Below are 72089 nucleotides of genomic sequence, written 5' to 3' on the forward strand. Positions count from 1 at the left end.
CCACATACGATGTTCCCTTTCTCCTCAATTATCAAGACAGAAATTAAATGGCCACGACAAGGACCGATGCTTTGCAATTGAAAATATACAAGACAATAGCCTCAACAAGGGCTACACAACTAAATAACACTAAGTTAAACACATGCGAGATATTCACAATTTCGAAACTAGAAGATCAAGAGACTTACCTGGAGTCCTCTAGACTTACGAATTTGCTAGCGTTCCCCCAGCGAGCATCAAGTCCCTAGAATCTCACAAACAACTTACACACAAAGATGGTCAAACCACACAAGAAATATTAACAAATCACAATATTAACAATCAAACCAAAGTTAACCCTAGAACTTCGGTTGCTAAACCGTTTGCAGTCCCCGGCAACGGCGCCAAAAATTGATCGACGGATCGATTATCAATTATAAATCAACCCGTTTTGCAATAGCACAAATCATTGTAAAATAGGGCTATTGGTCGAGTAAGTCGAACCACTGGGACTGCTAGTCTATGGCAACCTAGGTATCTAGAATCTTTTTAGAATGATAGGGGGTTTATAAAGGATTTGTTGGATTGTCACTAAAACTAAGAATGTGAAGTTCATAAAATAAAAGCTTGCAAGAATTAACAGAGATAAAATACGAGTAGAGAATACTAAGGAAATGAATCTGCCTCCATCCCTATACACATGCTAGATTAGAACTTATTTAGGGGAAAAATAATATAAATGATGGTCATGATACATAGCAACTCTTGGTTGCTATAATATCCTCAAGAAGTTCATTAAATAAAAAGGCAAGAATAAACCATCAAAGATTCACATGATCAAATATCTAAACTAAAATGTAGTCTAGAACATGCTTACTAAGTTAAGGATTATCTAGCCCTAAATTAAATGATGAAAACACATAAAGCTAAGAATCAAGTATAGACCATCAAAGGGGAACCCTAAGCAATAGACTATCTAGGTTCTCCAACTCCATACCATTAAACCATTCCATGATCTAACTTCCATTGTGACTATGAAAGTGCAAGCAATATGATTAAGAAATGTAACCATCTAAGACAAGATGAATAACTCAAAATAATCATTTATAAACATTTAAAATCCACTACAACAAACATGGGGCTCTAGATCATGAAAAGACCAAAAATATACATTGATGTCCCCAAAATAGAACCAAGCTAGAACATGCTTACAAGGGAGGGCTTCATCACCTCCCTAGAGGAAAAGTTAGTTACCCATGGATGCCTTAGAAGAAGGAAGAAGCTTGCCTCCAACCTCCATTTTCGAGCTCCCTCTTTGTAGCCACAAAAACTTTATCTTCTCCTCTCATTTCTCTCTCTAGAAATCTTGCAAAATGATATATGATATCTATCCAAGCTCCACCTTTCTTTTTGTAAACATGAAGCCTACCAAACCTCCTCAAAACAAGGCTCTACTCCCACCAAAAGACATCTCCAACCAACTCATAAAAGAGGGAAATCCGAAGTTGGAGGATTCAAGACACAAGTGGGCCAAAAATGTTCCTTCAAGCACTCGAAGAAGAGTCTTCGAGCGCTTGAAGATGCTCGAAGTGATTCTGCCCAACTTTCGAGCGCTCGAAGGTCCTTCTTCGAGCGCTCGAAGATGCAACAGATTGCATTCTTCTACTTGTTCAACTCTGAGCTACTTTGGCGAAAAGGCCATAACTTTCTGCTCCAAACTCTAAATGACGAACCGTTTGATGATTTGGAAGTCTAATTCAAAGCTTTGAGTATGCCATGTTTTAATGGAAGTCCAGTTCTTCAAGTTTGCTGGTTCAAAAATGACGATCAAAGTCGAACTTCACTGCTGCCAGGCTGTAAACTTCAGCATTGCACACTTTGATATTCAAGAACTCATCAAAACATCATTTTTATTCCTTTTTGGCAAACAAACCTGAAAATAAATAAAACATGCAAATGAAGATAATCTACATAAAATAATCAAATAATAGACTTAACTAATGCAACTAAGGGCGCTTGAATATGCAATATTCGGCGCTTATTAATATATGTTCAACACCTTCAATAATAATCCTTGATTATTTAAAATCATATATATATATATATATATATATATATATATATATATATATATATATATATAAATTTATTAATATGTGATTAGTATGGAAGGAGGCATATATATATATATACACTTCCTTCCATAACCAATTTATTAATTAATTATAATTACGCAAATTAAATGCAACTAAATATTCTAATAGTATCTTACAGCCCCTAAACACCTAAAATGCATCATCTAATGATTAATTTCAACATTAACAAGCTTGAAATCAATTCTAGAACATCACCAGACCCCACAGGAACTTTTTGAGATCCCAAACAGTGTCTCACGCACCCCCACACTCTCCTACACACACTGCACGCACCCCCACGCTCTCATACTCATTGGCAGGCACGTTCACGCACTCTCATCCGCCTAAAATACTCTTGGCTTGTACTGGAAACTTCTGATTGGTTGCTATTTTTTGCTCTGGTAAGCCGTGCCACACTGGATAACTATTCAGTTGACCAGACCAAGTCAATAATCCATATCACATGTGCACCATACTCCTATGTTCTGTGCTGCATTGAATCATATCCCTTTTATCAATTTAATCCAAGCGTATAGATCAACGTGCACACCATAATAATATACGTTGCACCGCACTGAATCCTATGCTGATCATCATACCTATTTTATGGTTCTAATTTAGGTACACTGAAGTATTGTGTACCAAACAATACTGGATTACATGCCCTATTGACATGCCGATTTACCCAACAGTTTATATATATATATTATATATATATACTGGATTACATGCCTTATTGACATGCCGATTTACCCAACAGTTTATATATATATATATATATATATATATATATATATATATATATATAATACTCCAAAAATAGGAAAACAACTAATAAATTCCTAAAAAAAATATAGAAAAATACCAGAAAACTCTAAAACAATTTAGAAAATTCCCAGAAGTTCAATAAATCCTAAATAACCTTCTTGGGTCATAGATCAAGTACAACAGTTGATTTAAAAATAAATACAGCACATACATCTATCAATTTAAAATCCAAAGCATTAAATAAAATAAAATATAATAAAACATGCTTTTAATTCCTCTGATCTAACCATAATTTAATCTAATAAATTAACTTAATACTTTTGATTAATTCTTTCTAACCATAATTTAAATTAATAAATTAAATCTAAAGCGTTGATACTCAAGCTGAAATCCTTATGAGTTCTAAGAGAAAAAATAGAGAAAACTCATCTGAAGGTTTCGAAACGAAACTAACGTCTCGAGTTTCAATCGTCTTTTCCAATTCCGACGTCCTCTTTCTCAAATCCGGCCTCTTCCTTATCAGCCTTCTCTTCTTTTCTCTATACCTCTCTTATTTTTCTAACGTGTAAAATTTTTTAACCCTAAACCTTATGTGTATATTTATACATATTCATACCTAATCCTATTCTAATAATGTTTACTAAATAAAAGAAAATTAATTATCCTTAAATAATATATATATATATAAGCATATTATATTATATATATATATATATATATATACACCTTCCATAATTAATCATTAGTTAACTAACTCGTATATACCTATATATATCATACAGTTATATCCTTCCATAATAATTATTAATTAAGTATATTTATATATATATATATATATATATATATATATATATATATATACAACAATGATTATTTAATAATCACATAACTACGGGCCTTTATTAATTAACCTATCAAGGCTTCATTCAAGTCCAAGACCACATCCATTGGTCCCACTCTTCTTAAGCCCAATCCAATTAAAATAAAACAATAAAAATAATTAAATTAAATCTAATAATTACAAATAATTAACAAATAATTCACATAAACATAAATACACACAAATCAAATAAACAATTCAATCATAACATTCCATAAAGCAAAACACCATATCAATTCAACAAATATAATCACGAAATATAATCTAATTAAAATAAGATAATTAATCTAAGCACTCAATTAAATAAAACAAATCATTTAAAAATAAAATAAAAGTAATTAATCCCAATTAATAAATCCTTTAAAATATCGGGGTATTACACGGTTAGCGAATCGGGGTATTCAATTCATGTACTTTCCTAAATGGCAAAAAATAGGTTTCGTCAATCCACGTGCTGCTATCCACTGTTTGAAGGGGTATGTTCGGACTCTTCATTCGTAATGCCTACCACGCGAAGTTCAAACTTCGTCGGAGAACAATTGATCAAGACGAGGTTGAAAGTATATCCATTAATAATTTGGCAACAAACTTTGTGGGACTAAATTGCTGACAATGGAAGTTAAGATTGGGTTTTGATTAGATTCAAATAACTTCGGCGAACACTGAAATGTCTAGCGGGATTGTTTTTACCAGCGAGGATGAACGGCGGTCACAGATCTGCTTAGCGGTCACATATCTGCTTGACGGTGATGAACAACGATCATGGATCTACTCGATGGTTCTTTTTTAGCGGCGAGCACGAATGATGCGACCCGAACGTGTGCACAAAATAATGCACAACATTTTAGGTTTAGAATTAATGTCAAGTGAGCATCATATTTTATAATTTATAAACCGCTAGACACTTATACTATGTAGTATGAAGCGAGAAGGAATCGAACCCAAGAGATTGAACACGTGTTGGGATTAAACTTGATTTTAGTGCTAATGAGATTGCACAAGAGAGAGAGTAAGAGATAGAGAGAGAAAAAAAGATTTTTGGTGAAATGATTAAACTAGAGTTAAATTAAAAGCATGGAAATAGAAATGACAATACAAGTAAATTAAATTAAATTAAACTAAGAATTAAAGAGATATGAAGAGAGTCTTATGGTTAAGATTCACCACTAAGCCCATGCAATTAACCATATGCTTTCAATTAATAGGGAATTCATTAGTGTAATTATAGATGTGGTCACATTATCATCACAAATCACAATTGTAAGCATAGATTATCAACATCAAGAATGAATTGTTTACCTAATGACAATTAAACTAAAGTGTAGAACCCATTCAAGACTACGTCATAACCCACCATACACATTCACAAATGTATCCGATAAGAGTACACATCAATCAAGAGGATAATACTAATTGTAATTAAAAGTATGGATTAACATAATCAAGCACAAATTGCCTACTTTACTATAATTACCTAATGACAATAAGCTAATTTGTAGAACAACCCATCAAGATTAAGCCTATATCCATAAAATTAATTGACAATTGTATCAACTAAGTCTCATACTATGACCGTCACTAAACACAACTAAAAGAAGTATCTAGTGTAGAGTATAATTCTAAATCAATAACACATAGACATGCAATTTTTATATAGAATCAATGGAAGAATTAATTTTCAATCATCTAATGAAGAATAAAATTCCTAATTAATCATATATAGACATACAATCAACTTGGAGATTTCAATGGAAGAATTAATCAATACAAGCCCTAATTTGTCAAATCAAGCAAGTATATATAAATAATTCACAAGACCAAATATTTAATTACAACTTAATAATTCCCCAAGAAAAGAAAAACAAAGGTTTAGGTTACATAAACTTAGGGCTCATCCAAGCCCTAAGTGAAGAACTAGCTCATGGAGAAGATGATCGTGATGTCAACAAGCTCCATTTCCATCTTTTGGCTCCTTCTTCTTCTTCCTTTAATTATAGACAAAGCCTCTGTAAAAAGTTCTTCAAACCCTAGTTTTTCCTTTTTCCCCAAAGAGAACGTAATATCACGGTACAAAAAATAATAAAACTTAATAATAATAATAATAACTCCCTCTAAACTAACGAAAAACTAACTCTAAACTAAGGGCTCACTGAGGCATAAGTAATAACCCTATTAAAACCCAATAGTTCACAAAATAAGCCCAAACAATAAGAAAATTCTATAATGTTGCCAAGTCCTTGGGGATCGATCCCCCAAGAGTTGGAAATTTCCTTTAAGCCCTATTTAGCTCCATTTTGGCCCCGAGCTCATTAGTTTGCTTCTTCATCTTTGAGAACATCATCAAAGGTCTGAGATTGACTACTTTTGAAGAATAAACACATTATACGAGCAATGGGCTGCGACCTCCTTTTTGCCATTTTCTGAGCTTTTTTTGAATATCTTTGCTTGACTCCAAAAAGGCTTTAGTGAACCAAAATTAGCTCATTTTAACTTTATTACCCTGAAATACACATAAACATAAATTAGGACTAAAACATGAAATTAAGATAGATGCAAAGACTGAAATACCCTAGCAGGTGCTGAAATGTGCAACATTTAAGCACTTATCACGCCCCCAAACTTAGATATTGCTAGTCCCTAGTAATGAACTACAGCATGGAAATGAAATAAACATATATACAACTTTGAACTAATAAAACAAATAAAGATAACACCACTTTCGTAGGGATCATGGTTGCATTTAGCATATGCAACAAGCCTTTTAAACCCCTAGGTGACCCCTAGTAGACGAGTGAAATCTCGTGAGGGTTTTCAGAAATGGTACCCATAAACATCAACAGCTCTTTCTTACTTAAAAAGCAACAACACATATCAAACAAGTATTAAAAGTAGACTACTTCAAGTATGCAAATTTCTACCATTTCTAAGCTATTCTCAACATTCCAACATCATGTAAGCAAAAATGGTCCTCCACACATCAAGCAAGTTAATCATGCAAATTGAATCAATTCTATCATCCTTTTTGAGTGAACCGGCATCAAAATGTGTTGCTATCCTAGCAAATCAAAGTAATGGCATAGCCTTACCCTCAAACTAGCATACAGATATAGTACCAGACATCAAGACATTGAATGAACCTTGTTATTCAATCAAACAATTTTTTTTTTTTTTATTGATTTCATTTATTTATTTATTTATTTATTTTTATTTTTATGTATGACTATGTGCAATGTCCAAGTTCCTTAAGCTTTCTAATCACCCCACGTAACAAGCGTTGAGCCAACAACTCCCAAACCAGATGGTCTTAGGGCGTTAAGTGTAAAGACACTCCTAAGGGCGTAATGACTCGGAATGGTTAGGCTACGAACTCAAACTAATCATACATCTTACATTCTTTCCTTGTCTTCCTTTTCAATCAGTTGACATGTTGAAAGAATACAGTTTTTTTTTTTTTATTCCTCACATTTGGTGAGTGCTTTTATTTCTTTTCTTTGTAAGGTCATTTTATCAAGAATGAAAACTTTCAAAGCATACTAGCTCAATTGGGATAAACCAAGACAATAATCAACTAAGCATGTACCCCACAAATTGAATGTTGGTGTGCGCAAGTGCAAGTGTAGAATTCTAGAATCAACTCTCAAAGCATTTTCAACCAACAAGATGATGTGTACCACAAAAGCAAACATGATGTCAAAAATTAAAATTTACCCCTAAATGGCCTCCTAGAGCATACAAGAAGTATTGACTCTAACAACTTGTTTTTCAAAGGCATTATGCTTCAAAAGTTCGAAATCATTGCCAAATATATCTCAAATCTCAATCATGCATTTAAAACTCAACTTAAAGTAGAATGTAATAAGGCTACCTTACCTCCAAACTTAAACTGCACATTGTCCTCAATGTGCAATGAGAACAATGGAAGAAATGAAAAGAGTATACCGTGATAGCAAAAGTTTATGACGCCTGGCAATGATCCATGATGAAAGAGGTCTCCCCCAAACTTGGATGCAAAAACCTACCGAAAAAGCCACACTAGCAACTCACATCAAATATCAAATGGGATAAGTAAAGCATGCATTCCAAAACAATATAAAATAAGATGTAAAGAGATATGAGATCAAGCCATTTATAAAAGATTAAAACATGCATATCCAAGCATAAGGGCATACCAGTAACACATATTTTTGAATTTTAGTGATATGTTTTTTTTTTTTAATTTCAAGAATGGGATTAATCTCCTTTTTTTTTTTAATTTTTTTTTTTTAACACAAAGAAAAATATTCTAAACTAAAAAGAAAAAATATATACTAAAATAATATATATATATATATATATATATATAATAATAATAATAATAATAATAAATGGAAATAAAATCAAGATTTTTTTTTTTTTTTTTTTTAAGAAACAAAGAAAAAGAATATATATATATAACCTACAAAACAAAATAAATAAATAAAATAAATAAAATTGGCTAAGTTTAACGTCTCTAGCAAGACGGAATGTTACTGGGAATTTTTTATTTTTTTTAATTTAAAATAAATCAATTCAAAAGAAATTATCAATGAAATTGTTTTTTTTAAAAAAAAAAAAAGAAATCATCAATGCAATTTTTTTTTTTATTTTAAAAAACAACAATTCAAAATTTTTTTTTTATGTATTTTTTTAGTATTATTTATTTATATTTAATATTATTATTATTTTTTGTTATTTAATTTTATTTTTTTTTATATTTATTTAATTTTTGTCTTTTCTTTTTCTTTTTTCTTTTTTTTTTATTATTTAGTTAATTTTTTTTCCCCTTCTGTTTTTTTTTTTTTTTTTTTTAAGAAATCAACAGCTCGCCGGAGAAGACAACCGGCAGAGCTGGGTAAACCGGCCAAGAATCGCCATCGCCGGCGAGACCAGCAAACAAGACGCGTTCGTCGGAGAAAGAGCAGCCGCGATCGCGATCAAAAGCTCGCCGGAAGACCTTGAGAGCAAGCATGGCCGGTGACCAAAGAAGAACCAGCCGCGAATTGCCGGAAAGACGAACCAGATGCGACCAGAAAGAACCCAGCCTTGATCGCCTGAAAACGAACAGCCGTGATCGCGATTCAGCCGTGAACTCAACCGAAAAAAAAAAAAAAAACAGCTGCCGGAATCGCCGGAAAGATGAAGCCACGATCGCCGGAGAGAACAACCCAGATCCGACGCCGGAAAAACGAACAATTGCAAGGGCGAGTCTCAAACTGCGCCGGAATTTAAACCAAGCCGGAATCGGCGAAAGAACAACAATCCAGCCGGAATCGCTGGAGGAAAACTCAGTCAAAGTCGCCGGCAGAACAACAATCCAACCGGAATCGCTGCACCAGTCCAGACGCGTCGCCGAAAGACCCAGTTGCGACGCTTGAAAAACGACGACCCAAATCAAATCGGTGCACCCACTTCCCCAATCACACCCAACTGAAACCCATGGCGCCGCCGAAGACGAACTCAGAACAATGGCGCCGGAATTTGACGCCTTTGAATGCCGCGGAAGAGAAGGACAGAACAATGAGGTTTGGGCGAAGAAATTGGGCAGGGAGGTTGGAAGTGGAGATTTGGGTTAAGGAATCCGAAGGGAGAAGAGAGGAATTTATGTGGGGTGAAGGTAAGCAGTGAATGGGCAAGGTTATTGGCGCTCGATCCCTCAATAGGAGGATTATTTTAGACCAAAAAATTGCTCCTTCTCTGTAACGAAAAAGTGATGGCACAAGTTAAAAAGGATCGATCCACGTGGGCAGGGGATCGATCAACTGGGGCCCTTTTTTTTTTTTTTTTTTTTTTTTGCGCTTTCTGCCTAGCATGGGATTGATCAATCCCCTTTATTTTATATTTTATTTTTTTAAACAAAGCAAAATTAAAAAGAAATATATACATAAAAATAAATTAAATTAAAAATAAAATAAAATACCAACATACATGACCCATTGTAATTTTTTTTTTTTTTTTAATAAAGCAAAACTAAAATTAAATATATACACTAAAATGAAGTATATATAAAAATAATAATAATAATAATAAAATTGAAATCAAATCAAATACCATCCTACACTACCCATTACAAAATTTTTTTTTTTATTTTGAATTTCTGAAAGCAAAATTGTACAAAAAATAAAATGAAGTAAAAGAAGAAAATAAAATAAAATTTTATTTAGACGAAGATGTAAGAAATAAAATAAAGAGAAATGAGGAAGAAGTAAAGTCGGGAAACTCTACGAAAAACTAGTGTTTAACGTCACTAGAAAGACGTTGGGGCGACTCACTAGTCAAAAGAATCAAAAACCGGATATAAGACATCCCCGTTTATCTATTTTCCCCAATGGATATTCTCTCACAACAATGAATACACCTCATAAAAGAATGATTTGGAAAGAAATGATGGAAAATGCAATTTGTTCCCTTTCATCCACGGTCTTGAAAATAAAGTCCATCATGATCGGCCTTGCACTTGGCAAGGTAATGTCTTTCAAAGACTCGGTTGGATTATTAGGAAACTCAATCTCTTCATCTTTTTTGTCAACTTCCACATTGATCATTTTCTCCTCATTCACTAAGGTCGCCTCAATGACTTCATGCTCAATATTACAAGGAATGTCCTTATAAATTGGATTGGCCATTGGTGAACTTGCCACTTCTTCCTCTTCTTGATAAGAAAGAGTACTTGCGACTGGAGGAAGAGGTTCTTTTGAGTTTTTCCATGGCGGGAAGTCTAAGATGGCCACTGAGTCCATTAGAGAATTCACTTCATATATGGAGCTTTCAATGTCAAATGCATCCATATTGAAGTGAGAGAGGCATGCCTCAAGAGGATCTTCAGAAGGAATGGAAAGATTTGAAGGAATAGCTTCTTCAACAATTTCATCCAAGACATTCACCATGAAACACTCGCCTTCATCGATGGGATGTTGGCTCGTGTTGAACACATTAAGCTTAACCATCATATTGCCAAAAGAGATGTCCATAATACCGGACCTACAATTGATTGTCGCATTAGCGGTGGCAAGGAATGGTCTTCCTAAGATAATGGGAATGTAAGTGGTAGGATTAGGAACCTGCTCAGTGTCAAGCACAACAAAATCAACCGGGAAATAGAATTTGTCAACTTTGATTAGGATATGCTCAATAATTCCCCTTGGTTGTTTTGTAGACCTATTGGCGAGTTGAATAACTATCGAAGTTGGCTTAAGGTTTCCCAAACAACCTAATTGAAGATACACATAGTAAGGAATAACATTAACACTAGCCCCTAAGTCAAAAAGAGCCATTTTTGACCTCATGGTTCCCTATGGTACAAGAGATGGTTGGCGCGCCGGGGTCTTTGAACTTAGGTGGGGTGTTAAGCTTAATGATAGAGCTCACTTGCTCCGTGAGAAGCACTTTCTTTGGGCTTGGTCCCTTGTTCTTCCTCTTTTGAGTACACAAGTCCTTTAAGAACTTGGCTTATGGTGGAATTTGTGGAATAGCATCAAGAAGAGGAAGGTTGATTTTAACTTGTTTAAAAACTTCCATCATGTCATTGATTTTTCCTTCTTGCCTCGAAAATAGAGTCAAGTTTAAAGCTTGAGGAAATGGAGCTTTTGGATCATAAGGCTTCTCTACATGGGAGAAAGATGATGATGATGGAATTTGCTCATTAATGTGACCATTTGTCCCTAGTGAAGTAGGAATGGAATTGGGAATGGTAAATGAGCTAACACTTGGTTGCACCGGAACACTAACTTCACTAGGTCTCTCAACTTTGTTATCAATTTTTCTCCCACTCCTCAAGGTGGAAATGGAGTATGCCTTTTGGTTAAGTTTGGATTGAATAGGCCCTTTCCCTTTCATTGTTTGAACCATTCAATCAAATTAAATTGATTGAGAATGCGAATGAAACACTTGCAGTTGATTGAGAATGCGAATGAATGATTCAAGTTTTGCAGTTGATTGAGAATGCGAATGAAACACTTGATTTTCCTTCCGAAGATCACCCAAAGCTTCTAAAACCTTATCCTCAAAAGTGGGATTTCTAGGAGGCTCTTGAGGTGGATGAGAAAAAGATTGATGATTTGAAGAATGAGAATTGGAGAATTGATTCACATTTGGAAGAGGATAAGATAGAGAATGGTATGCTTGAGACTTTGCATTTCGAAGGTGGGGCGGTACATACTTTTCTTGAGAATTTTTATGAAGAGGAGGAATGATACCTCCTCCTTGATTTCTCTAAGAGAAGTGAGGATCACTCCATCCAGAATTGTAGGAGTTAGAATTTGGATTACTTCCCGGATGAATGAAAATAGCATTGACTTGTTCTTGATACTTACTCGGAAAAACTTGTCCAAGAGGACAATTGAAAGTATTGTGAGTATAACTAGAGCAAGTCATGCACATCACACCTTGAGAATGGAAAGAGTTGGATGATTAAATTGCCGGGTTTTGGCTAGAAAGAAATTTATCAAACCTTTGAGTAAGATTTTTGACTTCGGCGGTAATTTCCATAGAACTCTCCACTTGAGAAAGACTGGAGGTTTTCTTCCCTCCTTCATTCAAATTTTAGCCAAATCAGGACGATGAAGAACGATGCATTGAATTTTCGCTCATGCGATCAAAAAAATGCCACACATCGTCTTCTCAACAATACCTTTTTGGGTATCGGATGAGCTTTCATAGAAGCAACGAACTAATTGCCACTTTGAAATGTCGTGATGTGGACACTTCCGTAGCAAATCGTTCAAACGCTCCCATGCTTCATGTAAAGGTTCTCCCTCATTTTGGGAGAATTCACGAATAGAAGCTCTCATAGCATTGGTTCTACTTGCGGGGTAAAATTTTTTTAGGAATTCATATTGTAGTTGAGCCCAAGATGTGATTGAATTTGCCTTCAAGTTATTGAAACAATATTTAGCCTTTTCCCGAAGAGTGAAAGGGAAAAGTTTCATTTTTAAGACTTCTTCCGGAAGGTCCGTGATTTTCACGGTTGAACAAACTTCCAAAAACTCATCCAAATGTTTATGTGGTTCTTCATTGCTCACCCCATAGAAAATGGGGCACATTTGGATGGTTGCGGGCTTAATTTCATAATGGGTTGCCCGAAAGTTTGGCAACCGGATGCATGTTGGTGCATTGTATTCATTTGGAGTGTAGTGATCTCGAAGAGATAATTGAGGATTTGGGGGATACACTACATGATCTTGAGGATGAATTGGTATTATTGGAGGTTGTTACATTTGATTAAGTTGTGGAAACACATTAGGATGGGGAATTCTCAAGGGTGGATGCACACCTTGAGGTGGATGCCCATTAAGAGGGTGATACTCACCTAGATTATCCATATACCCTAGATCTTAAAATTGGTTTTCCATTAAGTGTGGGATAATCAAGAATGGGAATAATTCTCCTAAAACTACCTCCTAACGCTGGATGGATGATTCAAGATTAAACCACAACAACTTCACAACAAACCACAACAACAATCAATAACAATTCACCACCTCCACATACGATGTTCCCATACTCCTATGTTATATCAATGCACAAAATTAAATTGCCTCCACACAAGCTGATGCTTTCTATCAAGAAAGTACTAGCCTCCTTTTGGGCTTATGCGTGGACAAGAATTTAAACAATGTGATAGCCTCAACAAGGGCTATCTCGCAAGCATGTAGAGAATTGAACAATTATAGTAAAAGAAATTCAAGAAAGCTCACGAAAGTCCCTAGCAACAACGTCACAATGGTGCCAAGATCCAATGCTTGCTCCTCTTCTTTTTAAGTACCTAATTGAACAAGAGGGATTTGAAAGAAAATAATAATTTAAAGAAAACAATCAAATTAGCCCTAATGCCTAATTCAATTCCAACTAAACCGTCAATCCCTGGCAACGGCGCCAAAATTATGATGCGACCCGAGTGTGTGTACAAAATAATGCACAACACTTTAGGTTTAGAATTAATGTCAAGTGGGCATCATATTTTATAATTTATAAACCGCTAGACACTTATACTATGTAGTATGAAGCGAGAAGGGATCGAATCCAAGAGATTGAACACGTGTTGGGATTAAACTTGATTTTAGTGCTACTGAGATTGCACAAGAGAGAGAGAGAGAGAGAAATTTTGTTTTGGTGAAATGATTAAACTAGAGTTAAATTGAAAGTATGGAAATAGAAATGATAATACAAGTAAATTAAATTAAATTAAACTAAGAATTAAAGAGATATGAAGAGAGTCTTAGGGTTAGAATTCACCACTAAGCCCATGTAATTAACCATATGCTTTCAATTAATGGGTAATTCATAAGTGTAATTATAGATGTGGTCACATTATTATCACAAATCACAATTGTAAGCATAGATTATCAACATCAAGAATGAATTGTCTACCTAATGACAATTAAACTAAAGTGTAGAACACATTCAAGACTACGTCATGACCCACCATACACATTCACAAATGTATCAAATAAGAGCACACATCAATCAAGAGGATAATACTAATTGTAATTAAAAGTATGGATTAACATAATCAAGCACAAATTGCCTACTTTACTACAATTACCTAATGACAATAAGCTAATTTGTAGAACAACCCATCAAGATTAAGTCTTTATCCATCAAATTAATTGACAATTGTATCAACTAAGTCTCATGCTATGGCCATCACTAAACACAACTAAAAGAAGTATCTAGTGTAGAGTATAATTCTAAATCAATAATACATAGACATGCAATTTTCATATAGAATCAATGGAAGAATTAATTTTCAATCATCTAATGAAGAATAAAATTCCTAATTAATCATATATAGACATACAATCAACTTGGAGATTTCAATGGAAGAATTAATCAATACAAGCCCTAATTTGTCAAATCAAGCATGTATATATAAATAAATCACAAGGCCAAATTTTTAATTACAACTTAATAATTCCCCAAGAAAAGAAAAACAAAGGTTTAGGTTACATGAACTTAGGGCTCATCCAAGCCCTAAGTGAAGAACTAGCTCATGGAGAAGATGATCATAGTGTCAACAAGCTCCATTTCCATCTTTTGGCTCCTTCTTCCTTCAATTGTAGACAAAGCCTCTGTAAAAAGTTCTTCAAACCCTAACTTTTCCTTTTTCCCCAGAGAGAACGTAATATCACGGTACAGAAAATAATAAAACTTAATAATAATAATAATAACTCCCTCAAAACTAATGAAAAACTAACTCTAAACTGAGGGCTCACTGGGCCATAAGTAATAACCCTATTAAAGCCCAATAGTTCACAAAATAAGCCCAAACAATAAGAAAATCCTATAATGTTGCCAAGTCCTGGGGGATCGATCCCTCAAGAGTTGGAAATTTCCTTTAAGCCCTATTTAGCTCCATTTTGGCCCCGAGCTCATTGGTTTGCTTCTTCATCTTTGGGAACATCATCAAAGGTTTGAGATTGACCGCTTTTGAAAAATAAACACACTATACGAGTAATGGGCTGCGACCTCCTTTTTGCCATTTTTCTGAGCTTTTTCTGAATATCTTTGCTTGACTCCAAAAAGGCTTTAGTGAACCAAAATTAGCTCATTTTAACTTTATTACCCTGAAATACACATTAACATAAATTAAGACTAAAACATAAAATTAAGATAGATGCAAAGACTGAAATACCCTAGCTTAGATGCTAAAATATGCAACATTTAAGCACTTGTCAACGAATGGATATCATCATTACTTTTATAACGGAACACCCACGAAGGTTCTTTTTTCGGTAAGTAATCATGTTTCATTAGATTACGTAAAGTGAAACCAAACAATATTTTAAACATATTGACTAATACTGACCAATAGTAGTTCAAGAGCAACACCATTTATTGAGAGAGAAAGTGAGATCTAGAAAGAGAGGCTTGAATGTCATGACTCATGGGCTTGATTTACCCAATTAATGTTCTAACCTATAAATATCTGTTTTCCCTCTGCAATTCATGTTGCATGTATGTACATATACATATACTTCATATGCATATATATATATATATATATATATAGATTCATTCATTAATGGCTCAATATAATGTAGGGTAAAGTGCATATAACCCCTAAACTTTTAGCTAAAAGCATAAAACCCCTGAACTATTTAAAATCTACAAATTAAGGACAAATTGAATATGGCCAGCACCGGAGCTGATCAGAAACATTAGATTACTAGTTTGCCTTTTAGTAAAACGACACTGTTTTGGTGTTTAATTGGCTTATGTTGCTAATGTGTCAAAGGTAATATGAGCAATAAATAAAATTATGAAAACACAACACCTTATCTTAACATATACCTTATCACTTTATTAGTTAACCAAATAAAGCCATACAGTCCACATAATTTAGTGCCAAACATACCTAATTTCACCTAAGCATTAATGGAAACAGCCGTTGTTCTCATTCACGGAAACTTCAGTGCTCACATTGGGTTCATTCATCCTTACCGAGCACAGTCCAAACACAGTCCTTGGTCGTCGATTCAGCACTGTTGTCCTCTCTGTAGTGGAGTTTTCTCCTCGTCACACCGATAATCAATCTACAATTCGTGCCGACGTCGAATACTTCACCTACCTCAAACCTGTTCAATATCACGCTCTCACACGCCAAGATTTATCCCTGCGAATAGATCTAACGCGCGTACACGTGCCCTCACCACTGGCCGACGATCATTTCTGCACCGTTTCGCCACTGACGCTCTCGTCGGTTCTGTTCGCTTCTCATTCATTTCAGATGCTGCTCTAAAGACGTCGCGCCGTTTCCAAATCCTTATGGAGAGAAAGATCCGAGCTCCCTTCACGTCGCCGAAACCCAGTGCAAGCGAGAAGTCAAAAACCCCATCAAAGATTTGTTTAACCGGCGCTCATTTCTGCACTGTTCCACCACCGACGCTCTTGCCGGTTCAGTCCGCTCCTCGCCGTTTCAATTGTTGCTCGGGAGACGTCGCATTGTTTCCAAATCTTTATGGAGATAGAGAGATTGAGATGGTGTGAGAGACAACTACGTAGGAGTCGGTAGTGCCGGGGAAAAAATTAGTTGGCCAGTGTAGCATTACCCTTTCTCTTTAATGGTAATAAGGTGTGGAATTACCATTTTGAATTAACAACAGAACTCACGTGCCTCTTTCATGGACAAAACCAAATGGAACAGTGTTCCTTGGGGTTTCTTGCAAAAATCGGGATAGTTTAGGGAAATTCAGGAGGATTTTTAGGGAAAGAGAGTAAAGTTCAGGGGGTTATATGCACTTTACCCTATAATGTAACATAACAGATACATGTGGTGAAAATACCATCAATCTCTCATCCTTAAATAAGAAGGTACAAGATACTTTTTTAGTTACTCTTTATGCATATATCAATATTTAATTCACACACAAACACTATAACCTAAATTAATGAAAAACAATAATTTTGTAACACAATAAAAACAAAATTTCAACACTGCCTTTCATTTATTCCAATTTCTAATTTCTTAAATATTAGTATTATTTGCTCATAAATATTTACAAAGCGTGCCAGCAAAAATAAGCTCTTTGTGCCATCCCCATCATCATCTGAGTGAATAGATTATGACATCATTCATGGCTACACTTTTTCCCCAATCTACCATCCAACAAATCCCAATTTACCATCTGTGAATGAAGACGACGACTCTAGTGCAACCACAATAGCTCTTTATGGGATATTATAACGATGATGATTTGGTGGCGATGGTTAGTTGCGCAAGCCTGTTGGTGAAGTTCATCTCATGGTTCATATTGAAATTCCTTCAGTGAGTTTTTTGTAACAATGGTTATAGGGGAATGTCTAAAAAACACCCATGTGGTTTTCAATTTGTGCGAATTACACCATTTTAGTTAGATTTGTTTATATAAATCCATACTGTACACACAAATTTTGATTCCGGAAAACCTGGAACTAAAATAAATGCGATGAACAATAATTTTATTAAATAAAAGTTAGAAAATAAATGAGTACAATCCTCTGTTTTCGATTCTACTATAATTAGAATCTTCTTCTGATTAAATCTCCTTGGAATGTCGGTGCAAGGGCTTTAGAAGCTTGATCTTGGGCCAGTGGTTGAATTGTATTTGAGTTCTTCGAAATCGAAGAAAACTCAAATGGATTTCTGAACGAGGGCCGGTGAGGCTTGATCTCGAACGGTGGATTTGATAGTCTGTGATGAAGAACGGCGTATGTGTGGCACGCTTGTTGTTGTTCTTCTTCAGAAACTTCGGAGTGTTGTTCTTTCTCTTCAGAAACTTCAGAGTCTTTGTTAAGTCAGAGCTTCGGCAGAGTTTCGATGTTCTGTTCGTCTCTTTCTCTGTGAGTCCTCAAAATGTGAGGGGTGGCCTTGTATTTATAGGCCAAAGAGTGGGTTGTTCAATTTGGAAACTCCCCAATATTGTGCAATTTTTCCATAAATAAGGAATTTATTTCCTTTTATATGGAAATCAATTTAAATTCAAATTTGAATTGAATTTGAATTAAACCGCCATTTTCTTTAAAGGTACGCACCTTTAGGATTTTGACACGTGTCCATTGATGGGACTCGTATTTGCGGAATTTAATTAATCAAGAAATATTTGACTTCTTGACTAATCGGACGGTGATTAGACCATCACAAATTTTAGGGGTCTACACATACTAGATATAAAAATGTGCAATTAAGCACCTCCGGTGAGACTTCCATTGGAAATTGGACGTCAGTTAGTCATGTGCCATACACATGACCATTTTAAACTCTTTATTTTCAAAATTGCCCTTCTTATATTTCTTTACTACCCCTCACCATATATATATATATAAGTTAACAGTTGTAGAGAGAGAGAGGGGGGCAAGCTTGAGAATTGAGAGACAGTGGCTGAAGCTTGCGAACGGTGAACCCGAACTGGAACAGTGGGTGATGGTAACTGAAAGATATACGTTTTAATTTTTTGAACAATCTAAAATGATATGCCGATATGGGTTTTGATATAGGTAATAGGTTTTGAATTTTTTATTCTTGCAGACAGATAGATAAATTAAAATATATGGGTTTTGAACTTCTAATTCTTGTAGATTTTGTAGTTTGCAGTTGCAAAGAGAGAGAGAGAGGGGGCAAGAATGAGAATAGAGATGGAGTATTGATAGAGGGCTATTTTAGTCTATTCCCATTTTTTTTTTGTTATTTTATCATTATTTTTAAATCATAGATAGAGGGCTATTTTAGTCTTTTTGTAGCTCCGGTACCTATCAATAGAGGTTAACACCCAAAAGGCACTAATCCACACAATTTTTAAAGTATAAGGGAGGTGAACAAACAATGGGGGTTATAGGGGTGTAAAGCGCATGCGAGCCATGGTTATATTGCATATTGGTAGGGATAAGGGATTTTGGTAATTTTTTGCTTTTTAGAGTTAAAAATGTATTTGGCTGCAACGAAGGGTAATGTGAGAATTTTAATTTATTCTATACATGACATAAGCAGAATTCATCGTTGACTGGCGTTGCCGTAACGAAAAGGAGGTCTGTGTAGAATAGTTTTATTTTTAGAGGAGGTCCGAGTAATTTTTTAAAACAGAGGGGAGGTTTCTATAATTATGACAAATCATAGGGATGGTTCATGTAATTTATCCTTAAAAGATTGACAACGGTATGAATGTCCTTTCAGACCTGGCCAAAGCTCACACGCATTCCTTGCCCTTTATAATCAGGGGAGGGGGAGGCACCAAAAACCCTAGACGAAGAACCTAAAAGAAACCTAAAAGACTTCTTCTACACGAAGCACAGACCCTTGGGTACAGAGAGTCTCTTATATTTCCGGCGGAGGAGGAGGGCAATTAAAGATGGATGATGAGGAAGTATCATTGTTTTTGGTTGCGTCTTTTGTTGGTGGGCCATATTGTGCTGCAATTTATGAAATCAAATTTCGAGTAGAAGGAGGGGAATCTAAAATTGCAACAGTTAGTCCTCTGATGAAAGCGTTTAGTTATTCTAAAGAAGAAGATAGAGGATATTCACCTGTTGGTTGTGATATCTCAGGATCGCAGATGTGCTTGATGGCTTCATATTGGGATCTGCATTACAGTTTTGAGCAGTATCAACCCCTTATTTTCGATACAAATACCAAAAAGTTTTCTGACTTGAAATGGCCAGAAGCAACAAAACCTTATCCACTAGTGATGGCTGTCGGTGAAAGAGGTTTTTTTGTGCTTGCTGGTGGTACTATGTGTACGTCCGTCAAAATACGCTCTCCGTGTTTCGAACGTCTGGGTCCTTTTCAATGGAGGGATGATTCTGATTGTGATTATTCTTCCCTACCTGAGTATCGTTTGCACAGAAAATTACCCAGAATTATCTCCGGTTACGCAGTAATCCACGACTGTATTCTCATTTGTGTCCATGATTTTATTTCCAAGGCACGGACACGCAGTCAGGCAACTCAATTTTATTATTACAGAGTCGGGAGTGAAATGGAGAACTGGCAGGTCATCAAAAAGGAAAAGGAGTATGAGTTATATTACCCGATCTATGGAAAGGCTGAATATGTTGATGGTTATTTATACACTTTCGGACGTAGTTATAACTTGATTGCATATCAAGTCGTTGAGAATGATGGTATCATTCAATCTATTGGTCTTCCACTGTATTTTAGAGAACTGGACTTTAAAGATCTACCAGTGGATTGTGATCCCGCACTCTCGGGTTGCTTTGTTCATTTGGGAAACAGAATATTTTGCATGATGAAGACTGGTTTCAATGTTGACCCCTCCAACTTTCAATATGTTTCCATCTTGATCGTCCAACTTTCTGATGATATGGAGCTTTCAACCTTGTGGTCAGCTCTCTGCGCGTTGAATATAGAGAACCTCGCTCGGGCAAATTTAACATCACTTTGTTTGGACACCCAGTAAGTATTTGTATTTTTATTTTTATTTGTATTTGTATTTTTGTTGTTGTTTATCCTTAATGCTTCTAAGGTTGAAATTTCAAGTGACATAACTTATTACTCATTTCTGAATACGCTCAATGGGAAGGTTCAATTCTTGGTCGAGATTGTCTTTCAAGGTTTTCTATTTTTGAAGTAGGGATCTTATGGGTAAAAGTAAAACTATAAAACTGTATATTTATGTAGCCTTATTTTTATATACCAATAAAAAAAAAAACTTTAAAAAAGGAATACTTAACTACGTTCACACAGTACTAGATGGTTTTTCTGGTTTTCCTACTCTTTTTTTTTTTTTTTTGTGAAACTGTAGTTAAATGATAATTGTGTTAATTGAAAAGTAACAAAGTGATTGAACTTGAGGATTCAGACATGATGAGTGATGTTTTCTTAGATTAGCATATTTGATTTGCTTTAGCTTCTTATGTATGGTACACAGAAGAAGTCATGAAAAGATGAAATACCATTGTTGTCCACGTGTTCGAATGGTGCACAAGGATATGGCTGAGTGCCAGGAAAGGTGTTTAAAATGTGGACTTGACAGGTATCCTTGTTGTTTGACCATTCATTTTGTGTTAAACATGGCAAGCTGATCACTTAAGTATCGATTCTCTTGTAAGGTAATCGTGATCATGGTTTTGTTATGCATGGGTTTATCTAGACAGTTTTTGTGCCACAAGGCTTTAGAACCGGAGTATGTTTCGGTGATGAAGAGCTTTAAAATATTGGAAGGTCGTGTTTGATTGTTGTTTAAATCTGTGTATTGTGAGTTTTTGGTTTGTTGCAATTACCAGCCTTAACAAAAATAATTAGTAAGTTGCATGATTTGTTGAGACGAACCTAAATTTATATTATCCAAGTATCAAGGGAAATGTCCTGCATTCAGTTTATGTTTTATTGTAATGCAAAATAAGAAACAGGGAAAGTGCCAATGTTATATATGTCTTTACATGTGTTGTAGATATGGTTGTTGAGGGGTATAATTATGAAATAAAAACACGAATAAAGTTCAAGAATTATTAATAGATATGCAACTGCAAACCTGTGATACCTTTTCTCCCATGAATCCTTATTAGGCTGTGTTATTCCAATAATATTTTTCTTTGAAAGAAATTTAATTTTATTAGCAAATTGTCAAATATTGTTGCTGTGATGTTGCGGCCCGAGTTTTGTTTCAGTCCGAGTCGCGCTGTGACTCGGTTTTATCCCGAAAAGTGAGTTTTGTGCAGGACTAAAAAATTTTTGACCGGTTTTTGCTTGCAGGTCATGAACCCTATTTAATACTCTCTTGTAGCCTGGTATATAAGGGCGTTTAGTGTTTGGAGTGGGATAGAGTGAGACACTAAAAATTGCAGGAAAAAGAATGGGAGCTAGAGCTAGGGTTTGGGGGCTGAATCTTGTAACTTCCTGATTTTCGCATTGTGAAATCTTTCGAGGCATAATTTGTGCTGAACCACATGAATCATAAATTCTTTGTGTGCGGCGTGCTTACTTTTCTATCGCGATTCATGATTTGTTCTTGGTTCGTCGTGTTTGTCTTAACAATTGCTGTTTATCTGGTGTGTTCTCATTTATGCATCATACGTATTGCTTCTGGAACACTAATAAGCATGACATTTTTATTTGAAGCATAAGGATTTATATAAATTGCGTAATACATATACAATTTATGACTGTTCTATAGTTGTGAGCCATTAAATAATAAAATCTCTTAGATGCACTTCCCTTTTCCTCCATTTTGTTTCCTTAGTATATAGGTGGACTGCCATTATATGTTGAGGCACAAAGCCTTCTATCTTTTGTCTTTTTTTTTTTTTTTTTTTTGGTATTTATTTGACTCAAGGTCTTTTGTTTTGCAGGCAGAGTAAATATGCCTACAAGTCTGAATTCTGGAAAAGTATGACTTGTTTGATATACAGTTGCATTCATCTAAAGGCTGCAGCTATGATTTTATTTTACTCATATATATATATATATAAATACATGTTCGTTGTAACTATAAATAACAATAATAATATATAGCAGCCTTTTGTACATAGTACTTTGATCGAATGTCAGGAAAGAACTCAAAGTGGAAAGGGTTTTATTTCAGGAGGTCCTAATGTTCAGACTGAGCAGTTTGAGGATCTCGATGTTGACACGCATATGCAGCCAGTGAACACTGATCCACCAAAGCTGGAGTCAGTACCTGAGGTCAGTCGAGCTGCTAGAAAACGAGTTGTCTGCTCAACCTCAGTTTTTAGGAATACCTAAATCCTGCTGTTCTATTTTTTTAAAAAAATTTCTTCTGTCATTGCATTTTACTACTTTTCAAAGAATGAGTTCTAAATTTTTTAGGGTGTTTTGCAATTAAAATAAATCTTTATTATTTCCTTTTCACTTCTGGGTAAGACAAACATAAGTTTCCCAACGGGAATTGCAACCTCACCTTCCCAACTGTAAAGAACTCATAATGTAGTGCTTTAAGTATAAAAAGCGCTTTATACATGCATCACCAAACACATAACATACTTTTTACTAATAGTTTTGTGACAGCTTTACTGCTAAAAGCGCTTTCATTATTCTAAAAGTAATCCCAAACGGGCTCTAAATACATTAATGCGGTGTTTTTTCATACTTACATGTGATACATGTTTGGTGCAGGCTGAATTAGTGGATTGTTTCCTGCAGTCGCTGGGTCTTGAAAAATATTCAAAGTTATTCAAAGATAAGAAAGTATGTGAATTTTATAGTTTTTCTTTGTTTAGTGCATTTTTATGTGCTGGCTTTGGTTTTAACCATTATCTTAAGAAATTCTATCACTATTTTGAGGCCTCGTGTTTTTTCTGCAGATTGATAAAGCCACTCTAAAACTCATGACTGATGACAATCTTGAGGCTTTAGGATTACGAATGGTAAATTCAACTAGACCCGGCCTACTAATATGTAGTGTATCCCTATTTACCATTTCACCTTTAGAAACTTTATTGCTTGGTTGATTGGTACTTGCAAATATAGAATTTAAAGTACCACCCCTGAGGTTTTTTAAAATTACCTTCAATTGAAACTAGTAGAAAAATTGTTGTCAACATTCATTGAAAATTCGCCCTAACCACCTCTGCCATCAATCAACTGTTAGGTCAGTCAAAGGTGTAAATTTATATTCCAAAAGTACCCTATATGAAGCAAAATGATGCAAATGATCCTATTAAGTTTATGAATTGACCATTTTAACCAAATCACACACACACAGATACATACATTCATATATATATATATATATATATAATATACATTTCTCTCCACTGCTACCACCATTGCTCCCCCTACCACTGCCCCCATCTCCACATTCCAGTTTATCCGTTAGGTGGGAATGAGACGAGAACGTTGAAAGCAGGGGATGGTGGCTACCGGGACTACCACCAGCGCCACGATCTGATAGTAGAAAGGAAGAGACTGCTGCCACCTTTCAGAATGTTAGGTGATACCAACATTGAAGATAACTCACTAAACCCTCCAATTTAACCCTTTTCCTGTAGCAAGAGTGCCAAGATGACGATTCCTCTAACAGTGATTGGATTGTGGAAATTGGAAAGCTGAGTATTTTTCCATGTCAATATTGTCTCTCAATTTTGCATTTGTTTTTAAAGTAAATATCTTCTTAAAAATTGATTAGGGATTATTTTAGGAAGTTACAATGATTCATAACGAGTTTTTGTTATTACAATAATTCACCAGTAGCGATGGCTGGTAGTAGAGAGAGAAAAGGAGAGACTAAGGTGAAAAGAAAGAAGAGATTATAGTGGTGGTAGTGGTGGCGGTTAGTTGTCTGTTCCGATGGTCGTGTTTCATTCAAAATCCTAGCTCTTTGAATTTGGAGTGATTAAACAAAATCACTAAAAATGGTTTAGGGTTTTCAAAGTGAACTCTTGAAAGAAGAGAGGATGTGTATAGTGGAGGGAACGCTAATAGATTAGATTGGGGAGAGAGAGATGTAGTGGGTAGTAGTGGTGGTGGGAAGTAGAAAGGCAGGGCTGGTAGTGGGAGGCGGTGGTTGTGGGCCTGTGGCAGCCGACACTGGTATATATACATTCATGTCCTTATACATTTGTATATAAATATATAGTAAAATATGTAGTATAAGTATATTAAATTTATATTTTGTTTTTAATAATTTTCTTTTCTTACATCAGCATTTAGGTAAGCAGATATAATTATTAAAAGTGAGGGCAAGGGTAATTTTAATAAATCTCACGGAGTTTGGGGTAAATTCCCCTAGTTATTACTAATTTTGATTGTGTGATTCTGTGGTTTAACTTGGTTTGATATTAACTGGGGAATCTTTAAACCTAACATATATTTGATTTGCTGGAACAGATGTCTGATAACGTAATCTGTTTGATACTGATTCGTGATTTTTTTCCTTGTTTTTTATTGTATACACCCGTTATCCAATTGAGTTGTTGTATGCCTAATTTATAGTCCTTTATTCTGTTAACTAGGAAACTTTTTTGTTGCTAGTAAAGTTCAATTGATTTGATTTACAATGAATTTTTATGATTTTGATCTAATGCGGGGAGTTTAATTTACTTAGTGAATTAAAGAACATTTGGGTTAATAAGTATACTGACCTCCCCTTAGGTTTGCCCTAATTACACACGGATGGATCTTTTCAAAAATCTTGCATTGAACTCCCCTCTAACAGTTTGGTACAGGCGTACATAAAAAAAATACGATGAGATTACTCTTTTACCCCATTTATTTCAATAATAAAAAAGATCAAAATCTAAACGCGTGATCGCATTAAAGGCCCCACCAACACACCACGGGAGGGCCCATAGCCCCCTCACAAAGATGAGCTCATGCCAAAGAATGTGTCTCTCCCCATCATCCACTGGACCATACATATCGGAGAAAACCCACCTAAAACAATCCTCCTCCATAACAAAAGCACAAGAGATGGAGAACCTCCCCCTCCAAACGTCTACCTTTGACACTCATCCCCTATCCCACATGACAAGAATAGCCCCCCGAAGTGCCAATGGCGTCAAGCACTTCCCACTCAACAAATTGCCCACCCCAAAGACTCCTCACCACCCTATCCGAAATCGAGGCAAACTTTGTCTCCTGCAAATAAACCATGTTAAGGTCCTCTAGCTTTCCAGCTGGAATTTAAAACCTCATGGCTCCTCATTATTAGTTCAAACTTATATGATCATGTATGAAACCATCTGATCTTGGTCGAAAATGATAATCCACTGGTAGTATCTATAATCTATTACATATGCCATGCTTTACTATTTTTATCATTTCATCACAGCATTCTTTGTTGAGCCCTGGACCATTTTTTATTTATTTTTTGTTATGTCTCGACTCAAAATAGTAACAGCTTTTTCCTCCAACCTGGTCGATTGGGTTTGAAATTATACATGATTGCGTCTCCTGGTTGATGCAACATCATTTGTTGAATTGTTCTTTTTGATTCATGATATGTGTGCAATCGTTTACAATATTTCAAACCTAATTACTCTTCTAACCAGATCAAATTGGTGAAAATTTCACGTGATGAGACTTTTGAATATATGCCTCTTTGCTAATGCAAATCCAGTTATCATATATTAGGGCTTTTGGAGGCTGTCTGTGATAAGAATGAGATGTGATTCGAACGCATGAGCCGTACGTGATTGGCCTCTACTGTTGAAGGACCTAAAATAGATGAAATCAGAGATTTGATAAATTAGTTGTTTATCAATTATAACTGATTTGATAAATCAGTTATAAATCTTGATATAAGATTAGGGTGATTTTAGAGTTTTTCTAGTTTAGGGTTTTATTTGGTAGTCGTGTTTGATTAGGATTTTATTTCATTGCCTATATATATTTATATATTTGTAGGACTTGGTACTTTCATTTGGACACTTTCTGATGATTGTTTATTAATGAGTATGTTGATTTATTGATATTTTCTCTATATTCTCCCCTCTCCTATCTTTCTTCTCTTCTTGTTCTACATTAATTCAGTATGAGACCTTTCCGGTACAGCAAGTGGTGTCAACATTTTATAATGAAGTATGCTTTTAGATGAAGATTAATACTGGCTTTATTGGATACATCCTCTTAGTTGGCAATTTGTCTATATTTGTGGATAATTCGGTTCATGGGTTTTGCTTTAGGAAATGCTCTTCAATTTTCCTTTTCTAATTTTTTTTATTTCCTTTTAATTATTTATATTAAAAGATTTGACCCTCAGCCCTCCAAGATTTTAGGGTCTTGCCCATTTTATGTTCACTTTGACTTTTCCAGGGTCCAAGAAAGAAGATACTTTGGGCATTGGAGACTGAAGTTTGACTTTTGGGAGTTGATTAGGTCCATTTGCTTGTTTGTGTGGAGCTCAATGTTTTGGACTAACATCTGAAAATTCAGCTGGCCTGTATTTTAACCCCTGTGACTTTGTTATTTTAACCCGTGACTTTGCTTTAACTTATTGGGACTGAATTTTCTGTTATATTGCTGGATGTGATTCATCGAGCTTATCATTAGTGTGGAGTTTTTCTGAGTCATTCGAGGGCTGTGTTCACAACTTTGGATAGGTCTGCCCCTCCGTTTCCATTGTCTTTTCAAGTATTTTGGTGTTATCTTTCTTGATAAACGAATTTGTAGGGGGAAGGAATGAAATGTTCAAAGGTAATGGTTATTCAGTTCCTTTATTGCCAAGGAGATTCATTTGACATTTACATGAACATTTTTTATTGATATAATAATTACACATGACCTTCCCAGTGGTTATATTTTTACACCATACTACGTATTTTCCTATGTATTCATTTAGTATAATGCTTTCTAAAATTGCCCTAAAAAAATGCAAATCTCTCACTATTTAATCTAAATTTAGGGTAAAGTAAAATAAAAAAACAAATAGTTTGTTATATTCAAAATGTGCGAAACCCCCCTTGATTTCAAAGAAACCTTTAATGTTATAAGTTGGTCAAAGTTGATTTTGTGCTCATAATAAACAGGGGAGCGTCTTGTGCACAATTTCTACCCTTTCACCAAAGGACTCTTCGAAGTCATTCTGTTATGAATTTAAATAGAGTGTTGTAAATGCATACAACTCAAGTTCAGGTTGTTTTATTATCCCATCTTATATTCAATGATATTTTATTATCTAACAATGAAACTCATGTGACATATGATATTAAGATTTTTCTCACAACGGTGAAGCTATCTCAAAGTATCTAGTATCTAAAAAAGGGTTAAATGCAAGAAAAATAATAATAATACTAATAAAAAAAAATAAAAAATTCCTATGCAAAATGTGCAAGAAATATCCCCACTAAAAATTAATTGCATATAAATTCCTATATTGTTAACTATTGAACAAATTGCCTCTAACCCTCAAATTTCACTAATTTTTTTCTAAAAATTTCAAAATATCCTCAACACTATATATTACATATTATAATACTCTATACGTCACTTTACCCCCAGTCTTTCAACAGCATCTCTTTCTCTCTCTACATCTCTCTCCACACACACCTTGTCTTACAATCTCACTTTTTCTCTCTACAATATCTTTTTTTTCGAGCAATGATGCATAACCACATCATCCCCCACAAAATTCTTAAAAGCATTTTTCTTCCCTCTTTGATTTCTATGGATTCTCTCTCATTCCTCTATTTCACTTGATTAAAATCAAATCCAAATGACTAACAAGAATAATTAAAAAAAAAAGAACAAAAAAAAAAAAAAAACACAATGGTTTCGTTCAAGATTGTTCGGGTACCGTTTCAGTGTTACTGGATTTCCATTACCTGACCCACCAACAAGAACAGAGTATCCATGGAAAAAAAATAAAAATAAATAAATACACCCAAATTTATTTTTCAGGATCCACCACCTACTGTAATTTAGTATTGAATAGTAGGTTGAAGTGTTCAATGATGGATATTCATTTATGAATTTTAGGGTTAAGTGAAGAAAACCCTGATATATAGACTTTGTGCAGAACAAGTCCCTACTTTTTGAAAAAGTGCATGCAAGTCCTCAAAATTCAAAAAAGGTGCATAACAGGTCCATCTGACAACTTTTTACGAAAAGTAAAACTTAAAACCCCATTTTACCCTTTTCTTTCCCATTTTGCCCCTCACAATTTGTGCAGAAAAGCCCCTTAGCATTTGTGCATAAAAGGCCCCCAGCACCTTATACCAATTCGTCTCTCTCTCTATACATGATCACTGTTCTCTCTCCCTCTCTCTCTCTCTCTCTCCATGCATGTCTGCTTCAATTCTTGTTTCCTTTGTTTATTTTTTTAGTTCTCTATATCTTCATTTTTTTCTTTATCAATAACTACACACTATTTATGTTATTAATTATCTCAAAAAAAAAAAATTCATTTACTCCAAAACGTGCCATCATCTTCAAACTCAAGAAGCCATTGTTACCCATATAGGAGGTCAGTGAAAGAATATTATTGTAAATATGGAGTTAAAAGTCCTTTGAAGGTGTCATTTACCCAACGAAATCCTGGTAGAAGGTTTTACGGGTGCGCCAACTACAAGACTGGTTCATATGGTTTTTTGAGGTGGGAGGATGAAGAATTGCCTGATTATTACCGTAAATTGATTTGGGATCTTATGACAGAGATACGAGAGCTGCGGGACTTGCAAAGAACTGATTCTCTATTAATTGGTCAAGCTTGAACCATGAATGCGAATGATGACAAGCTTTTGGAGATGGAAAACATGATAGCAGAATTAAGAGAGATGAAGCACACAGGATATGCCCAACCTAAAAGAAAATGCTTACCTCAGTTTTCCATTCTCAATTTTCTTTTGGGGTTCTTTACTTGTGTTGTATTGTTCAAGTTACTAATGTGAAACATTGTAAACAAAAACATGTTTTGTGGTTCTTTACTTGTGTTACATGTTCGAATGCAAGTCTAACATGTTTGAATGCAAGTCTAACCTGTTTGAAAGCAACTACAACCTGTTTGATTTTTATTTTTTAAATACAACTACAACCTGCACCATATTGTACCCAACACTACTCACATACATAAACATTATACACAACAACACTCATATACACAGACCTACTGCACCACCCATTCAATGGTGACCAACCATTCAATAAATGACCAACTATAGCCTGCACCACCCATTCAATGACAACATTCAATAAGTTAAATAATCACAACCACCAACAACACAGACATAAATAATTTACGCATACATAATTTGCTCCATAATTCCCAAACAACATACATAGATATTGCTCCACGTTGAGACACATACATACATATATTAAAAACAAACATACATATTACAGCTCCATAGTTCCCCAACAACACAACACATACATACATACATATTGCAGCTCCATAGTTCCCCAACAACACAACATATACATACATACATATTGCAGCTCCATACATACATAAATATTGTAGCCAGTCAAACAGATGTTAAAAACAAAAACAATAGTTGTCCATTTGTTAATCCATGAATCAAATACACAAAAGATTACTTCAGATTTACCATACAAGTCGCAAATTGTCCACTAGCAAAAGGCAACACCTTGGATTGAAGTAAATTGAAACTTGGATGAAACAAAGGCAATAGTTTTAGACAGTGGAATCTGCAACAAATAAATGGTACAAGATAATTAAAAATGCCCTAAGCAAGTATGTGTTTTGAATGGAAAAGAACTAAAATTAAAAATTCATTTACCTAGAACCACCAATCTTAGCTTTCTTGGGTACCATTCCCTAGTATATGTAGCACGCCAACAATCTGAGACTGAGAAACATTAATAACCTATAAAGATGGTAAAGTTAAAGTAAAAGTTGAGTTGACAACACTTGTAAAATAAATAATAATAATAATAATAATATAAATCAATGCATATACCTCACTGTTAATCCCACTAACCATCACTGGGACATCAGTCAAGTTGCCAGCACCAATATCAACATTTACAGTCATATGACTGCCACCACCCCTGCCTCTCACAGTACCTCTACCACCCCTGCCTCTCACAACACCTCTACTTCCCATAGCATTGTTAGTAGCAACACCACCACTCAGTGAAGTACTTCCAACACATTGTTACTCCCAAGACTTCTACCAATTCCATTCCTACTCCCAACACCACTGCCTCTTACTCTCACTAAAGTACTGACTCTCACTGAAGTACTGCCCATAACATTGTTACTCCCAACACCACCACTGCCATTAAGAACAGTTTTAGTAGCCTTTTGAATATGCAATACTCCAAGTTGAGGGTTTTTGGGTCTACCTCCTTTGCTTTTAGGTGGTCCTCTCTGCACTTGTTCATTTTTGCAGGTCCTTGAGTTATGACCAGTTAATTGACATTTTCCACAAATAAGGTGATCCCTTTGTTTGTACACACGTTTTCCACTTGATGTACCTTTATCATAAGCTTTCTTCCTCAATTTCTTTGGTCTGCCTGGGGGTTTCCTAGCTATAGGAAGAATAATTGGAACCACCCCAGTTACTTCTCTCATATTTCTCAATGTCATTGGATATACCATCCCTGCATATGACTTCAAGAATGTTTCCTTATAACAGTATGGGTCAACAAAGTCTTCAAGAACTGCCCCTTTTCTCTTTTGTATAGCTGCACATGCATGCTTGCATGGGATACCTGTGACATCCCATGCCCTACAAGTACAACTTTTTTTATGTAAGTCAACAGTCTCATTCACTCCTCCATCTTCAACCTCATAAATGGCTTTTCCAGAGAGGTGAGCAGGACAACTCATTAAGTTCCTCTTGTTCAGTTTTAGCTGAGCTGCTGGAGCTGGACACAACAACCCCATTTTCCCCTCCATGTACTCTTTTTTCTCTTGACTCCTCTTCAACAAGGACTTTCTGATCATTTCAAGCATGGTGATGATGGGCTTATCTCTGGCCTTTAGTATGTGTGAATTCCATGATTCACACATATTATTGCTTTTAAGGTCACACTTTGACCATTCTGAGTACTTACACTTAGCTCACATGTGAGGGGGTATCTTGGCCAACCAATCATATGTATCTGTGTTAATTTTCCTGATTCTCTGTATGTGTCCCTAAAAGTCTACCATTGTGAAAGAATTTGCTGCATCCCATAACTCTTGCTTCAACTCCAAGCCTGGGAACTTCTTTTTGAAGTTGTCATACATGTGTGTTACACAGAATCTGTGATCTGCCCCAAGCTTCTCAAGTGTGTCAACCAAACCCTATAATAAAATCATAATATCAGTAAATGAAATTTTAAACAATCTGAAAATGTATTTTAAAGTATCAATAAATACATTTATACTATCAGTAAATGCAGTTTTAAACTGAAAGTCTGTAAAAGAATTTTCTAACATACCTTTTGTCTATCTGAAATGAATGTTATTTCTTTGTGGGGGCAAAGCAAATCCATGAGGTTATCCTGAAACCAATCCCAAGTCTCCTTTGTCTCTGCTTCCACAATACCAATTGCAACGGGATAGAAGCTATTGTCCCCATCTATACCAATAACACTTAGTAAATGTTGATTATAATGAGTTTTTAGAAAGCAGCCATCTAAGCCAATGAATGGCCTACAACCCTCTTTAAAGCCTCTCCATATTGCATTCAATGAGAAAAACAGTCTCTCAAACCTTGTAGACTTCCCATCTGGCTCTAAGAATGCATCAACCCTAGCAACACTTCCAGGATTTGTCTCTAATACCAACTAACAATACTCTCTAATTTTTGAGAATTGATCTTCATATGTGCCATCAATCATCAGCTGACATTTCCTTTTTGCCCTATAAATTTTGAACCTATTAACTACCAGGTTCAAATCATCAGTAATCTGACCCATAAAACCAGAATTTTTTCACTCAGGGTCCCTCCTAAACTTATGCACATACTTCTTTGCAAGATAAGAAGATGTTGCTAGTCTGCTTGTTTGAACTTTAGAGCAGTTATGTTCATCATTGAATGTACTAATCACAATGGCACCATTTGATTTTCTCTTTGAAGCATGTATCCTCCACTCACACTCATTTCTACATATACATGTAACCCTTTTTCCATCATTTTTAACAAACTTGATGTCATATTTGTTCTTGATAGCATGGTCTCTCAACACATCTTTGAATTCTGCAAATGTAACAAACTCCATTCCCACCGTTAATATTTTTTCCTTCTCTCCCATTTCTCTCCTAGTAATGAATTTTGATTTTTTGTAAGGAATATGTATCTCATCATCTGAGTCAATATGGATACTCCATAGCTCATCACTTGGTGCATAAACTGAGACATCATCTAACTCTTCACTATCTTCCTCATCATATATGTCGTCCTCTTCATCAACTGAGGCATCATTGTGCACATTCTCTTCAACACTTGCAGCCTGCACATGGTCACTGTTAGGCTGCAAATGGTCACTGTTAGGTTGCACATGGTCACTGCTAGGCTGCAAATGGTCACTGTCATCCATTGATTGGGTTAAAAATTCTGTCCACCGATGCTGAACTTGTGCACTAAACCTATAATCCTCATTCTCAGTATTAGTGACATAAATCTTAATCAAAGATGAGCTGTTGTAGGCCATAAACATCTACATAACAATCCCATCATTAATTATCTGCATCAAGTGCCTACCAATAGGATCTCTGTAGAACATTTTACTCTCACCCAATTGTAGCATATCCACCATGTCTTCCAATTCAAAGTAAGACATCATGTCAGGGTCCACATTGTCAACTACCTCTATGCTACCACCAACATAGTTGTTGCGTTGATTCAACTTTCGCGAATGATGGAACTGAAGTATGTATGTCTTCCCCATTTACTAAACAACCATACAATGTTAGTGTATAAATAATAAAATATAAGCCGTCACAAGCCACAACTATATAAGCTTTTGTCATAAACATGCATGCATATCAGAGCGGGATCTACGGATCCGTCATGCAATATGCATCTCATGCACTAAAAAACAATGTTAGTGTTTAAATAATAAAATATAAACCGTCACAAGCCACAACTATATAAGCTTTTGTCACAAGCATGCATGCATATCAGAGCGGAATCTATGGATCTGTCATGCAATATGCACATTATGCACTAAAAAACAATGTTAGTGTATAAATAATAAAATATAAACCGTCACAAGCCACAACTATATAAGCTTTTGTCACAAGCATACATGCATATCAGAGCAGGATCTATGGATCCGTCATGCAATATGCATGTTATGCACTAAAAAATAATGTTAGTGTATAAATAATATAAATAATAAAGACATGGACCCAACATCACATATAGAAACATTCCATCAAAAGTATAAACAAACAAAACACAATTATTCTGAGGTACTGTTTGTAGCACTTGGACACAACATAAAGATTAACATTTTCTATACATATGGGACCACTATAGTTTACAAAACCCTCACAATAAATAAAGTCAATCAACCCACAATAATGCATTGGGCAGAGCATAAAAGCAAGGGACCACTATTGTTTACAAAACCCTAACAATAAATTAATAAAGTCAATCAACCCACAATATTGCATTGAACAAAACATATGTGCATATAAAAATCCAAACTTTATAGTATAAAACCCCAATTTAAATGGAGACTAGATCATCATATTTGTCATATATGGGTCACAATCGTGCATTGGGTTACACAAACATATATATACTGAATTTATAAGCAAAAAGCACAAATAGACCAACCTACTGACAAACCCCTAACACCACTGAATCGTACATACATGACACAAACATATATAAAGGCCAAAATTGCAAGAGAATATAAGAAAAAATGATAAACCCACTATTGTTTACAAAAACCCTAACTGTTAGGAAAGAAATATGAAAAAAATCAAAAAACCCTAACAAATGTTGAAACAAAATCAACCATACATGCATACTACATGATTTAAGAACAAAATCAGAGAACATTTAACAATTTACGAGATGAATCAGAAAACCCTAACAAATGTTGAAACAAAATCGAACCACATAATCATACAAAACATTCAGTGAGTTTACAATTTTTCACAACGCAAAATTTTACACAAATCTAACACAAATAACACGATTTAAGAACAAAATTTTGATTTAAGAACACTTACGACATGAAAGAGTCTTCACAGTGCCACAGCACAACAACACAATAGATCTTTCACCGACTTTACAACTCTTGCAAGTTATCTTCAACCAATCAACAAACAAATACAGAGATTCAATCGATTTAGACAACAAATACACATGAAAACGGGTTAGGGTTTCAGAACACTAAGGAATTTAGAGTTGGCCTCTCTTATATACAATGCAGATGTAATGACCCGGTCATTTTCTTCCTTTCCTTTCTCAGATTTTTACGAATATTTTTTTTCGGTTGATCTTTTCCTTCTCTGAGTTCGGTTTCTTGTCACTTAGTGTCATCTTAAGTGTTCGGGAATGGTTTCCGAGACTCTTTTCCTTGAATTGACGACTTCCTTTGAAGACTGAGTCATTTTCACATTTTCACTTTTGTGACACTATTCACTTTTTGTTTTTTTTCTCGTTTATCACTTTATTGGAATAACCTCATTTTTCGTGTTTGGATTTGATTCCGGTTTTGCATACATCCATGATACTTAAATTCCATACTCTGTGTATGTTTACTTTTGTAGAAGAGCATGCTAGTTGTGGTCTTTCTTCCTTAGGGGTGTGGATGCATACTTCTTTGTAATTTCTCTTTCTTTTAGGGTCATTTGTAGAATTACTGTAAAGTAATTATTTTTCGTCTCAGGGACCATTTTGTAATTTAATTTGGAAGATATTTTCAGAAATGACCTTTTTGCAATTTTCGAAAAAGTGTGACAAGTGTCACACTCTCATTGGTCCACTTGTTGACATTTGTGTGGAAATACTTTGATGCCTTGGATGATGACATGTGGAGGGTGGAGATTCAACCACTTGTTGGCACAGGATTGGTGCACTTGTTAGCTTAGATGGTTGACAAGTGTAGGCTTGAGATTAAGCCTAGGATGGAGCCTTGGATGAGTGACAAGTGTATGCTCCAAATTAAGTCTTGCAATTAATTTTTGGGCCACTTTGGAATTATGTTGTTAAGAGGGGTTTTTGTGCAATTGACCAAAACTTGTGTCTGTTGACCTTGGTGTAAGACCACATAGTGAGTGGAGGATTTCTATTTCCTCTACTCACATTCTTTCACACTTAATTTCTATCTCTTCCTTCTCTTGTAAAGAAAACCATAGCCTCTATGGATAGAGCCTAAAGCCTTAAGCTTTGACCTTCATTTTTGAGGGCCTTCCATTGATTTCCAAGTTTGAACTTAGGAATACATTTTGTTTCCCTCACCTTCCTCTTCATAACCCTAGAAGGATTTGCCATTTTGCGTTGATTTTGCCTTGGATTCTAGAGAGACACTTCTCTAGTGAGGTAGGGGATGTTATAGGATTATATGTTTGTTATTTTGCATGTTTTTTATGCTTATTCAACTTGTATGCATGTATTGTATTAATTTGAGAAATTATGATTAATGGTAGTTTACTTATGACTCATTTTGGACTAGATATATGGCATGACCATGACTTAATCTTTGTTGTATATTAAATTTGGATGATTTAAATGAGTTTTTAAATCTAGAGATTTAATGAATTTAATTTGATTAAATTCTAGTAAATTGTGTTTTGCTTGTATCCCATTTTGGACTTGATATATGGTATGACCATGACTTAGTGCTTGTTATATATTTATTTGGGATCATTTGAATGACTTTTAAAAATTAGAGATTTAATTAATTTAAATTAATTAAATTCTACATGATGCTATCTTGCTCATTTTGCACTTTTGATTTGATATGTGTAATGACCATGACATGTTGTTTAACATATATTAATTTGAGGATATTTGAATTTGAGGTGAAATCTAGAGAATTTAATTATTTTGTTTAATTAAATTCTATCTAATGGCTCCATGGATCTATTTGTGTTTTAGAAGTTGTTTCTATATTTAAATCATGGACTTGAACTTGTTATGTATTCACTTTGTTGTGTTTTGAGCATTGGACAACTTTGTTGTTATATTTATATTCATGAGAACATGTCTTCTTTATGAAATATATTGATGCCCTGTGTAATGAATTGCACACTTTGTAATTGACATTATATATGCCATTTTAGAATTGAAACTCTAGGCATGGATTGTGTAGTTTCAACCTACTTGTGCATGGAATGTGGTTTTCGTGTATTATATAAATTACGTATAAGTTGTGAACTTATTTGATTATTTTGAAGTCTTGGGACATTTTTACAAGTGACATGGCTAGAGTTTGGCTCTAGTGCGGGAGGTATGAGTTCTTCCCAATTGAGATAGTGTGCACTAGGGTGGTCTTCCCAGTAGGTTAGTGCCCGGAATAACCATTTTTGTTCTCGGCGGAAATCCAAGACGTGATGTCCAAGTCTTCCATTATTTGTTTTCGCATTCAATTCCAAGTTAACAATCATGTTTAATTGTGACTTGCGGTTTTATTGATGTTGTTAAGGACATCCATACTAAATTGTTATATTTAGTTGTTTTTCACACTTTTAGATTTCAAGTTGATAACTTTGAGAATCTATGTCTTGATGTGTGGTATTAGAATTCTAATTGTACTAAATTGTTATAATTAGTTGCTTTCGTACTTGTAGATTTCAAGTTGATAATTTTGAGAATCTATATCTAGTTACTTTGTATAGCATGCTTCTATGTTGGTTAAATTTCATAGATGTTGTGATTTGTGATTTATTGTTCAAATGTGACTTAAGAATGATCTTATAGATTCATTTGGAACATAGACGTTAGGTGGCATGACCCACTTTGGTTATTCTAGCATTTTAGATTTCAAGTTGATAACTTTGAGAATTTATATCTAGTTGCTTTGTATAGCATGCTTCTATATTGGTTAAATTGCATAGATGTTGTGATTTGTGATTTATTGTTCAAATGTGACTTAGGAATGATCCTATAGATTCATTTGGAACATAGACGTTAGGTGGCATGACCCACTTTGGTTATTCTAGCATTTTAGATTTCAAGTTGATAACCTTGAGAATCTACATTTTGTTGCTTTGTGAAAGCATGCTTTTATGTTGTTGAAATTGCATAGATGATGTGATTTATATTAGAAATGATCTAAGGTAACTTAGGATGCTCCCTGAGTCTCACCTTTGACATAGACGCTAAGTGGAATGAACCACAATGATTAAATCATGCAAACTTGTAAAAAATTAGGTCGATACATGTTCATCTCTTACTAGTAGCTTTATGTTACTCACCCACGTTGTGGGGATATTTTTTAGGTACGAAGACTTAATTCGTGATGTTCATCATTGCTTGGATGATTGTGGACTTGAAGGCTTTAGTTCTTGTAAAGGTCGGCTTGAAATGCCACTTGTAGCCTTATATGTCAAAATGTATATATTTGATTTCATACGTGTAGTGTGTACATGAGTACATTCTTTACAATGTATTCGACATGTATGAGATGAGGCCGGAGGCCAATGACATATATTTTGTATTTTTTGTACTTTTTGACTTCATGAAATTTTATGAAATTATTGAGAAATGTCAAGTTATTGTTTTTCCATGGTTGCATCAGGTGTGGGAATTCTGTTTTCATTCTTTAATAGGGTCTCATTATTCATGTATGAAGTGTGGCTAAGGGCCAAACGGTCATTTGAAGTTATTTGTTGATTTTGATTTACAAAGTTTTCATTTTAAGTTCATTTTCGCTTTTTTGGCCGTCGGGGGGTCGGATTTTGACTCGGCCATTTATGGGAGCCGCGGTCCATTCCCGCACGCTTAAAATCACTATTTACGTTTGTGTGCATGATCGTTTTCATGAAAAACCCTTTTGTTTGTGTTTTGAGCCTCCTATGGACTCATTTCACATTTTTATTGCATAATCTTGCTTAAGGGCATTTTGGTAATTTTCTTTAGGAAATAAATTCAGTTCTTGACTCCATCACATAGAAAATGTGATTTTAGGGGGAGTTTCTTCACGACTTTTTTTCGGAAAATGTTATCTTGACCTTGTAAACCATGTTCCAAATTCATTTTTCTGCTAAAACACCGTTTCTGCTGCATTTTTTGTGTTCTGGTGCAGTTGAACCGGTTCAAGAAATGTTGAACCGGTTCAAGGTGTCATTTTGGTTTAGCTTGGGCGTACTGCCAATGTTGAACCGGTTCAAAGAGGTTGAACCGGTTCAAGTTCTCCAAAGTTTTAAGTTTTGGTCATCCAATTTCAATCTGATGTAACTTCTTCGTTTTAACACCGAATTGGTCCGTTCTTAAGTCTAAACTGACCGCGTCGAAGTCAGCTTTCCAATGGTACCAATTTTAGTTTCAGATTCTTTTCCTAACTCAAGATATCATTGTTTTAGTGATAGGGTGTCGGATTTGGTTCGAACCGGGATAAGGTTCGTTTGGGATTTCACTTCCTTTGGCATTGGGACTTCATGTGAAGTTACCAAATGATGTTTTTGAATGTTTTTGATCTCATTTGACTTGTTAGAAGTCAAATTCCTTCCTCTTCGGGTAAAATGACCATTTTATCATTTGGTCCTTTTTTTGTAGAGTTTTGATACCTTTGTCTTCGTTTGTTTCCGTTGAGTCTCGATTTTCGTCGAAAGGCCATTCTTGTGTCTTAGGGATAACATACATCTCTAAGAACTTGTTTTTGTTTTGCTTCCGCATTTTGGTTCCGCTTCGGGTCATCACAGGACACGCTGGGTTGAAAAATCTAGGATCATCACAGCAGACTTAGGGTTGAAAATGGTTAAGTGTGTTTTATATAGTTGGGCATGTTTGGTTTTAGAGTTAATTATATTCAGGTCTAAGTTATCCCATATTTAAAACAATTTGAGGTTTATATTATCCTTCTGCCAAACAAACCCTATTTTATACAAATTTGGACAAAATGGTCATTTTACATGGCCTGTATTATAATCATTAATTTATTCAACCGAAGTAAGGGTATTATCGTCATTTTATACCACAAGGGACCCAATCGCACCAAATTGATAGCATATGGTTTTTTTTTACTACACAGGGACTGATATGCACTATATCGATAGTAGATGGAGGTTTTCTGCACTTAACCCTTAATTTTATCTAACCCCAACTATGAGTATAAACATAAATTCAAAGTATAAGAGTACCCATAAGCAATACCGACTTCAATTTTGCAAAAAAGAGAAAATTAATTCAGTTTTTAGTTTTATAGTTAGATAGAGATAGAAGATTAGGGGGTTTTCCTTCGATTTTGCAAAATCAGAAGAATCTATATCTACATTATTTGTTAGTTCTTGGAATCCATGGCCATGATTAGAGGATTCAATGTCTTCAATCAGTGCATGTAGCTAGTTCTACACGGGTCTGCTGTATGTAATGGTGGATTTAAGGGAGGGCTGGGCTCCGCTCTAGCTCACCAATTTTTATTTTTATTACTATTGGTAAATTTAGCCATCTTAAAAATAAAAAATTATTATTAGTATTAGCCCACCCAAACAAGCCGAGTCAATAAGCCACAATACTAAAATGAACGCCCAATCCAAACAGCCCAAGCCAAACAAGCCCTAATATACGAACTAGTGCCATCTCCTAGCCCTAATATCATTCGCGAATTGCAATTCGCAGACGACTCGGTCCTCTGTCCTCATCTCCACAACTCCACCAGGACCACCGGTCCGCCACTGTCCTCCTCTGGCCTCTGCGTGCCGAGTTGCCGCCGAGATCCGCCCTTGGTACGAGTGGAACCCTCGATTTCAAAAGCCTTCATTGATTTCTAAGGCCTTCAGTTCATCATTAAGGTTAGTGAACTCAAAACCGAATTGATTTCTAATTCTGACAGACTTGGTAATTGGTAAAGTTAGGTTTTTGATCATTATTCATTAGTCATTACGATTTACCAGTTTGGGAAATTGGGAATGGAACGAAGCCCTTGAAATTTCCGAGTCGCCGCCGTTCACGATTCTATGTTTGATGTGATTTTTTTTTTAATTTTAAAAGTCAAATGTATACTAAAGTAACTAAACTGATCTATCAAGGGTCTGCAGAGATTGAATCTGAAACTAATTTTATCAACATGCCAAGCTATGGAACTCTTTTCAGAACTACAAAAAAATCGTAACAAGAAGTTTGACAAGCAAAAGTACTTAATATATGGTAAAGCTCTAAAGTTACTTCTTGAAAATTAAAATACTTACAAAAAACATGCTTTTGAGTGCATTCCATAGTGTTGGAAGGGGCTTGCCATGAACTACCTCACACTTTGCTTCCACTGGTAGATTCTCAAATAGGATTAGTAAATTGGTCAAAAGAAGAGAGGGTTCTTAGTGGTGAATTGTTCAGAAATAAATTGGTAATTTTTTTATTAATTACCCAAATAGGATTTTCTATGCCTTCATCAGTCAATTGTCTAAAGAAATATTGTTAATTAACTAAAATTGAATTAAACAACAGTTGATTTTGGTTGATATCCGCTCTTGTTTCAGACCTAGCTAAAGTGCACACGCACTCCTTACCATTTATAATCGAGGGAGGAGGGAGTGGGAGGCAATAAAAACCCTAAAAGGCCTCTTCTACGCGAAGCACAGAGCGTCTCTTTTGCAACGTTGAGAGCCCTCAGGTAGAGAGTCTCTTACATCTCCGGCGAAGGAGGAGGAAGGAAATTAAAGATGGATGATGTGGGAGTATCATTGCATTTGGTTGCTAGTTTTGGTGGTGCTTTTCGAACTGTGTCTGTAACTCACTAGAGGCTCGGGAAACAAAGAGAAGATGTGATATTGTGCTGCAATTTATGAAATCAAATTTGTTGTAGTAGGAGGAAAAATTGGTTCTAAAATTGCAAGAGTTAGTCCTCTGCAGAAAGCGTTTCGTTGCTTAGATGAAGAAAGAGTATATTCACTGGTTGGTTGTGATTTCACAGGATTGAAAATGGTCTTGATGGCTTCATATTGGGATCTGCATGACAGGTTTTTGCAGTTTGAACCCATTTGTTTCAATACAAATACCAAAAAGGGTTTCGTATTGCCGTTGCCAGAAGCAGAAAAACCTTGTCCCCTAGTGATGGCTGACCCTGATTATGGTTTTTTTGTGCTTGCTGGGGCTACTTTGTATTCGTCCTATGAAATACGCTCTCCATGTTTCGAACGTTTAGATCCTTTGGATGGATGGCATGATTCGGATTATAATGATTGTTCCCTACCTGAGTATCCTTTGGACAGAAAATTACCCAGAATTATCTCTGTTTATGCAGTCATCCAGTACTGTATTCTCATTTTAGTCCATGATTTTCTTCATGGTAACTCAGAATTCTATTATTACAGAATCGGGAGTGAAATGAAGAACTGGCAGGTCATCAAGAAGGAAAAGGAGAATGGGTTATATTACCCGATCTTTGGAAAGGCTGAATATGTTGATGGTTATTTATAGACTTTCGGCCGTAATTATAACTTGATTGCATATCAAGTCGTTGAGAATGATGGTATCATTCAATCTATTGGTGTTCCAGTGTATTTTAGAGGACTGGACTTTAAAGATCTACCAGTGGATTGTGATCCCACATTCTCCGGTTGCTTTGTTCATTTGGGAAACAAAAGATTTTGTATAATGAAGACTGGTTTCAATGTTGACCCCTCCTACTTTCAATATGTTTCCATCTTGATCATCCAAGTTTCTGATGACATGCACCTTTCAACGATGTGGTCAGCTCTCTGCGCCTTGAATATAGAGAACCTCGCCCCGGCAAATTTAACATCACTTTTTTTGGACTCCCAGTAAGTATTTGTATTTCTATATGAATTTTTGTTGTTGTAATTGTTTATCCTTTCCTTCTTTTCATGGCTTTTGCTTCTCTACTCCTTAAAAGTTACCATTTGCGTTTGAATATTTTAGTTACTCTTTTTTATTAGACATTTTTGTCCATTTAATTTTTTATAACGACAATTACCCCCATTTCTTAATAAAGTTGCTATTATCAAATATGGTATTGTCATATTAAAGGATATTTTTGTAAATTCAGCAATAGAAGTGTTTTAAAAAAGTTGTTACCAAATAATTTAAAAAATAATTTAATTGTGATAAGTACTTATTATATTGGAAGGGTGTGTTTGATTGTTGATTATATCCGTGTATTGAGAGTTTTTGTTTGTTGCAATTTCCAGCCTTGACAAAAATTAGTAAGTTGTATGATTTGTTGAGATGATCCTAAATTTATATTATCCAAGTATGAAGGGAAATGTCCTGCATTCAGTTTATGTTTTATTGTAATGCAAAATAAGAAACAGGGAAAGTGACAATGTTATATATATCTTTACACACACACACACACACACACACACATATATATGGTTGTTGAGGGGTATAAATATGAAATAAAAACACAAATAAAGTTCAAGAATTATTAAAAGATATGCAACCACAAACCTGTGATACCTTTTCTCCCATGAATCCTTATTAAGTTGTATTATTCCAATAATATTTTTCAGTCAAAGAAATTTAATTTTATTAGCAAATGGTGAAATATTGCTGGTTTGATATTGTGGCCTGAATTTTGTTTCGGCCTGGTTTGGTTTGCATTGCGACTCTGTTTAGACCCGAACAGTGAGTTGTGTGGGACTAAAAAAATTGTGACCCGTTTTTTGCTTGCAGGTCGTGGATCCTATTTAGTACTCTCTTGTAGCCGGGTACATAAGGGCGTATAGTGTTTGGAGTTACGGATGGCAAAGAGGCGGATTCGGTACGGGTTTGAGTGAACCTTACCTCACCCTTTTAAGAAATCCTTCATACCATATCCGTTAAGAACCAAGGACAGGTTGTTGGTAAGAATACCATCCCCGCCCTGTTCTGTTAAAACGCCCAAAATTTTCTAAACCAGATGATACATTTAGCAATCCACCATCAATGCAATGACAAACATCAAATCGATTTGCTAATCACAAAACGCACAAGATCTATGCCTTTTAGTCACCAAAACTGGAATATTTCTTACTAAAAAAGCTTGGAGAAAAGTTCAATATGAAGATTTACGTTTATGGCAATATAAAGAATTATATATATATGTTGAAGCGAAATTCTGCACAACATGAAGATTTACGTTTATGGCAATATAAAGAATTATATATATATGTTGAAGCGAAATTCTGCACAACCCGGATTAGCACTGCTTCCTGCAAAAGAAAAGGGATGGTGACTGAGGCCTGACACTGGCCGGGTGCCGGCCGGGTACCCTCAGACGACCAAGTCAGTTTTGTGAGTTTGTATGTAAAAGAAAATAAATTCTATATTTAATTTCTCGTACCTTTCAAGTGGATCGATCACCTTCTTATAAGAGAAGGTAAACGTCGTGGCGCATCATAATGCCGAGCTATAACTTTTGGTGATTCAAGAGAGATCTTTTGGGAGGGGATTACATTATCCCTATCTAATTTGAATTTGAATTGCGTGCTCATTTAAACAGTTTGTTATCTTTTGTTTGTTATATTTATCCTTATCAATATATATATATATAAACATAGAGAGAACTAGAAAAAAAAAAAAGAAAAAGAAAAAAAAAACAGAGAGAAAGAGAAGAAGGAATTTGAATGCAAACCTAAGCTGCGAAAATTATGAATCAATTACTTGTGTTATTAGGAGCTTCAATGGTGATTTTAGAGAAAGAAAGGGGGAAACACCAAACACGTTCTCTCTAGGGCTCTATCGCGTTCGGCGCAGCCGGTGGTCTAAGGAGAAATCAACTAAAGACAAAAGACAAGACCTTGACATACTGGAGTGCTATAATAGAATTGGTAAATATGTATTTATAAATCTAAACCCGCCTCGTTCGGGGTTTAAAAACAAAATACCATCTCCACCCCTACTCCTAAACGAGGCTTACCGAAATCCGTCCTATTAGGGGCGGGCAGGGCAGAAACCCCCCGGGCCGGAGGAAATTGCCACTCCTATTTGGTGTGGGTTAGAGTGAGACATTGAAAGTCGTAGGAAAAAGAGTGAGCGAGAGAATTTTGGGGTTGAATCTTGTAATTTTCTGATTTTCCTATAGTGAAATCTTTCGAGGCGTAATTTGTGCCGAACCACATAAATCCTTATGTTTTTTGTGAGTGACGTGCTTACTTTTATATCGTGATTCGTGTTTTGTTCTTGGTTCGTTCCGTTTGTCGTAACAATTGCCGTTTATCTGGTGTGTTCTCATTTATGCATCATACGTATTGCTTCTGGAACACTAATGAACATGACATTTTTATTTGAGGCATATGGATCTATATAATTGAGTAATACGTGTATACAATTTATGCCTGTTCTACATTTGTGAGCCATTAAGTAATAAAATCTCTTAGATACACTTCCCTTTTCCTACATTTTGTTTCTTAGGGCCAGTTTGGATTGGCTTTTTGAAAGCCGCTTTTGGCTTTTAGGACTCAAAAGCAATTTCTTGCCCCGTTTGGATTACAATGTGGAAGAGCTTCAAGCCTGTGGAAGAGCGTTTGACTGAAGCTGGGGGAGGGTAGCTTTCCCAAAACGCTCTTCCTGATGGACACGGGAAGCCGTCTTTTGTTTTAATTAAATTTTTATAATTCCCATAATACCCTATGTTTTATATGTAAAATATTGTTTGTTCCCAACGTATCCCAAATAAATATTCCTACCATTTGGCTACTCTTGTCTTCTAGGGTTTCTGCTCACATTCAACTCTTTCCTTCTGACGACTGCAGCAATACTATATGATATAGACCACTCGGCAGCCTGCAACAGGAACAAAAAACCATCTTATATTCAAGGCCTGTGATTTTTTTTCCTTGAGTTGTGTTTGTTCTTCAATTTTGGGTATGAACAACTAAAGAAATACAATAGTATCGGTTTGTGATATTTTCCCAATGATTTGTACCAGAAACAAATATGGCGGTTTAATGGTCTAAAATTTCTGTTATTCTTTGTTGATGCAATGACTTCCGAAGTCAAAGCTATTAGTGTGGAGAGAAAAGGGGAATTGCCGCTCATTAATTTCCATTGTCTTTGGAGCAAAGGCTAGCAGTTTTTTTTTATCCGTCAAGTATAGTATATCGGATTATTCTCTTTGGAGACGGTTTTTCCTAACAAATTGATGTAATTTAAGCCCAGTTTCCTTACTTGTTGATGCTGAAATCACAAATTATTCATCTTTCATGAGAAGTTTCAATTTTTTTGTTATTTTTTTTTGTCCATTTTTCATTCCACCAAGTTTTTACATGATACTTATTCTAGATGGAGCATTCATTGGGTTTCAATTTCTTCTTCTTCATTTTTTCCCCTCATTATATTTAATTTTACCTACTTTTAGATGCTGTGCTTGTTATTTGTTGGGTTTTGGAATGACAGATTTTCTTTATGATGAAGTATTTGTTTAGTGAAATACCAATAATATGATGGGGTGGGTTTTTTTTTTTCCTTCACTTTTTAGTACTATTCCTTCCATTGTTCATTCTATTGTTCTAAATTATGTGAAGTTCCATGAATTAAGATGGTGAGGTTGCATGTTCCGTTGACTTTCTAATATGGAATTGTGAACTAGGGAAATTTAGTATGGATGGATTACAATTTTTGGGTCTGGAAAAGTGAAAGCAAACCTTCCATGTGCTGATGACACACTATAATTTTTGGAATATAAAGAAGATTACCTTGTTAATAGAGTTTACCAATTTGGAAGATTGTGATTCAACGATGACATATTTTGCTACTTCAATAGCTTTGTAAATTGTATATATTGTTAGTTAGTGGTACATGAAAAGTTTTAGAGTATATTTACTTTCTATAAAATTTCACAGTACGTTAAAGACCAAAAAAAAAAAAAAAATATTATCAACTGATTTTTGAGGCCTTTATTTACTTATATGAAATGTAGGTGAAGAAATGCTTCCCCTTGCGCGCACATTTAAATTTCATGAATTGATATAATGATAAAACAAAATAAAAATATAATAGCCAAAGGACTGGCCTAGCGGTACCAACCTCGGTTTAAGTCTCAATAGAGATGTGTGTGTGAGTACCAACTATTAAAAAATAAAAATATAATATCACAATTTTGAAGTTTTGGTTTATTTGTAAGTGTTTAAAAAAGAGTTGTGACGATGTGTATATAAAACAGGGAAACTAGTTTATGTTATTCAATAGTTATAAAAATATAATATCACAATTTTGAAGTTTTGGTTTATTTGTAAGTGTTTAAAAAAGAGTTGTGTATATAAAACAGGGAAAGTAGTTTATGCCATTCAACAGTTCAAAAAATATAAACACTCTAAGGGCAAAATAGTTAATTTAGTAGTATAAGTGCTTCAATAAATATTTTGCCAAACAGATATAGAAAAACTCTTTTTGCATTGAAAGCTCTTCTAAAATGTAGTTTCCAAACACTAATACATAAGACAAATAGAAGTGATAACTTTTACTTCTCTTTTTCTTCTGCATAAAAGTTACGCCAAACGGGCATTTAGTATGAAGTAAGATGGACTGCCATTATATTAAGTTGAGGCACAAAGCTTTCTATCTTTTTGGTCATTTTTTTTTTAAATTTTTTTTTTGACTGAAGGTCTTTTGTTTTGCAGACACAGTAAATATGCCTACAAGTCTGAATTCTGGTCAAGTATGAATTGTTTGACAGACAGTTGCATTCATCTAAAGGCTGCAGCTATGATTGTATTTTACTTTGCTATATATTATGTTTGTTATTTATAACAATCATAATATATAGCAACCTTTTGTGCATGGTACTCTGATCGAATGTCAGCAAAGAACTCAAAGTGGAAAGGGTTTTATTACAGGAGGTCCTATTGTTTGGGCTGCAGGAGTTTGAGGATCTCGATGTTGACACACATATGCAGCCAGTGAACACTGATCCACCAAAGCCGGAGTCGGTACCTGGGGTCAGTCAAGCTGCTATAAAACGAGTCGTCTGCTTAGCCTCAGTTTTTAGAAATATCCACGTCATACTGTTTTCCATTTTTCAAAATATTTCTTCTATCGTTGTATTTTACTACTTTTCAAAGAAGGAGTTCTTAATTTTTTAGGGTGTTTTGCAATTAAGTAAATCTTTATTATTTGCTTTTCACTTCTGGGTAAGACAAACATAAGTGTTCCAACGGGAATTGCGACCTCACATTCCCTTTGGGGAGTGGCACACTCAAGTTAATGGATTTAGTAATTTTTATTTTCACTTCTGACTCTATTTATTCTTTAGCAAGAAACTGACATACCCATTTGTCCCTTTGGGGACTTGAACCCCCACCTTTCACTTTGGGAGGTAGAGGAGATGTTACTAGATTACTGTTGTTGGTACTTATGGTGTGATTCATAGTGAATTTCATTCTTCTTCTGTTTTTTTAACTGATTTCGAACTGTTTGGGTAGGTATTTAATAGTTGACTTTCCTTGTATAGTTATTATATTTTGATCATGCAGTGCAGGCTATTTCTTTCCCATGAAATTTCTGTCTCTGGAAATAGTCAATTTATTAGCACTTCTCATACCAATCGCCTAATCTTATGTTGGTTGTTCACCCTGAAGGGTTGAACTTGGCGGTGAAGTTGCAGATTCTTTTCCCCTTTTTATTTGAGGGTTGGGGTTTGCAAGGTGTATCTTAAACGTCATCTTAGCTAATGAATTTTAATAATAAAAATTAAATATAGATAGTGGGGATTAAAAACAGAATATGAGGTGTGTTTTTGTACTTATAAGGGGTACATATTTTGTGCAGGTTCAGTCGGTGGATGGTTTCGTGCTGGCGTTGGGTCTTGAAAATTATTCAACAATATTCGAATATGAGGACGTGCGTGAATTGTATAACTTTCCTTTGTTTATTGCAATTTTATGTACCGGCTTTGGTTTTACCATTACCTTAAGAAATTCCTTCACTATTTTGATGCCTTATACTTTTTCTGTAGATGGATATGGCCACTCTTGTATGCCTAACTGATGATGATTTCGAGGATTTAGGATTACCAGAGGTGAACGGAACTAGGCTAACCCTACTATATGTAGCGTTTTAATTTTTTTTTTTTTTTTTAATATATATTTTATAAGTGCTATATGTAGTTTTTCTCTGTTTACCATTGCACCTTTAAAAATAAGAATTTAGTGTAAAGTACCCTCAAGAGGTTTTTCAAAATTTTTTTCAGAAGAAACTAGTTGAAAGTTTGTGGTCAACCTCCGTTGAGATTTTACAGAATTGCCCTAACCACCCACTGTCAATCAACTAGGTCATTCAAACCAAATATACCTCTGTTGGTCCATAGTTGTTTGCACTTTTAATGTCAAATGTATGCTTCTAGGGCTGCTACTGAGATATTTCACCAATTCTGGTGTGCTCAGGTCATATCTGATATATACAGGGGCAGTAAGTCATTTTACAATCATGAGAGCACATTTAAAATAAGTTGGGGAAGGTACATTGTGTCGTGGAGTCACTTTACAGGCCAAATCTGCTTAAATTTCTTGTTCATCAATTGGTATGAGTGCTTTGGTCCTCTTATAGAGGTTTAACTAACCTGCAAATGATCTTATGCAATGGATGAAGGTCAAGTTACCAACAAAGCTCCAGGATTTGATGGTTCCAATTATGATTCATGGAAGACAAGAATCGAGTCCTTCCTGATGTCATGATGTGTGGCATACTACAATAGCTAGAATTGTAGTTCTGAATGCTGACCATCCCTCGGCAAATGATAAGACAACTATAGCCAATGATGGAAGGGCAAAGCATGCTCTCTTCTGTGCTATCAAACAATACTGTAAAACAGCTAAGGAAATGTGGGACTCTCTCAAGGTTGCTCACGAGGGAAACAATGTGATCAAGGAGAACAAGATTCAGCTCCTCAAAGTTCAATACAAGAGCTGTAAAATGGATGAAAGGGAGGCTGTCTCAAATTACTTGTTTAGAATCAATGAAATTGTCAACAATATCAAGGCCCTTGGTGAAGATGTAAAGGATTATGATGTTTATAAGAAGATTCTCAGGTCCTTAACTCCCAGATTCAATGCTAAGGTCACAATTCTGGAGGACAAGGACTAGGGCTGCAAATGAACCGAGCCGAGCCCGATCTTGGGTCTGCTTAGGCTTGGCCCGTTTGTTTACGTGTTTGCTTGAGCTCGGGCTCGGCTCGTGACAAGCTCAAACAATTGAGCTTGGGCTCGTCTTAATTTTAAAAGCTCAGGCTCGGCTCTAGCTCGCCTCATTAAATTTTTTTTTTTTTAAAAAAAAAATTACAAAATTAATTAGTATTACCCAAAAAAAAAAAAAAAGGAATTTTTTTTTTTAAATGCGGACGACGTCGATGGCGAGGACAGAGGACGACGGTCGACGATGACGAGGACAGACGATGCGTTCAGATCTGAGAGAGAGAGTTTTGGCTGGTGGAGGGGTTGTCGGTGGATTAGACGATGGAGTTGAATAGAGAGAGACAGAGAGTTAGTTGTGTAGATGGAAGAGTTGTCGTCAATGGACTAAGCCGGTGGAGTTGATTCGTGAGTGAGTGAGTGAGAGAGAGAGGCTGACGATGGGATTTGTCGTGGAGAAGAAGCAGATATGAATGGTGGCCTTAGTTTTAAGGTTTGTAACATCTACAAAATCAATGGATGAGATGGATTTTAATTTAATGGGTGAGATGAAATCTTATTTGGGCCTTGATGGATCTTCTTTAGGCTAGTGAGTTATAATTCTTGGGGCCATATTAATAAAAAATGTGAGTTAGGCCAGCTTGAACTAAACATTTTAAATCTATAATAAAAATAAATGGGCCTTTGTTGATATATATAACGAGCTTGATATGAGCCTTATTCACGAGCCTTAACGAGCCCATATTCACGAGCCTATACGACCCGAGCCCAACGTTGTTCAGGCTCAGCTCGTTTGCTTAATGAACGAGCCCGAGCCCGAGTCCGAGCTGTTCATGAACAACTCGGTTCATTTGTAGCCCTAATAAGGACATGCTTCAGATGAAGATTGATGATCTACAGAGGTATTCGATTGGTTTGTCAATTTGAAGCATGACAAGGGCTTGCTACAGATAAAGATTGGTTCGAAAAGAGTGACTGATTTTGAGTCAATCCTGTGAGTTGAAGTTTCAGGAACTTTAGTTAGTTCATGAAGAACTTTCCGCTGAATTCCTAAACTAAGGGAATCATGATCCATTTTAAGATTCAAAAGTTTAATTTTGACTTTTAAAACTTTTTCAATATTGGGATCATCAATTGAAACAAAGTAGTTTGGTTTTAGTTTAAACCAAATAACATTGTTGACTAAATTGGATTAAACACCTCCAATTAGAGCTTCAATTGGATTATGAAGTCTGTTATCCATAACCAAGACTAGGATTGGTTGATCAGTTCCTTTTCTGAAGAGAGAGGTTATTTTGATTTGAACCATTGCTATATGGATATACCGGGCTTCTGGATACTAAGATTTCCATCTTGCAACTTTTTCTTTGCTAAAGATGTTGAAATCTGTCATACCATGAGAAGTGTATTATGCTCTGGTATTTCCACTAAATTGTTGAAATCCTTGTGTTTTTTTAAACACAAAGATCTTCTTCTTCAATCATTTTTATCATCTTGGTTGCTCCTTTGCCCTTTTTTTGGGCAATTAGGTTCGATATGACCTTCTTCATTGCAAATATAGCATTTGCTACCTTTCCTTTTTGAAGGGTTTTTTGATTTTGAAGTATTTCTTTTGATATACTTCTTTTTATTTTGAACTGGTTTTTTACCAGGTTTCCATTTTTTCCATTTGAACCTTTTCTTACAAAATGAATTTCTTGGATAGGGTCGATCAATTCCGCATCCTATTTTCCAATTTTCTTTAAGAATCTTATCGCAAAATTTTTTACCATAAGCATTGTTGCTGATTTGATTCTTATCAATGCTTCTTGGCTTTAGCTTCTAAACATTTTTTGTTTATTAGTCGAAGAACGTAGTTGATTCTGAACCCAAAATTGTCAGTTTTGTTTATTCTGACAAGAAATTTTAGGTAGCCTTTTGTAGCTATTTCATCCCATGGACTTGGGAGTTTAACGAAGAATTGTCCTAACCAGTGTTCTGTACTAGTAGGTGGTAGGTAAAAGAAGTATTTTTTAAATAACTTCACATAATCTTCAAATCAACAAATATCACATAATTCTATTTTTGATTGGTTCGAAAAGAGTGATTAATTTTGAGTCAATCTTGTGAGTTGAAGTCTCAGAAACTTTAGTTAGTTCCTGAGAGATTTTAAGGCAATCTTGTGAGTAGAAGTGTATTATGCTCTGGTATTTCCACTAAGTTGAAGTTTCAAGATTGATGATTTACAAGCCTTACTCACAGCTTATGAGATCAGAACTGGGGTTCCTAATCTACACAGAATAGCAGCAGCCCTTAAGGCCAAGGAAGTGGTTGAAGAAACTGAACAAAAGTCTGATGATGATGATCTTGAAGAAGATGAAGTAACCTATCTAGCTAAGAAGTTCAGAAAATTTAGGTTCAAGAAGAAAGCAGTCTTAGAACCAAACCTGTTATGGTTGTGGTAAAACAGGTCACTATGTGGCTAATTGTCCCACAGCAAAGGTCGAAACCAAAAGAAGCCTGACTCATTCAACAACAGAGGACGATTTAGAAGAAAAGCCTTGGTCTCTGACTGGGATACAACTCCTGAAGATGAAAAAAACAGAAGAGAATCAAGAAGATGATTGCCTGTTCATGGCATTGCTTGAGTCACCTAAAGCTCAGAAAGACTGGCTGTGAAATGTGATCAACAGAAGCCTTAAATCAAAAAGTTCAGTTTTGAATTACAGAAATCCAAAGACTTACTCATTAAGCATGTTAAGGTGAAGCTTTGAACCCTGTGTTCCATTTCTTTGACTGTATACTGTGTGTTGAAACTCAAGAATAAGGACGAAGTGTGGAGTTCTAAAAGGTGTAAGGTAAAATTATCTCAAGTCATCGAGGAGAGGTCAATGAAAATGACAGAAATCTGGAAGAATTCCACAAATCAAGTTGGTAAAACTGGTTATGGCTACAAGTGTGACACTACGGGGAAGGTGAATCAGACTCACTTAATCTTTGTGAAGTATATGCTAAGTTTATCATTGTAAGGTCAAGTAGGCCTAAATATGAGTTACTTAACAGAATTTACACAACTCTGTAGCTGAATAAATGCGACTTTATTACTTCAGTCTATGTTATCTGGACTCGGGTACGGGTGTCGGACACGGGTGCGTGTCTAGATGCCGGATCCATCCATCTATCAAATTATAGGACATGGGGACACGGAATAAAAGTGTCCAAAAGTTGTACATGGACACTTATTGGAAAAGAAAAAAATGTACCCTTTTTTTATGATAGACCTCAGTTTTTTAATGAAAAATTGAATAAATATATAAATGTAAAGATAGCAGCGTGGATCCTTCCAAGCTCGGTTTTTCTATGATGCAGTTTTTCTTTTTTTACTCTGTTGTTGTACTTGCAACTGTTCTTGAAGTTGTAGATGCAATTGCAATGTGCTGCTGTGTGGGCCGGTTTTTGTTTTATTTTTCTGGGCTACCTTTGGGCTAGGCCTTTCCTTGTACAGTTTCCTTTTTTAATGAGGTACTTGTGAAGGATTACGAACTTTCTTCATGTTTTATTTGTTAAATAGGCTACCATTAACGAGATCGGAAAACTTACTTGTACAACAGTGGCAGTTTGGTTCAAAAGTAGGCTTTTAATACCCTTCCAACGGTAATGATTATGCCATATGTCGATTTGGATGTAAAAATATTGGAGATTTTGGTCTTTTAACAAGGATAATGTTTTATAGCTGTAAAACACTATCTAAGGCTATGAACAATTTACAGCTATATTATTTTATTTAAGTAATATATATCAGTTAATCTTGAATTTTTTTTAAGTTTTCGTCATCTATCTGTCGTGTCCAGTAGACGGTATGAAGTATCCGACTCAGATCCAGTGTCTATGTCCGTATCATGTCGCTTCAAAATGGACATTTCAGCCTGAACAGGCGAGTCTAGGTAACATAGACCTCAACCATGAGGAATGCAAGGCTCATACCAGTCTATGTGAAGTAATTTGACCTACTTCAGTCTCAAATGGTCAAGGACAAAGGGTCTTTTATCAAGACCAAGATGATTTGGATCCCTAAGAAGTTAAATTCAGTGAGTATGCTTCTTTATACAACTTTCAAAGCCTGTAATGCTAATGACGGATGGTATGTTGACAATGGTTGTTCAAAGGACATGACAGGAGACACCTCAAAGTTCCTTTATTTGAAGAAGTTTGATGGAGGTAATGTGGTGTTTGGAGACGATCAAAAGGCTAAAATTACTGGTATTGGCACTGTATTTAAGTCTGAGGAACTACCAAAAATCATTGAAGTGTTGTATGTTGAAGGACAAACACAATCTTCTCAGTGTGGGTCAATTGTGTGATTCAGGTAGTAAGGTTTGTTTTGATAAAGACTAGTGCATAGTAATAGACCAAAAATCAGAAAAGATCATTTTCTCAGCTATCAGGTCCTCAAGGAATGTTTATACCGTCTCTGAAGAAGTTACTCCAGCTCAATGCAACTTCTTAGCTATTGATGAAAGTATTATGTGGCACAAGAGGCTTGGACATGTTTACCCCAAGAATATTTCAAAGATTCTGAGGTTCAAGGCAGTTTAAGGCTTACCAGAATTGAAGTTTAAGGAGGATCACACCTGTAGAGCCTGTCAACAAAGGAAACAGGCCAGAGTTTCATTCCGAAGAAAAGAAGTAAACACCTCCAAGGCACTTGATTAACAGATTCTTAACATAAGCAAGTCGTATGGGGATTAGTACATTCGTCTGGTCGGGATTTCGCATCAATAAAGCGCTGCTTTTCTTATTTCATCTTTTAGATGTCTAATCCGGTGCAAACGTTGAACTGACTTATGAAGTCAGGGAGCCAGTCAGCCCGGTCTTGTTCACATAACAGCACAAGACTATCAATATGATTAGGATAGACCGAAATATGGGCAAATCCTATTTCTTGCCTGCCTTGCTGTCTTCTTCTGGCTCTAACTGTTTAAGGTAGACCAGGCAGACACGCTTTTATGGCCTAAGAATCTGATTTTTGCATATGAAAATATTCTTTCTCATCCGCCTGCCAATTAAGGGGGGTTAGGAATCTATTTGTGTATTCAGTGAAGCACTTCCAATCCCTCACTCACTACTCTTATAGTCATTTCCCTATGGAAGAATCAAGAGAACATTGATAGCAGCACCCAGTTTGAAGCCAAAAATACTGAGGTTTCATAATTCTTAAAACCTAATTGTTGGGAGAGGCTATGTTTACTCTTGACTTTTGAAAGGATATTGAAAAGAACAAACTTTATCTAAAGTCATCCCACCAACCAAGGATATTGGAAAAGGTTTTACAAACCCCGGTACATCTTTATTTATATAGTATCCTGATCTGAAAGCGAAGTGGCTAGTCTGTTGGACTTTTCTTTCAAAACACCTTAGTCCCCTTATAACGAGAGGGAAACGCCAACCTAAATGTCCTATATACAGAAGAGTTCCTTTCTTTTTCAAGTTTGGAGTGGAATTGATTCATATGGGCCTTTGTGGCCCTACCAGAACCACTAACATTGGTGGATGCAAGTATTTCATACTCGTGATTAATGATTTTAGTAGGATGACTTAGGTTTACTTTCTGAAAGAGCAGTTTGAAGCTATTACTCACTTTATTAAGTTTGTAAATCTTATTTAAAATGAGAGGGGATGCACTCTGAAGAAGCTCAGATCAGACTTTGGCACAAAATTCACAATGAGGGAGTTTGGAAGTTTCTGTGATGTGAGAGGAATCAAGAAGGAATTCTTAGTTGTGGCCACACCTCAACAAAATGGTGTTGTGGAGAGAAAGAATAGAACAGTTTAAGAAATGGGGAGAACAATGCTACTTGAGAAGGGTTTGGCCAAAGGCTTTTAGGCTGAAGTTGTGAATACGGTTGTATAAATCATTAACAAGGTACTCCTTAGGCCTAACTCAACCAAAACTCCATTTGAACTTTGGTATGGAAGACCTGTAACAGTCCACTACTTCAAGGTGTTTGGAAGCAAGTGTTACATCCTCAATTACATTAACAGCTTAGGGAAGTTTGATTCAAAGTGTGGTGAAGGTGTATTTAACCAAAAGCAAGGCCTACAGATGCTACAACCTTAGAACCTCTAAGATGGTTGAGTCAATACATGTGAAGTTTGATGAAAGTCCCCAACCTGCTGTTACAGATGAAAACAATCCACTTATATGGTCTAATAAGGCCAGTTCCTGACACTCAGTACTTGTTTAGCTCAAAGAGAATGCACACCCACTCTAAAGAAGCATGTTCAACCTGAGAATATCATTGGAAACCTTAAAGAGGGTGTTCAAACTTATGTTACATGGACTCAGGTACGTGTGTTGGACACAGATATGTATCCATGTGTCGGATGTGTCAAATTTCCAAACAGAATGACACACGGACACTGTTAAATATGCATTTTATTAATTATTTTATTTTATTTTCTAGAGTAAAGTAACGTTTTTATCTAATAAAATGTTCAATATAGATATTTAACTAATTTTAAAGTAATGATATAATATATTTGAATGATTGGATATGCTTTTTAAGTACATGTCTAATTAAAAGTGTCGTTCACGTATCCCATACTCATGTCAAAACGATAGATGTCCGACACGGGTATTTCACTACTTTTGAAGAGTTTATGTAACATAGGTTCAAACTGGAGCCAAGAAGAACCTTAGTGTACTGGTTCTTGAAGATGATGAAGAATACAGTCACTTTGCCATGCTGTCCTCCATTGAACTAAAAATCTTCAATAAGCGTAAGAATGATGAAGATTGGATAGCTACTATAAAGGAGGAGCTTGATCAAATTCAGAAGAATTACACTAGGACACATGTTCCCACTCTGATGACGAAAATGTGATTGGCTCTAAGTGGATCTTCATAAACAAGATGAATGAAAAGGGGTCTGTAATCAAGAATAAGGCCAGGCTGGTTTGTAAAGGGTATGCTCAACTAGCTAGAATAGATTATGATAAAACCTTTGCTCCAGTGGCCAAAATGAAGTCTATTAGAATGCTTCTATCCTTTGCCTGTCACAAACAGGTCATGGTTTATCAAATGGATATGAAATATGCCTTTCTAAATGGTAATCTCAGTGAAGAAGTATATATAGAGCAACCTGAAGGCTTTGAAGACTCAATCAATCAATCCTTCCTATGTGTACAAGCACAGTAAAGTCATTTATCGTCTCAAATAAGCCCCCAAAGCTTGGTATGAGAAGCTTCATAACTTTCTGATTAAACAATGCTTTCACAGAGGCAAGGTGGTCAACACTTTATACGTCAGGTTTTCTCAAAATTACTTCTTTATCCTTCAGATTTGTGTTGATGATATCATGTTTTGTTGCTCCAACTCATCTTTGACCTCTGTATTTGCTAACCTCTTGAAGAACAGGTTTCAAATGTCTATGTTTGGACCCCTGAGATACTTTCTAGGTCTTCAAATCCATCAATCCTCCACTGAAATCTTCATTTCTCAAAAGAAGTATGCTACTAACTTGCTCAAGAAGTTCAATATGGCTGAAAGTAAGGTTGTATCCACACCATTGTGCCCTAATACCAAGCTCACACTTGATTGTACCATAGAATCTGTTCCCTCAACTCTTTACAGGTTTATTATTGGAAATTTGTTGTATCTCACAGCTTCTGGACCTGACATTATGTATTCAGTGGGTTTAGTGGCCAAATTTCAAAGTAATCCAAGGGCTTCTCACCTACAAGCTGCTAAAAGGATCCTCAAATATGTCAAAGGGACTCTCTCCTATGCTTTTCATTACATGCATTCCCTTTTCATGCTTATTACAACCTACTTGGATGCTGATTGGGGTTGAGGTGGTTCTCTACTAGATAAGAAGAGTACTTCAGGTTGTTGTTACCTTCTTGCACCAATGTAGTCTCTTAGCTTAGCAAGAAGCAAGACACAATCTCACTTTTAACCTCAGAAGTTGAGTATATTGCAGCTTCTCAAGTTGGTCCCCAGTTGCTATGGATGACTACACTTTCAAACCTTGGTCTTTAGTTTTCTGGCCCTCCAAAGCTCCTCCGTGACAACCAAAGTGCTATAGCTATCGGTAAGAACAATATTCTTCATTGTAAAAACAAGCATATTGATATCATGTACCACTTTCTTAGAGGCAAGGTTCAAAAAGGCCTCATTGATATCATTTATCTGCCTACTAAACACCAAATTGCAAATATTATGACCACACCTCTTCTTCCTTAAAGATTTTCAGCCCTTAGAGATCTTCTTTGGGCTGTTCTTTACCCTTTTTGAGCTTTCATTGTAGGTCATTCTCACCTTCTGATTTCAATGTCAAAAAGGGGGAGAAAATGACTGAAATAAGGATAGCTTTTATCCTTTTGTTATCTGTTTCTATCTTCTAGTATCTATCTTTACTTGTTGATTTGGCATCAGTTCTTTATCTTTATTGCTGTTGTGAGGTTTTGACATTAAAAGGCAAAAGGGGGAGATTATTGGTCCCACTGTTCACCGTTGTTTGCACTTTTAATGTCAAATGTATGCTTCTAGGGCTGCTACTGAGATATTTCACCAATTCTAGTGTGCTCAGGTCATATTTGATACACACATGGGTAGTATAGTCATTTTACAATCATAAAAGCTCATTTAAAATAAGTTGAGGAAGGTACATTGTGTTGTGGAGTCACTTTACAGGCCAAATCTACTTAAATTTCTGGTCGAGCATGTGACATTTGGTTACAGAGTCCTTTAAGGGCATTTAAGTCTTTTCACACTTGAATTTGATGTTTTTACACTTGCTTGGGATACTACATTGCACTTTACAGCTTAGAAATCCAATGCATTTGTATTTATGCAGTTGCAACAACAGTTTTCTGTATTTTGTGATGTGCCCCACTTCAGGGGTATTTCAGTCATTGTGTGTGACGAACACTTGCTTGACACGTGTCCAGTGGTCATAGAGTGAGAGAGTTTATACAGTTAAGTAATTTTGAGGCTCCAAGTTTGGATAAGGGTGATGAATGTGCGTTATAAGTGAACTGTTGAATTGCTGGTACACTAGAGGACAAAACAGTTGAGTTGGTAACTTGGCAAGGGCTTTGTGGTCCTTTCACTGAGGGAATGTCAGAATATTCTCCTCTCCAGTGATTGGTTGATTACATTTCCTTCTTAGGGTAGGATTTGAGCTCGAGGTTCCCTATATATAGGCTGTTATAGCAGTGGCCAAAAGTTGACAGCATTTGAGCCACTTTTGAGAACCCTAAACAAGCTGCATTGTGAACACACTCGAGACACTATGAACAATGACTTATTTCTGAGTTTTGAGACCAATTTGTGAGCTTAATTCATCGCAGAAATCTGCAGTGAGTGTATGAGAGTTTGATGATGATGTTGAGGCCCGATTTTTGTTGGTTTTCTGGTGGTGTTAGCTAGTTCAGAGGGTCCATTAAAGCTTGAGGCCATTTATGGGGTTCCTAGAGGTTGAGGCAAGTGTATTTCCTTTGTTTACATCTGCAGAACACGTTTCTGACCAATACTCTTGCTGCCAAATTCTAAAATGTTATTGTTACTCTTGGCTGAGTCATCTTTGAACAATGAGGAACAATCTTCTAACTGTGGGACTCAGCTGGCAAATCGATAACTATAGTTTCGCTCCCGGTTTGGTCTGAACGGGAACTGAAACACGCCAGACCGGAACTCGTTGTTGTGTCAGACCAAGCTTACCGGAAGAGGATGAACAGAGTTCGCCGTTTGTTCACCCACAGGGACGGACCCAGAACTTTAAGTAAGGGGGGGCAAGACTGAATTTTTTTAATAATTTTAGGGGTAGGCCATTAGTAATATTTTATGGGTATATAATGAAAACGGAAAAAATAGCATGGTATATTAGTAAAAATATATATATATTCAGGGGGGCAATTGCCCCCCCTTCCTCACTTGCACGTAGGTTAGTCCCTATTCACAGAAGTTACATGCATGTCTTGGAGGTCACTAGATGGTCCCCAAAATGTGTCTCGTTCTAGGTTTTGCTAAAATTGCACCGTAGCTTACCGGATTGTTTCACTACTATAGTTGTCACCAAAACTGCTGTTCACCTTAACTAAGACACGCTAGGGTTGTTCGGTCTTTGATTGCAACTTGCTGGACTTGTTGCTGCAGAATGAAGATCACCGGAAAAGCTGGATGCTTGATGTAGGACAAAGGACAGGCTCAAATAGAAGAAAGTAAATAAGAGTTATGGGCTGGAAATTCAAAAACAAAGCTAAGATTCAGGGGTGGTTAGTAGAAAATAAGGATTGAAAATAACAAAGAAAAGCCTATTGGAATCACTCCAATAGGACCTAGGTATCACACCTAGAGAAAGTCTCACATCTAGAGAAGGCCTCACACCCTCAGAATTTGTGAATCACTCACAAAGAAATCTCAAATGATAATTTTATTCAATCATTCGCTGAGTATTTAGAGTTACATAGTATCTTTTTTATAATACAAGATGACCCTTAGATTACCCTACAATGGAGGTAATCAAAAGTTGACTCTAACTTAATAAAGTAACAAATAACTTAATTGATGCAATTTAATCTAATTTTGCAATTTACCAAAACAAATGCAGATTTTTCATAATTAATGCAATTACCAAAATAATGAAATTTGACCAAACCCCCTAATAATGCAATTTACCAAAATGATGCAGATTCATCATAATTAATGCAATTACCAAACTAATGCAATTTGACTATACCCCCTAATTATGCAAGACTCCAAGTGGACTCGATCGTCTAGCATGTGCCAAATAAAGGTTTGAGCTCTTGAATCCTTCTTGCCACGCCTTTTAAATACTTAAAAGGATGATGCCACTGTTCTCTACCAATTCTCTTCGGCTTGGAAAAACTCGGCTCCGACATGTTAAAAGGATGAAATTGCTCATAAGTATGAAAAGAGCAAGAAAATTTCAGCCTTGTATTTAGCAATTTCCATAATTTGCACCAAAAAATAACACATAAACTTCAAAGCTCGATCAGAAATAATAGTGTTGTGCAACCCATGAAGTCGGACAACTTCTTGAAAAAAAGGTTTGGCAACGTGGACAGCATTGGAGGTCATAGAACATAGAAGAAAATGCGCCTTTTTCGAAAAAAGATCCAGAACAATGGTTATAGTATCATGTCCTTGACTAGTTCTAGGCAGCCCCATAACAAAATTAGCATCTGACCCATCACCTCTGATACGAACTCCATGGCCAGTACCATATCGAAACTCAAGGCTATCCTTCCACTAATGTATTCGAGCAAGAACATAAAGAGCAAACCAGTTGGTTCCATCTAGGTACTGTGCTCCAGAATCGAATAGACAAACGCTGTTTGGATTAAGTCCTAAACATGTTTTATCCTCTAGTTTATAATGCATAATTGCTGCATTAGGATTGAGGAAATAGTAGGAAAACTTAACCCTCTAAAATGATCTTTTGATGCGCGAGACTCCTCTAGCTTATCACTTACAGGATTAGTTTCTTTTGGCAGTTGCTTTTTCCAGACCTCATCTACCAAGTTGGTGGATATCTGAACCAGCTTCCGTTGCTTCTTGGCACAAGCATGCTCCCATTTCTTTGCAGTGCCCACTAATATACACCAAGTATCTACTCCAATAGCCGCATCTTTTGAAAGATTCAGAATAGAAGTACTATTTATCCAAGACGTTTTGAATGGTGTGGATATGGTTTGATGGAGATTTTGAGACGCCTAACCATGGCTGTGGAGACAACATTTGGGCTGCCACCGCCATCAAAGTAGGCTTCCGAGCTTGATTTTCACAATGAACTTGCGTCTCAAAATGAGAGGTCTGCTGGCCATCTTTGCCACCAACTTTAGGGTCTTCAAGGATGCGCGTCACAACGGAGATGGACGAAACAATCTCTCCAACTTCTTTCACATGATCAGTGTTGCAGGTCTCATCATCAAGTAGGTTCTCACAATCCTTACTAACCATATTACTCTTTTCTTCAGGATCAGCCATGTTAGATAAAGATGGTTTCGATCCATCATTTGGCTGTATTGTTGTTGTTTGTATGCGGTGAGTTCCATCACGTAACACCTTTGTAATATCTCCAGTAACATCATGTGGCTCATGATGATTCATCTCTAATGGATTTCTTGGAAACTCCAACATGGGATGGAGTGGTGGATCAACCTTCAAATTATACCTTTGCAGAGAGTGTAAAGGCAATTGTTGCTTGTGGTTTTTGCCATCATTAGTACCCAATGCATATTCTTCTTTAAGGGCTACTGATTTGTTAAAAGGCTGGGAAATTCGAGCCCCTATCCTATCGCATTGAGTATTTAACCCTTTAAGCTTTTCCAAAATTTGTAACAGCAACTCAGTCTTCTGATTATTGTCCAACTTTCATTAGCCGATTGAGTAAACATAATGTCTACTTAGGCTCTGATACCAAAACTGATGTAGGACAAAGGATAGGCTCAAATAGATGAAAGTAAATAAGAGTTATGGGTTGGAAATTCAGAAACAAAGTTAAGATTAAGGGGTTGTTAGTAGAAAAGAAGGATTGAAAATAACAAAGAAAATGGAATCACTCCAATAAGACCTAGGTATCACACCTAGAGAAGGCCTCACACCCTCAGAATTTGTGAATCACTTACAACGAAATCTCAAAGGATAATTTTATTCAATCATTCGCTGAGTATTCAGAATTACATAGTATCCTTTTTATAATAAAAGATGACCATTGGATTACCCTACAATGGAGGTAATCAAAAGTTGACTCTAACTTAATAAAGTAACAAATAACTTAATTGATGCAATTTAATCTAATTATGCAATTTACTAAAACAATGCAGATATTCCATAATTAATGCAATTACCAAAATAATGAAATTTGACCAAACCCCCTAATAATGCAATTTACCAAAATGATGCAGATTCACCATAATTAATGCAATTACCAAACTAATGCAATTTGACCAAACCCCCTAATTATGCAAGACTCCAAGTGGACTCCATCGTCTAGCATGTGCCAAATAAAGGTTTGAGCTCTAGAATCCTTTTTGCCATGCCTTTTAAATACTTTAAAAGGCTGATGCCACTGTTCTCTACCAATTGTCTACCAATGCTTCTGAATTGGAATGGGCTGATTTAATCGCCGTCACCAGAGCTAGTAGTTGTAGTTTTGGAGCTCGCGGTTGTGTTGCCGTCAGCGGAATGGGTATGTCTTCGCCGGAGTTCGCATCGATTGAAATATACCGAAGATTAAGCTTTCTCTGTATTTGCACAGACGGAAGATCATTGGAACCATGGTTCATCTGAACTGAATTTGGTGTGTTGCCTGTTGTTATTAGGTCTTCAATCAATCGGCCGATTTAGTTGAAAATTTGGGCCGGTGAGTCCCCGGTTGTGGTGGCGGCGATTTCTCCAATGGGGTTGTGGCATTTTTGGTATATTTATAGGTTATTTTGGAGTTTTCAACTCTTAAAATAGTCATGTGTCCGGCACATGACTATTTAACAGCCCTTGCTACCGGAAAGTTGATCGGAGGCCTTTCTTGCAACATTTTGACATCTAGCATGTATTTAAACATGCAAAATAAACTACAGGGGTGTAATCCACACAAAATCAAAACCACAAGGGTGTTTTGTAGACTTTACCCCATGGCAATTGCACGTCTTTCCCTCCAATTCCATACCCTAATCTATACATTCTCATCCTCAGGTAACAACTTTTGATGCCTCATCCTTCTTCAACATCTTCATCTTTCTTAAAAACCCCTCTCTTATCATCTTCTTCACCATCCACACCACCTGGATCAAAGATCTGATACCTTTGAACATATATATATATATATATATATATATATATATATATATTCCTTTCAAACAGATTAATGTGATTCGATTACGATTCCAATTTGGGTTTTGATTTGGATTCCAATTTGGTCCACTACAATTGTTGCTGAATCCAGCGCCGTCATCTACAAACTACTTTGCTCAAGCCCTAATTCGGAATTACAAACCAGCCACAACTCTCACAAAACTTCCAATTACTGATACCATAATCTCCAAGACTCCAACACTAAACCAATACTACCATTCGAACCCAACCAAGCTTCGCACTATTCACCGGAGTCGTCGTGTCCAGCAGCCGACCACAATTAGTTCGTATACCTGATTTTGAACCTTCACACCATTTATTGGGTTTGTGACATGAGGTTGGGGTGATTCATTTGCTTGGGGCAAAAAAATTGTCACACTTGATATTATGCATTCCTTTTCATTTGTATGTAAAACTCACACACATGCTGACTCAAGAAACTTGGCTTAAATAACGGACCCCAGCAACGGCGTGCTCTGATCCTTCAAAGGATTGTCAGAACCGCTCTTTTAATCATATTCGGGGGAACCAACCTAAAAGTAGACGAAAGCAAACAAATAAAGCAAAACTATACATTATTATTAACTAATGGACTTAACTAATGCAAATAAAGGCGCTTGAATATATAATATTCAGCGATTATCAGTGCTAACTTGACCTAGAGGGAGTGTGGTCCGGTGTTGGACGTGAAAAAGTTGATAATAAGCTCCAAATGGTTGCCGAATTTGGAACCAAGGATAGTTATCAATCTCGCTTTGGTAAAGTCGGTTAGTGGTTTTCAAAATATGAGTTTAGGGTCGTTAGAGACCAAGTCTAGGGCCGGTATAGGCCAAGTTGGGGTCGGTTGAGACCAAGGTTGGGAGAATGTGGGGTATTACATTACATTTTATGTATATTTGTATTGACATGCCTAAATGCTATTGTGAGGATTGATTTGTAGATTAAATGCTTTAAAAATTCTCAAGTATGATCCTAGTTCCCTTTTTATCCCAAATTTGTGATGTGTGGCTTAAGGAAGTACAAAGTTTGCGCCTTAGGCATCTTCTATTGAGCCTCCGTGCTCACCCTTTCCTTTAATATTTTTCAGGTTATGACAAAGACGTGGTAAATGATGGACCTCACACGTATAGTTAGGATTGACGGATACATTCTTTGATAATTTGTAATTAATGCATAGTTGATGTAATTTATTTGTAAAGCGACGGTAGTTCATTCATTTTTGTAGAAGGCATTGTAATAAAGACCTTAAGGGTCTTAAACTAGTAACGTTAATCTTTTGGGCTATTTGTCATGTCCTGGCTATGTAAATATAATTATATGGAAAAGAGATACATTTATTATTTTGTATCCTAAAATGCAGTTTCACGTAATTTGTGTGTGTGTGTATATATATATATATATATATTGGCATAGACCACTTTATTGTCATTGGATGGTTGGGTTTTAGACAATTACAATTGTAATTGGATTAGATGAGTTGTCTCAAAAGTGGCCAAATGACACTTTCTGGGTTGTTACGACCGGATGTAGCTTTCTACGTCCGAACGTAGATGTTCTGTTTGGGTTTTTCGTGCCATTATTACTGTAGCACAGAAAGTTGGTGTTTCTACGGCCGGACGTAGCTCCTTACGTCCAGACGTAGCCCATTGCTTTGGCAGTATATTTATTTTTATTTTATTATTTATTTTCTTTTCGTTGGAAACCGAATCTCAAAAAAACATTGCACGTTCGTTTCAAACCTGAATCGAGTTGTTCCTGAGCCGAAATTGTATGTTTTGAACCCTCTTTCCAATGACATGGGTCTCATCCCACATTTCTTACCTGAAATGACTATTTTGCCCTTATGGGTTTTAAATCATTTTTTGGCCATGGTGAATGACTATTTGACCCTTTTGAGTTGTAAATCATTGTTTGACCATGTGAAGTGACCGTTATACCTTTATGGACTATAGAAGCCCTAAATTGACATGAAATGACTATAGTACCCCTGTGTGTCATATCCTCAAATTTTTTTATTAGTATTTTATTTATTATTGTGAATTTATTAATGCATATTTGAGCTTAAATTTGCATATTTAATTGATTTAAAAATTAAAAGTAATGAAAGAAAAGAAATAAGGAATCATGGGACCCGCAGTTTAATTGTAATGTAGTGTTTGTTGTGGATAGAAAAAGATACTTTAAAATTTTTATATAGTTATAAAAATTGAATTGAAAAGTTCAATTGGAAGCTTTGAGAACTGCCAGCACAACACCCATTCCTACATATAGATAAGTATTGGGTATATTAAATATAATAATTGAAAAAGCTTTATGAAGAAGCTTTTGGACTTTCCACTGTTTTAGTACCTGGTATTAATTACTGTGGGAGACTGATAGAACAAGGGGCAATTGGGAAACGCCGAGAAGGATAGAAGGAAGAGAAAAATAAGGAAAGGGGAAAAAGAAAGAGAAACGGGATTAGCAATTCAGTCCTTTTAGGACTCCAATACAGGTAGTATACAATTCATATGATAAATTTAATTAGAATTTACCAGGAATTGCAACAATGATTGTTCACAGCATGAAGTTCATATCATTTATATACACTTTTACTTTTCTAATTGAGTTATATAATGATGTAATTGGATACAATTCTTATTCGAGTAGGATTATTGTGAAGCTTGGATATAATTGTTTATGATTAAAATTTTTATTATAATTATTTATAAAAGTTGAGATTTGCTGTAGAAGTGATTATTATGATTTAAATTTTCTTAGAAACAAGTACAACATGGTTATAGGTGTTGTATAAATTGCATTTAATTACTGATTTCACCTAATTCAAGTATGAAATTTAGTAATGGGTAGTAAGAGGGAATGATGAAATTGTCAGTTTGTATAAAGGGTTGTGGTTAGAATTTTAGCTATAATTTTGTATAAAGTTTGAGACTTATAATGGAAGTAATAATTATGATTTAATTCTCTTTAGAAATGGGTATGATGTGATTTCAATTTTGTTCAGGCGAAGAAAAAAAGCAAACAATTTCGACAATACCAAAGGATAAGTGAATAAATTGGGGAGTAGCCAAGGTGAGTGTACTCACTGGAAGTATACACTTGAATATGTTTAATTGAAGTATTGAAACTATTTATGTGAAATGAGGATGCATATAAATAATTTGATTATATTATATAAGGTCCATACTCTGGCCTGGAAGGAGAGTAATATATTATATAAGGTCCATACTCTGGCCTAGAAGGAGAAGAATATATTATAAAAGGTCCATACTCTGGCCTGGAAGGAGAGTAATATATTATATAAGGTTCATACTCTGGCCTGAAAGGAGAGTAATATATTATATAAGGTCTAAACTCTGGTCTAGAAAAAGAGTACTATATTTTAATGCTTGTAAAGCTAGAAGTTATATGTTAATGTAGTTTAATTGAAATTGTCAGATAATATTTTTTTATATTATGCTGATGTAGTAGTGTTGCATTCACTGGGCTTTAAGCTCATTCCTTTCATATCTATATTTTTTAGGTATCAGGTTGGGTTACTACTGCCAGGTCTAGAGTCTTGGGTGTGAGTGAGGAAAAGAATAATGGAACGACTTTTGTATAAAATGTAAATATTGTAGTAGAATTTAATATTGTGACTTCTATTTAATTGTTTAGTTTTCTTAGAACTTGCAAGGTGGATTTACAGTTTATTTTTAAATTGTAAACTTTTAAACAGGCACTTTGATATATAATGATGTCACGTATGTATGAGATTAATGCAAATGGTTAGATACATTTCAATTGTTCAATTTGTTAAATATTGTAAATTGGGTTCGGGTGTGTCAACTTTTGGTATCAGATGATAAGCGCCGAATATTACATATTCAAGCGCCTTTATTTGCATTAGTTAAGTCCATTAGTTGATCATATTGTACATATTAGCTTTATTTGTGTGTTTTTGTTTACTTTCAGGTTGGTTCTCCAAATATAGTTAAAAGTACGGCTTTGTTGAGTTATTGAAGAATCAAAGCATGCCGTTGCTGGGGACCTTCATTTTGTCCAGGACCAGTTCGTCGGTCATTTTTGACCCACCACACTTGAGAATTGGATTCCTATTAAAACATGACGTACTTAGATCTTTGAGTTAGCTTTCCAAATCATCAAACGGTTTTTCATTTAGAGTTCAAAGCAAAGAGTTATGTTATTTTTACCCCAGGTGTGCAATGTTAAAATTTATAGCCTGGCAGCAGTGAAGTTCGACTTTGTTCTTCATTTTTGACCCACCATACTTAAGAATTGGACTCCCATTAAAATATAACATACTTAAATCTTTGAGTTAGCTTTCCAAATCATCAAACGGTTTGTTATTTAGAGTTTAGAACAGGGAGTTATGGCCTTTTTACCAAAGGTACGTAGAGTTGACAAGCACCCGCGGGCGCCCGCCAAAAACCCGCGAGCGCCCGCCGTTTTGGGCAAAATCTTCTAGCTTCTGTGGGCGCCCACCCTGTGCATGCGGGTGCTTGTCGATCTACAGATAAGAGAGCATGGGCTTCCTCATCTTCTCCTAATGTTATCCCCTTAATTAGGGGATTGCTCTAAAATTGTCTAGAGGCTTTAGGACCACGAATTGGGAGTGGATGGAAGGCTAAGGTTGATATATTAGAGGCTTAAAGCATGTAAGAGGATATATATCTCACATTTGGCTAAGTTTTAGAGAGAGAAATATTAAAGGTGAGGGATTTTGTAAGTCTTGAAGGTTTAGGTGCGAAAATGGAGGGTGAAGCCTCTTTTCTTTCATTCCTTGCATCTATGGGTAACTAACTCCCTATCTAGGGAGGTGATGAAGCCCTATTTTGTAAGCATTGCTTAGTTTTGATTTAATTTTGGGGTATAATGTATATATATGGTTTTTCCATGAGCTAGAGCACCTTACATGATGTAATGAACTTCAATGTCTATAAATGATCATTTTGAGTTAAATATCTTGTCTTGGATTGTTTTCTCTCATGATTATATTGCTACATTTTCATTATAACGACCTAGGTTTTAGTCAACCCGATGCGTTAATGGTGACGCGAAAGTTGACCCGATAACGGATCTAGATGCGGAAGCAAGAAATAAGAAAATGGTCTCCCAAGGCACAACACACCTCTAAGACCCTAAGATGACCTTTCATGAGGTCACGGAACTCAAAGAAAACTGACGCGGAAGTAAAAGATTAGAAATATGACAAATAAGCCCCCAGGGGCAAAATAGTCATTTATGAAAACTGTGGATTCAGGTGCCACCAAGCACACCGCTGGAAAGACAACAAAAAAATAGGTTGGAATGTTATTTTTGCTTTATAGAAGGCTTGAGCTTTGTATTAATCATATCTCATATTGTAGGATATTACCTAGTGAGAGAAATATTGTGTTCTTGAGGGTTTTGTATGTATTGAGGCTCCTAGGTGCAAAAATGGAGGGTAAGATCACCTTTACTCCTTCCTCCTTTACTTCTATGGGTAACTAACTCCCTTTCTAAGGAGGTGATGAAGCCCTTCTTTGTAGGCATGCTTTAGTTTTTATTTATTTTGGGGAATGAAGTATGTATGGGCCAAGTTTCATAATCTAGAGCTATACATAAGTTGTAATGGATATTAATGTTTATGAATGATCATTTTGAGTTTATTATCTTGTCTTAGAATGTTTTCTCTCATGATCATATGACTTGTATTTTCATAGTGACAATGAAAATGAGATTGTGAAATGGTTTTAATGGCATGTTGTTTAAGAAGTTTGATAGTCCGTAGCTTAGGGCCTTCCTTTGATGGACTATTCTTGGTTTTTAAATTCATGTGCTTTTATCATTTGATTGAGGGTTTGATAATCTCTAGCTTAATGAGCATGTCTAAGGCTACACCCTAATTTAGGTAGTTCAAGCTTGTAAAACTTTGATAGGTTATTCTTGCCTCTTGATTTCATGAATTTCTTGAAGATTATGTAGCAACCTTGTGTTGTTACATATCATGGTCATATATATATATATTGTTCCCCATGTTAATCATAAGCTAGCATGTTTATAGGGTTGGTAGTTGATTCACTTCCCTAGTCCTCTTTACATATTTTTCCTCTCTTTTTAATCTCCTTCAATTTATTGTTTTATTCACATTTTAATTCCATGTACCAAGTGACAAACCAAACAAAACCCTACATCTCTTTCATTAAACTAAAAGTGATTTAACAATCTTGGTTGCCAAAAACTAGCAATCCTTGTGGTTTGACTTACCCCTACGATAGGCCTATTTTACAACGACTTGTGCTATTATAAGGGTTGATTATAATTGAGACCGACCAATTTTTGGCGCCATTGCCTGGGATTACAAATGGTTTTGTAACCGAGGTTTAAAGATTAACTTTGGTTTAATTGTGAATATTGTGTTTTGTGTATATTTTCTTGTTGGTTTTGGTGACATTGTGTTTTAAGTATTCTTGTGAGATTCCAAGGACTTGAGGCTTGCCGAGGGAAAACTGAAAATATCGTAAGTCTAGAGGACTCCCGGTAAGTTTTTTAAATTTCTAGTCTCTAAATTGTGAATATCTTGTATGTGTTTAACTTAGTGATATTTAACTTGTAAAGCCTTTGTCGAGGCTATTCCTATTTTGCATTGGTCCTTGTCGTGGCCATTTATTTTCTGTCTTGTTGATAATTGAGGAGAAAGGGAACATTGTATGTGGATGTTATGGTGAAGAAATGTTGTGCTTGTTATGCATTATGTAGTTGATGTTAGGATGTATGTCATTATCTTTGCCGACTCATGAAGCCCCAATTGATATAAATTCACTTGAAAGGACTCTTAGAAGAAACCTTAGGGAATATGAAAATATGAGAGAAATTGAACTTGAATCTACCACAATGGCCAGAAATGAAGAAAATATCGGGAATGAAGGAATTAATAATGATAGGGCTGAAATTCCAAATGTGGTACCCATGACTCTTAGGGACTATTTTATCCCTACCACTTATGCCTCTCCTTCTTGCATAGTGATGCCAAACATCGATGCAGCCCAATATGAGATCAAATCTAGCACAATTCAAATTCTTCCATCCTTTCATGGCTTTGACAATGAAGACCCCTATAAGCATCTTGATGAGTTCCTTAAAATCTGTTCTACCATCAAGCTGAGGGGCTTCCCTGAAAATGCACTCCATTTGCATCTCTTCCCATTCGCCTTAAAAGATAGGGCAAAATATTGGTTGAACTCCCTTGTTGCAAATTCCATCACTACATGGGCCTAATTGCAACAAGATTTCTTAAAAAAATACTATCCTGTGAGTAAGACCAACCAAATAAGGCGTTCCATTCTTAGCTTTTCTCAAATCGATGGGGAACAACTCCATGGGACTTGGGAAAGACTTCAAGACCTCCTTAGGAAATGTCCACACCACCTAATTCCAAAATGGCGATTAGTGCCAGCTTTCTATGATGGTTTAACCGAACCACGTAGACTCATGGTTGACTCGTCATGTGGAGGGATGTTCATGTCTAAAAATGCGAATGAGGCTTAGACCTTACTCGAGAATTTGAGTAAAAACTCATTGCAACATAATTTTCGTAGGGCTCCAACCTCAACCAATGCAAAGAACGCCAATCTATGTCAACCAAAGACAATGAGGGAAGAATCTTCTCAAGTGGATGCCATAGCTCACAAATTCTATCAATTAATGGCACCACATCTCTCTCCTTCCTTGTCTCAAAATTCAGCAAGTGCGGTGTGTGCATCATGCGCTAACCTATTCCATCTCTCGGAAGATTGCCCCACATCGGAGCAATTTCCCAGTAACAATCAAGAGCAAGCAAATGCTATGTTTTCCAGGCCCAGAAATAATCCTTACTTCAATACCTACAATTCGAGATGGAGAGATCATCTGAATTTTTTCGTAGAGGCAACCCACCCCATAAAATTCGACATTTCAAAGTCAAGGGCATCAAAATCAGCCCTCTTCTCAATTTCTAAATAGGCAATTTCAGACCTCTTCAAGTTACCATCCACCCTATAATCCAAATGTTTCTACTCCACCCCCTGTGTTTCCAACTGATGAAATTCTTGCTGCAAATAAGCAAATGATGGAATCTCTTAACAAGTAAATGTTAGAATCTAACGATGAGCGCTGAAAAGTGTGTATTTAAACCCTTTAAGCTTATGCATTCTAGTACCTTTATCTATCTTACTTTACCGTTTTAAATTGATTTCGTATTATTTCCATTTTCAGGCACTTATCCCGAAAATAAGCTAACTCAGCTAAATAAGAGCTTAATTGAAGCAATTCTGAGATGAATCAAAGAAAGGAGCCAAGTGGAAGCAAAAGGAAGAAAAAGGTGGAAATTAACATCTTCGATCAATCTCAGATTAAAGTTCGATCGATCGAACATGATCAATCTCAGCACTTCAAGATGGATCAAA

General features: G+C 35.7%; 1 protein-coding gene, 1 long non-coding RNA gene and 1 pseudogene across 6 annotated transcripts; all 3 read left to right on the top strand.

The window, feature by feature from the left end:
* Window positions 1-12462: 12462 nt before the first annotated feature.
* Window positions 12463-12561, top strand: LOC132272204 (small nucleolar RNA R71; annotated as a pseudogene).
* A 6874-nt stretch (window positions 12562-19435) lies between these two features.
* Window positions 19436-48752, top strand: LOC132269325 (uncharacterized). 4 transcript variants are annotated; one of them, XM_059770478.1, is made up of 6 exons: window positions 19437-20662; window positions 22558-22595; window positions 22791-22891; window positions 23342-23413; window positions 23530-23592; window positions 26300-26639. In XM_059770478.1, the coding sequence occupies exons 1-6, from the start codon at window positions 19599-19601 to the stop codon at window positions 26348-26350; spliced, it is 1389 nt and encodes a 462-aa protein (XP_059626461.1). In that variant the 5' UTR covers window positions 19437-19598; the 3' UTR covers window positions 26351-26639. The 4 variants fall into 4 exon arrangements, with proteins under 4 accessions (XP_059626463.1, XP_059626461.1, XP_059626464.1 ...); XM_059770479.1 differs by lacking the exon at window positions 26300-26639 and adding an exon at window positions 26981-27391 and having other exon boundaries at window positions 19439-20662; XM_059770480.1 differs by lacking the exons at window positions 23342-23413; window positions 23530-23592; window positions 26300-26639 and adding exons at window positions 48448-48519; window positions 48635-48752 and having other exon boundaries at window positions 19436-20662.
* On the top strand, window positions 40262-46683 carry LOC132269326 (uncharacterized). 2 transcript variants are annotated; one of them, XR_009469457.1, is made up of 3 exons: window positions 40287-40532; window positions 41217-42500; window positions 43375-46683. It is a non-coding gene; the product is annotated as an uncharacterized LOC132269326 (long non-coding RNA). The 2 variants fall into 2 exon arrangements; XR_009469456.1 differs by lacking the exon at window positions 43375-46683 and having other exon boundaries at window positions 40262-40532; window positions 41217-42610.
* Window positions 48753-72089: the final 23337 nt, after the last annotated feature.

Source organism: Cornus florida, unplaced genomic scaffold, assembly GCF_030987335.1.
Source record: "Cornus florida cultivar Cherokee Brave unplaced genomic scaffold, ASM3098733v1 CherokeeBrave_3.0.0_Hap2_Chr08, whole genome shotgun sequence".
Taxonomy (NCBI): domain Eukaryota; kingdom Viridiplantae; phylum Streptophyta; class Magnoliopsida; order Cornales; family Cornaceae; genus Cornus; species Cornus florida.

What these genes read in the sequence shown, in the direction of transcription:
- LOC132269325 (XM_059770478.1), top strand. Translation starts at nt 19,599, where the DNA reads ATGGATGATGAGGAAGTATCATTGTTTTTGGTTGCGTCTTTTGTTGGT. An exon ending in CAAGTCTGAATTCTGGAAAA is followed by an intron (nt 22,596 to 22,790) that starts GTATGACTTGTT and finishes GTTTTATTTCAG; the next exon opens with GAGGTCCTAATGTTCAGACT. An exon ending in AGCTGGAGTCAGTACCTGAG is followed by an intron (nt 22,892 to 23,341) that starts GTCAGTCGAGCT and finishes TGTTTGGTGCAG; the next exon opens with GCTGAATTAGTGGATTGTTT.